Source organism: Phragmites australis, chromosome 13 (genome assembly GCF_958298935.1).
Source record: "Phragmites australis chromosome 13, lpPhrAust1.1, whole genome shotgun sequence".
Taxonomy (NCBI): Eukaryota; Viridiplantae; Streptophyta; class Magnoliopsida; order Poales; family Poaceae; genus Phragmites; species Phragmites australis.
This window is the reverse complement of record NC_084933.1, coordinates 8,257,732-8,329,820: the sequence shown is the minus strand read 5'-3', so window position 1 is coordinate 8,329,820 and position 72,089 is coordinate 8,257,732. Positions and strand designations below refer to the sequence as shown.

At 43.0% G+C, this 72,089-nt stretch overlaps 1 protein-coding gene across 1 annotated transcript; it reads right to left on the bottom strand.

Moving 5' to 3' along the window:
• Nucleotides 1-33,942: 33,942 nt before the first annotated feature.
• Nucleotides 33,943-36,523, bottom strand: LOC133888812 (transcription factor RAX2-like). Its single transcript, XM_062329185.1, has 3 exons — nt 36,197-36,523; nt 35,262-35,391; nt 33,943-34,968 (listed from the first exon to the last, which is right to left on the bottom strand). The coding sequence occupies exons 1-3, from the start codon at nt 36,330-36,332 to the stop codon at nt 34,281-34,283; spliced, it is 954 nt and encodes a 317-aa protein (XP_062185169.1). The 5' UTR covers nt 36,333-36,523; the 3' UTR covers nt 33,943-34,280.
• Between the last annotated feature and the right edge of the window lie 35,566 nt (nt 36,524-72,089).

The window sequence follows — 72,089 nt, the reverse complement described above, 5'->3', positions numbered from 1 at the left end:
CCATACGTGTTTGAGTCACGCGGGTCATACCTTTCCCTGTAGGGAGGGGGATTTTTATACCCCTTTGATATGTTTATTGTGCCTTTTGGAGGCTAGCGGGTTTCATACCCCTTTAGCACGGAGGCATTTTCCTTCAACATGCCAGGGTACTCTTCCCGTCAGGTCCTTTCAAAACCTTTTCGCCCAACGGAGTTTTCGGAAAGCATCCCCATTTGCGGGGGTTTTTGGAAGTCTCTCCGTTTTGGCAGAGGTTTTGTAAACTCTCAGTTGTGCGGAGGTTTGGTAAATCTCTCCATTTTTCTTGGAGGTTTTGTAAAACTCTCCATTATGTGGAGGTTTTTGGAAGTCTCTCCATTTTGGCGGAGGTTTGGTAAAACTCTACAGTTTTGCCAGAGATTTTGTAAGGTTCTCCATTTTTGTCGAAGGTTTTGTAAGGTTCTCTGTTTTTGTTGGAGGTTTTGTAAGGTTCTCTGTTTTTGCCGTAGGTTTTGTAAGACTCTCCGTTTTTGTCGGAGGTTTTGTAAGGTTCTCCGGTTTTGCCGGAGGTTTTGTAAGACTCTCCATTTCTGCCAGAGGTTTTGTAAGGTTCTCCGTTTTTGTCGGAGGTTTTGTAGGGTTCTCCGTTTTTGCTGGAGGTTTTGTAAGACTCTCCATTTTTGTCGGAGGTTTGTTTTTGCCAAAGGTTTTCTAAGACTCTCCATTTTTGCCGAAGGTTTTGTAAGACTCCCCATTTTTGTCAGAGGTTTTGTTAGGTTCTCCATTTTGCTGAAGGTTTTGTAAGACTCCTTGGTTTGTATTAATGCCGAAGGCCCTACACACTATCGGAGCTACGCAATACCTTCCAGGAAATCTAGGTAGTCTTGCCTTCCAGGTTACCTAGGCATGCTATGTCCGCAGTGTGTAGGCTTGTCGTGCTCCCGAGGAAACGCCCAGGGTGCACCGCAACACTGTCTAACAAGGATGTGCCCTGGCGCATGGCATTTATACGACCAAAGCTATGCAATACCTTCCAGGAAACCTAGACTTGATGCCCTAGCGGTGACCTAGTATACTGCGCCCGCGGTATATAAGCATGTCGTGCAACGAGGATTTCTTGCGACAGCATTCATCAGAGCACCGCATCCTCATATCAGGGCCATCGCCTGATATGTGGCGTCCACACACTATCGAGGCTACACAATACCTTCCAGGAAACCTAGGCAGTCTTGCCTTCCAAGTGACCTAGGCATGCTACGCCCACGGTGTGTGGGCTCCACTGCTTACCAGGGCAAAGCCTACCCTCCGGGAAACCTTTTTAGGTGACCTTGGGTTTAGGTGAGCAAGGCTTACTAGTGCATGGCACTGTCACTCCTCCGAAGAAATCCCTCGGGGGCGCCGCAACTAAATTACCAAGGAAGTCCCTTGATTACCGGCATCTACACACTATCAAGGCTACACAACACCTTCTAGGAAACCTAGGCAGTCTTGCCTTCCAGGTGACCTAGGCATGCTACACCCGCGGTGTGTAGGCATGTCGTGCAACGAGAATTCCTTGCGATAGCATTCCTCAGAGCACCGCATCTCCACCACCGAGGACATCCCGCGGGGTGTGGCTTCGACACTACCGAGGCTATGCAATGCCTTCCAGGGCACCCTGGGCGTAATCTGCCTTCTAGGTGACCTAGGCAAAAGCGGCGCACGCGGTGTGTAGGCCTCACTATCTACCGAGACTACGCAATACCTTCTAGGAATTCTAGGCATGCTACGTCCATAGTACGTGGGCTTGTCATGCCACCCGAAGATGTCCCACGGGTGGCACCGCAACACGGTCTATCAAGGAAATCCCTTGATACGTGGCAACTACACATCCGAGGAGGCACAATGCCTTCCAGGAAACCAGGGCAGACTCGCCCCCCAGGCGACCTAGGCACGATGCGTTTGCGGGAGTATAGGGATTTTGCATGGTTATATCAGCTAAGTTTTGCAGTCTACTGTTGGCAATAAGAAGCTGATTGTAGTATAAACATAGCTAGGTTATATAACTATTCATGCTAAATGAGGATGTAACTTAAGTTCTACTGCTTCTACCTAGTGGCTATCTATTGCAAAAGACTTCTAGCAGTAAGGTTGGAGGCCTCCAACATACTCTAACCTTGCTATATGAAAGATGGATCACTAGGTAAACTACTGATAGTTAATAGTGGGAGTACCTTTGTAGAAATAAGGCCTCTATTGTAGGCTTGGAGGCCTCAAAACCTGTGGCTAGGTTAGGAGAGGCGGTCCTCGACGGCCTCGGCCCGTAGTCGTTGCCCAGCTTCAAAGGTAATCCATTCGGAGCCTAGCGACGGCATGTAGGGTTGGTAGTACCATTGGTAGTAGGGTTGGTAGTGATGGTGCAGGGTTGAGGGGCTAGGGATTTGCCCAGGATTTTGCCCCAGGCCTCCAAACCCTGTCCTTCGCCGACTCCCTCTGCAGCCAGGTATCCTGCTTGCCTTCCGAGGTATTCCTCCCGGAAGGTCATGAGGGTGCGGTAGTCGTTGGTGTTGTGGCATGCCCTGGTCCGTGTAGGATGCACCCGTGTGCTTCAAAGGGCACCAGATCTTGGAGTTGTCATTGGGGTCACTGCCGAAGGCGGTGTGCCCCAGTGCTTGTGGTTTCCCCAGGGTCTCCTACCCCTTTGGGAGACCGTCGAGGCTGTCTGGTGAACCGGCTTTTGGAGCCGAAGTGGCTCTGACTATGCCTCCCCGGACGAGGTAGGCTTGCGGTTCCCTACGCGTGATTGGCTTTGCGAGGGCGGCGCTGGCGGGGTCTGCGCAGCCTGGAGCCCTGCGTCTCCTTGGAACCCTCTTTTGCTTGAGGGGCCCAAGGAGGACGCTAGGTGGATAGACTTTCCGAAGTTGTTTGCTCGCCCGGGGTATCCCAGGTGTTGTCGAAGGTGATACTTAAGGACTAAGCCTAGGCGGGAAGACTCCTAGGTTCGACCGCCCAGAACCACTGGAAGGCGGCCTGCTTGGTTGTGGCTTCGGCCGAGTCCTCTCCTGAGGCAGCGAGGTCTTCGTCGTGCAGAGGCTGGAAGGCCTCCGCGCCATCTGGAGTTCCTGTACCGACCCAAGGTTCTGGGTTGGCCAAAGTTGGAGGAAGGCCGTCCCACATAGCAGCGGGGCTGGAGCATGCATACAGTGTGCATGGCTGAGACAGCCATGCATATGGTTGCCTGCTTGCAACGGTGGGTGTGGTGGTTTTGGCTAGCACTTTGGTGGTTTTCCTGGTGGACTCCGACCTCTCTTAGCACTTCTATGTTCGGTCCCCACGGACGGCGCGCTGTTGGAGCAAGAGTTCATCTTGCCCTACCAAGTACAGTGAGAGTTTCTTCTATGGAGGAGACTCAAGCTTAGAGATGAAGTTTAAGAAGAAGGAACACCATGAATGTATTGATGGTAGAAAAAATGGATCGATCTGGGGGGAGTATCACAGCGTGACTTGGTGTTTTTTCACCTATGCGTCTTTCTACTGTCCCTTGCCTAGGTGACCAAGGCTCCTATTTATAAGCCGTGTGTAGCTTGGCGTACAAGTTATCATAATGTACAAATATCTGGGATCTGACCAAATTACTGGTCCTTATCCCGGATAACTACTTTCTACCCTACCTGGGAGATAAATATCTACCATAGTAACTATCGTGGTGCCTGCCCCCTGAAAGGGGTGAGCCGGTCGCTAATTGTGGCTCGGCGCTGTACTGTCCGGGGTGTTAGGGCAGCCTTAAATGCACTGGGGTGTCAGGATAGCACCACTTGCGCTGGCATTGATCGCCCGTCTCTTCGCATCAAGTCGATGGCAGGGGGAGACATTTCCCCCCCCCCCCCTGATATTGTCCATGGAGGCCTGTTGTCACACCCCGAAATCCGTAATTGCCTGTTTAGTATTAAACAAGCATCATTAGCTTCATATTTGAATATGGATTGCTTTCGATCGCCAGATTGAAATTTGCATTGCGAATTTGCGATTACGATCTCCTAAGGATTTAAATCACTACATAAAAATTTCACGAGGTTTTGGAGCTCTACCGCACCTCGATTTGGATTAATGAGGTGGGAGAAAAGAAAATTAGAGAGAGAATTAAATTAGAAGCAAAATCAGACTTTTTCTCTAACTTGTATAGCCCACATGAGGGAAATATCCCTCACTCTCTCTCTCTCAAATGGGCAGCAGCCCACCCTCTCTCTCTCCCCACACGTGCTCTCTCTCCCTCTCACCCCTCTCTCAAGCACTCTCTCCCTTTCTCCCTCAAATCAGTGCTTTAGGAGCCAAATGAAGGTGAGCATGTGGTACCATTGTGATCCTTAGCTCATAAGCTTCCCATCCCTCCAATTTGTCTGCTCTTTCCCGAAGGATTTGGGCCGGATTTGATGTCTTTTGGTGTTTAGGGTCGAAACATGAAGAACACCGGATTTTTTTTGTCTCCCGAGCGATTTCCTCTGTTTCCATCTTCAACCAACAGTCCTTAAGCTCAACAAAACATTTTGGGTGAGTCTCCTAGGCTCCCATGGCATGGATGTGCGAATTGGTTGGTCGAAATCCAAGAATTTGGAGTTAGGGTTGAAGTTCATGAGTTCTTGATGTTTTGCATAGCAATAGTCGAGTTTTGGTCGATTTCGGCGTATGCGTGTGATCCTATGTGGTAGAGGAGGTCAAGGTGATGCTTTAGGTCCAAATCCCCACCCCAAAGATCGCCGAAATCATTGTTGACGAGCTCGCCAAGTTTCCCTGGTTGTATACAGTGGTCTGACCGCCAGCTCAGGCCGGTCAGACCATCAGGGGATAAAACACTCTGTACGTAGACAGTCTGACCGTGTTTCTGGTGGTCTGACCATGACTCTTGGTGGTCTGACCGCCCATATGTCTGCGGTCTGACCGCTGTCAGCTGTTTCAGCACAGTTTTCTGTTGGCTGAAACTTGTAAAATTCATAATAAATTCTCTGTAACTCCAAAAATTATGAAACAAATTTTTTTGGTTTCATAATAACCTACTATATCTACTAAAAATATCTCCAGCCATTAAATGTTGAATTAAATTTCTGAGATTAATTAATTAGGTTAAACCTTCATTAATTCACCGATAATTTTCACGAGTCCAAAGTGGGTGAATCAAATTTTGCTAGTTTTATTATGACTTGTTCTAGGTAGGAAAAATGTTTTCATGCATTATAAAGCATATTTTTATGGCATTTCATCCGGTGCATATTGAGGCATGCATTGTTGCACTTTATTCAAACTCATGGCATTGCACGCGTGTATGTCTTATAGTGACCGCCGATCAGTCGATTCCGGAGGCCGAAGGTGATCCCATCACTCTGTATCTTTCTAATCCAGGGCAGCAAGGCAAGCATCTATCATATTGCACCGTGTTAACTTGAAAGTCTAAAGTGTTATGTATGCATGTGTCGGGTACCTTTGGGTAGAACCTATGCCGTTGCATTCTTCTACCTTGGTCACGAGTTCATGTATGTTCCTTGAAGCCTAGAGGTGATGTTGATGTCTAAAGGTCCAATTACGTGTTGGTGATGATATGGTTGGTGAGTGGTGAGTATGAGACGAGATGTGGGTGATGTTAGGGGTGTTGTCTTCCTCGGTGGAAAGTCCAGGGGGCAGGTCAGGAGAGGAAACCCGAGCACCATAGACCGCTTGCATCGTTTAAGGCCGATCGTCGGGGTAATTGGCTTTAGCACTTACCTTACTCACCACATGCCGATCTAATGGTACGGCGAGCCGAATACCTTCGTAGGTGTGGCTTTGTGGGCGTGAACATCGACGGTGTGAGCGGGCGGGCTTGTAAGCAGTACTAGTTTGCTCCAAGAGTAGTTCTAGTATCACCATGCCGAGCGATGCATGCCACACACAGTTGGGGCTGGTTGGGAAAGGTTGTCACGGGTACCCCCTTGTGTGCACTTTAGCGGGTGGCACAAGCCGTATGGTCCTAGTGTCGTGTGGGTCCAGGAGTATCCCCTGCAAGGTGTATAAACAGTTCGAACTGCCGCGCTCTCGATTATTTGCACCCGGTCGTAGAGTTCTCGTTGTGGTTTGTGGATGATGGCATGAGGTTGATGGTCGGGCATGTGATTATGGTCTGGGTATGGTGATTGATGGTTCGAGTTGGCACTTGTGTATATTGATATACTTGTTGTTACATTTACATATGATCAGTTGTTGGTTATGGCAGGGTAGTTTCATATATGTTGGCTAAGTTAGTTGCTCACACCTATGTCTAGGATGCTTACCGCTTGATTAACTTAACCAAGTTAATTCTTGCTACCAGCTTAACGCATGATCCTTGGAGTCAGGAATATATATACCCATACTATATAAGACATGCGAGTACCTTCGTACTCAGGGTGCTACCCTTAAGTTGTTGTAGGTTCACAGGTCGGTGATGAAGAGGCAATGTTCAGCTACATTGTGACTGCCAATCAGGGTGGCGGGTAGGAATAGCACACTCTACTCCGAACTCAGTACTTTTGGGACGGTGCCTAAAGGCATGTGGCGCCGTCTGCTTTTCTTGTATAGGTTTATCTTCTGCTGCGTAGTTGTTGTTTCCTTTTTGTTGTAAATTGTAGAAACAGCTGCATGTTTAAAGACTTGTAGTATAAATGTTTAATTACCTACTATTTATTAAACTGTGTTGTGATGAATATGTTGGAAGGCATGTGTTCCGATCCTTGGGCACAAAGCACACGCCGGGACTGCCAGAGCGGTATTTTGATTAATTGACGAGGTTTTGATTATGTTAATGATCTGCCTGATGAATAGTTTGAATATTGTTTGGCCGGGTCCTCACACCTGTTGTATCTTAGGTTTCGGAAAGCCGCCCAGGCGCCAGTGGTATCGCCTGAAGGGGTCCACAACCTCCGGGGGTCAGACCTGTTGTTGAGAATTCGGTGGCCAAAGGCTTCGAAGGGGCTTGGCGTGGTTCTAAGTGATGGGAAGGCTTCGCAGGTATGAAGAGGTGGCACGAAGGAGCCCGATGCCTTTGGAGGTTGGGCCTTTAGCTGAGGGTCTGGAAATCAAGGCTCCGGAGGGACCTTGATAGTAATCTTCAACCATTATCCTTAGGATGGTTTATTTCCCCCCAACACTACCACACGCAATGATGTCATCATCACATGGCAATCATGGGACATTATCGAGGAAAATTTCATTTTTAGTTCTTTCACCAAAACAAGCCTTGCGATGTTGGATGAGTAACCAGAGGGAACTTTCACACTGTGTAAGAACTCACAAAATTCTTTTCTCTCCTTGGAGAGAGTGATAGCTACTGGGGGTAGGTGTTTTTCTTTGTCCGTATCATGTGCATGGAGCTTCGGCCTTAAACCCATTTCATCAAGGTCAGCTTGTGCGTTCTCATGATCCTTTACTTTTCCCTTCGTTTGAAGCAATGTACAGATCAGACAGACTCTCGTAGATATTCTTCTTTACATGCATATTGTCGATAGAGTGGTGAACATTTAATTTTTCCCAATACTCTAGCTCCAATAGTATTGATTTCTTGTTCCACATTCCTAACTATGCATCATTCTTGGAGGGTTGTTTTCGCTTTCTAAGGACAAAATTGATATTCTTAACCTGATTGTGGACATCGTCCCCACTGAAATACCTTGGAGGTAATACTTTCTCCCTTATGCCATCGAACTACTTGTCCATGTTTCGGTACGGGTGCTTCCTGGGAAGGAAACATCGATGCCACTTGTACACTATTTTCTTTGAGTTGTTCAACCTCAAACTGCATGTGTCATCTAAGCAATATGGGCAAGCTTCACCTTTTCTTTTGCTCTGACCTGACAAGTTACGTAGTGCTGGCAGATCATTGAAGGTAACGAACAACATGACATGCAAGGTAAAGTACTCTTGTTTGTACTAATCCCAAACCTCGACACCTTCTGACTTGTTACAAGATCATCGACTAAAGGCCTGAGGTACAAATTTGATATCAATGCTAGGTTATTTTGGTCCTGGTATCAAGATTGATAACATAATATACTTCCACTTGTTACAAAGCCAGGCTGGAAGGTTGTAGATAAACAATACAACAGGCTAGGTGCTATGTGGGTTACTCGTGTTACCGAATGGATTCATGCCATCTGTGCTCATAGCAAACCTAATATTTCTCAATTATTCAGTGAACCAACCAAATGTGGAATCAACGATTCACCACTGAGCGGAATCTGTTGGGTACCATATCATTGTGTCAATCTTACGACCCTGCTTATGTCAATGCACCAATTGTGTCTCATTTCTTTTGGCAAACAGACACATCAGACAGGGAATTACAGGAAAATACCACACCACCTTTCTAGGACCACCTTTACTTTTCTTGCCTTCATCCCTGTCACCACCATCATTCTACGCTTATATTGATGGGTTCCACAAACAGGGCATTGATCTAGCTCTGCATACTCTCCATGAAATAAGATACAATCCTGATTACATGCATGTATTTTTTCTATTTCCAGTCCGAAAGGATAAACTATCTTCATCATGTCATAGACGCCCTCGGGCACCAAGTTCCCCTCCTGTAGCATGTCCCTTAGCAAATCCAGCAATGCTTCAAAATTCTTGTCAGCCCGACCATGGGCTGCCTTAAGCTGTAGAAGCTTTATGTTCCCAAATATCTGCATGTAGTTCCCCTTACAGTTGGCATAAAGGGGCATCTTGGAATCCCACACAAAGTCCTGGAATTTAGCAAACTCAACATTGTTATACTCATCGTGCCGCTCGACATCCTGCACCATCTGGTCCACATTCTCCATAAAATCCTTGAGATCATTATCATTGAAACCTAATATGTCCTCATCCTTGAGATCATGATCCATTTCACCGAGTGTATGTTCTTGATCGGCACTGCCAGCATGAAGGGCCCGATCCAACTCTCCCTCGTTAAGGCCTTCCTCGCCATTTTTATTCCAACATGTACAATTCTCTTTAAATCCATGCATGACCAAGGGTGCATGGATATTGTATGGTTTCGGGAACTTCTTATCATTCTTGTAGTCGCGACATGCACAATACATTGCCGTTTTACCACGATCTTTCATATCGTCCAAAGTAGCACTTATGAAATGCTTCACCCTGCTAGAGTACTCTGGATAAGTCCAGGTCTGAAGGTAGATCCAACTTCTGTTCGTCATCTACAATTAATGTAAAAACATTCATTCTTCATTAACAATTACTTTAATTTCATGGTTAAGCATGCGAATAAAACTTCCATACAAATACACTAGATCTGTGGCATCTTACGATAGATCGGGAAAACCTAGTATCAAATCTAACATAAATACAACTCACTTGTACTAAGATTTTGAATAAAGATGCAAAATGGCCGATTACAACTCAAAGTATAATAAAACTACCAAATAGGGATTAGTGGAGGAGGAAAGGGGAGATGCAAACCTTGAAAGACCTAGCACCAATTCAAACTTCAAATCAACAAGATATTAAAAAATCTCTAGCGGAGCCGGTGAAAATCGCTAGTACTGTGCAAGTGGAACTGTTGAGTAATTGTTCACCCTCACAGTGGCTGGCCTGTGTTAAAACAGATCTAAGTAATAAGTGACGGGTGATAATATTACCCGTCACTTATTATTTGTTAAAGTGATGGGTCATATTACGATCTGTCATTTATGAATGACCCAGGGAGACCCGTCACCTTTGCAGAGTCATAAGTGATAGGTCGTAACATTACCCGTCAGTTATGACTGGTGCAGGGAGACCCGTCACTTATATTGAAGTCATAAGTGATAGATTTAGTTATTACCCGTTACTCATGTTATAGGTGACAGATCATAATATTACCAGTCACCTATTATCTTTGACAAGTAAATACAAAACCAAATTAGAATGTACAAGTGCAATGATGACTTACATCTTCGGGGTTTATTTTGTACCTCCCGTTTACCCTAAGAAACTCGCAAACATAATATCCACAAAGAACAGTATCTAAACCTTGCTTATGGCACTTTAAAAAATGCAAAGTATTCGTTAGTTCAATACGACACTTCATCATAAATAGTGATATTAAGCACTAGAGGTGTGTTATTACCGGAAAATGTGTACGGACGGCCATCGCATCCAGCTGGCCCATATTGTGTATCCCACCTTCCGTTACATACCACTTGTAGGCCCTATTCGAATGCCAATAAGTAATTATCAATTCATAAATAATTTTTAAGAATTTTATGTATGGGGATTATCTTTACCTCTATATAATGTTGATAAGATCTTGGTAGAATTTTTGGAGGAGATTGGCTGAGTCAAGAACCACGAGTCTGCTCGACTTCAGCATCAGCATTATACAAATAAAGTGGTCACTACATGAATCTTTATGTTAGGTTCTTGATCGACCAATTAAGTTAAATATTTATGTTAGATTCTTGACGTATCACACTTACTTAAAGTTGTAGGGAGCCATGACGTAGTCCTTGTCTTGCATTTCTAGCATAGCCCTTCCTATGTAGGTTGAAATTTCAAGCTTGCGTGTTTTGGTAAATTCTCTTATGACCCTTACTTTTTCCTTGTTACTCCTCCCCTTAATTTGAGGGTCATCAATCCTAAACTTCATGACAAGTTAGGCTGGAAATTCATTGCAGATTAATGAATCCGACCGGTAACTTCAACTTTTCCGCATCGTTAAATTGCATCCTACAGAAGAAGTCACTAGTCATTAGCTTCTATAGCATATATGAACGTAGGGGTAGATTGTAGGCAGTTACAGGTACCATATGCTTATGAGATTGATGTCGAGTTTGTCGTGACGGAACAAAACGTGCATGTCCTTAAAATCCACCATGAGATAGGAGTCTCCGCTTAGATAAATGTTAGCGAGGACAGAAGCAGTGATTATGGAGAACCCCACGCGACATGCCCTCATGTACCATTTATGGAATCTCCTCATATCCCATGGACCTTCTTGGAGTTGAAAGAATGGCAGAAATGGCTTGCCATTCTCATATTTCTTAGAAACATCCAGTGTAGGCAAGAAATCCAACTAAGGGGTACTTCGTGTTTTGCCGATCTCTTTTGCGAGATCGCCCTTTGCTTGAGGTTCCAGAGTGGATGATGCCTTTGCTTTTGAGGACATAAGCCACATCTTCACCGGTGATGTTAGAGTCTTTTCGTATGGTGTAATCATGATAGGGACTCTCCAATGCTCAGGTGAATGTGCCGGAGGCACAGGCACTAGAGGTAAAGATACCGGAGTCACAAAATGGAGGCGGAGGTGCTGGAGTCATAGACGGTGAAGCATGATGCGAAGATGCTTGAGGTAGAGATACTGGGCGTGGGGGTGAAGGTGCCTGAGGCAGAGGGGCTTGGCTCTAGGTCGGAGGTCCCTGAGGCGAAGAGGGTTAACTCTGGGTGGAGATGCGTGAGGGAGAGATGCTGGGCGCGGGGGTGGCCATGACGCTGGCGATTGTGACTGAAGATGATATCACGTTTGGGCCATAGAATGAAGTTGCCAATAGCCTCCTTGAGAATCTCGATACCCTTAGGTGTGGTGATGTCTAGCTTTTATGTAGATTTTTCTACCACACTTTAGATTCCCTTCATAAAAAGTGGTTGTACCGAGTCCACTAGTAGCTTGGCGTAAGCCTAGAATGGCTTGGCCCATGGTAACCTCGATAGTGAAGTCTCCCTTGCTAACCGAAACATGTAGCATGCAAGGGGTAGCCTCTGTGATATCATCCCCAGGATATCTCTGGTTATCGACCTGCTTGGATCCGACACTGCTCCGAAAGCCTAGGCTGGTTGGTTGATTTGTCAGCATTAATGCCACCATTTCGTTCTCCTTTCCATTCAACATTTTCATAACCTGGACCTTAACCTGTTCCCGTATCTCTTCCACCAGAGTCTTCTTATATCTATTACAGGTCTTGCATTGGCCCGCGACATCTGGGAACCCATGCTTCTAGCCCACATTTGATCTGATGCGTCGAGTGTGACCCGGGTGTTCCTTATTCCCCAGGGCCTTCGTAAGGAGGTCATTCTCCCTATTGGGATCTAGAGACCCTTCATTACCAATCCCTTGAATGGTGTGGGTCACTTCCATGGCCTAGGGGCTTTTGAAGGCTAAGTCCCCTAACTCGGTTCGTTCTGACCGAGCGTAGACCCAGTTCCTGTTTCGCTCATCACAGTTTTCCAAAGGGTTGGGTTTCCCAGTCCGGGCAACCTCTTCTTCTTGCCTCCTCCATTTAGAAATTTTGGGGGCGTACCCCGAGAAGCCCAGGTGATGGTGGTGCTTGTTCTTCTTCATAAGGTTCTTGAATGATTCACCGAGTTTGATGGCCTCGGGTGTGGTCTTCTTTCGGACAATCTCCGTCCATTGGTCTAGCATAATCTTTCCATATTTATTAAAGGGTACCAAGTTCTTCTTCATGAAGTCCATATTCAGCTCACTCTTCCAGCCCCGAAAGCTCTTTCCCATGGTTTTCAATGCATTCTGTTTGGCGGCTTCCTCTGTTACTGAGGGGAATTGAATAGTTCTCTGCGACCACAAGAACTCCTTCGTCTCATCCAGCAGCAACCGCTAATTAGTTATAGTGATTGGGATGTACTCCTTGACTAGAAATCCATAACTGTTGCGGAATTTGGCGCGGGCCTCACGAGGTGCAACAGGCTCCCCTTCAACACCTACTTGAGTTATTGTATAAGTGCCAGACAGCAACTTATTTCTGTTTCGTTCGCCCCATCTTTATTTCACTATACCCCCGGAGGGACCCAAAGTTTTGGACACAGAGGGAGCGAAAGGTTGTGGCGCAGATGATAGACACGAAGATCTTTGCACCCTCACCCTCTAAAGAGAAAAAAAGGAGAGTTGACATAAACCACAGAATTATTCCTCCATTTAAGAAGTACAAAATACATTGACTCAACTAAATACCTCTTCGGTTGGATCATAGTCATTGTCACTTTCCCGACGTCAGCTCTCCCGACTGCAAACAGGGCTCAGGCTGTGATAGGAGCCTGAGCTTTCACTGCTAGCAGAGTAGGACGCCTGGTGTGGGCTTGGGCTCCTATCTAACCTCCTACTTGCATTCGCCCCATCTTGTGCCGGGGCGGTCTCTATTGCGAGCATCCTCTATGCCGGAGATCCCTCTATTGTGAGGATCCTCTATGCTAGGGAGCCCTCTATTGCGAGGATCCTCTATGCCGGGGAGCCCTCTATTGTAAGGATCCTCTATACTTCTGGTTTCTTAGGTGGGCTTAGGCCCCTATCCAACCGCCTGCTTGCTTCTGGTTTTTTAGGGGATATTGTCCTCTTCTGCCCCATGGTACTTAATCGACCACTAGATTATTGTTGCTTACAGGAAAGAAAAGGAATCAAAGTATGTGTTTTAAACTTTTCGTAAGCACTTCTTTAACTTTCGTGCAAGGCGATTGCAATACAGTACAATGAAAGACAACTACAAAAAGTTTAACAGTTACATTGTTTCGGTGAAAACTCAGCTATGTACATTTGGGAAGTACAATATATATATTCTTTAATTATTTCTTCAGAGACATTATCGAATTTTTTGTATACCTTCATAAATGAAATTATGTTATAAATGCATTTTAATCAATATCATTTGTAAACAACGGTATTTTTGTGTGCACTTTGTAAACATATTTCAATATCAAGAATATTGCACAATTCGATCCACTTATTGTATATGCCCTTGCTTACCATGGTTGTACTATCTTTCTCTATACAAAGCCAGGCATAATTTATTACTATGACTAAACGCAATACACTATTGTGCTATAAAAATTCTATATACGAGAGACAAATGGTAAGGAAATTGTAGTGACGAGCAATAATGCCAAATGTTTATGTAGCGGCTATTAGTAGGTAACACGAAAAAATCGATAGGGACACAGTGAACAGCAAGAAAGTATCTTAATCTCATTATCAACAAAGCAGAAAGTGTGATGCACTGGAATAACAAAATAGTACATATGGACATGTTTATCTCTTATAACAAAATTAGGCAATCGGCAAAGTGATAACATAGATGAGTTTTCACTAAAACAACCCAGTAATTAATATCTATTGCCAATTGGCAAAATGAAACCAACATGTGCCCATGGAATAAACCCTCGAGACTATGCTACTGCCAATCACCAGCTCTAAGCCATTACTGATGACAATTCCAAAGAAATAAACTAAAGCTAACACATCAACCACATTCCCATCTCACTGCAGAGGGCAGCAATCAACGGCGTCAATGTAGCATATGTGTATAAAGAAGGATGGCTACTCACCACTCTAGGCGTCGGCGGTGAGGTGGACAAGGTCGGAGGGAGAGGGAGAGGCCGTCGGCGTCAACGGTGGCAGACGGGGTCAGATGGAGAGGCCGTTGGCATAGGTGTCGGCCATGGCAGATGATGTCGGGGGGACAGGCTGTCAGCCTTTGTGGTGGCGGAAGGGGTCAGAGCTGAGGGAGAGGCCGTTGATGTCGGTGTCGGCATCGGTGGTGGTGGCGCTTGGGGACGAGGAAGCCGGGCTCGGTTAGGCACGTGGCAGCGTGGATCCAAGTTGGGAGGAGGCCGAGATCGGGGACGAGGAGGAGGCCGAGCTTGGAGGCGGCGCGGAGAAGAGGCAGCCTGACAGCACAGGGGAGAGTCGGTCAATGGGGTCTAGGGTTCCGGGGGCTCGCGCGTGATATATATATAAACATTCATTTACAGAGGCGGTTGATGTAACAAACCGCATGTGGAAATGTTTTTGACAAATATATTAATCATTGTCAATTTTTTGTCACTTTTGTAAATCAATAATCACATTGGAATATTTGGAGTAAAATAATGCAACACATATATATTTTTTGTCACTTCTGCAAACCAATATTCAATTATGCATGTTTTAAATATGTTATTGACAAGCCTATTACATAACATCAATGTCATATTGGAAAATAAGTTTCATAACATGAAAAACACATTGAAAACTAAGTTACATAACATGACACTATTTGTCCTGAACTGTTTTCCCTACACCATCAAGGCGCATGTAGGGCATCACAAATCTATCGAGGACTGCTTCTACAAGTTTGATCTTTTCTAGAAGTTCGAAAGGCGGCACGTTATCGAACTGATTGTATTCTTCCTCATCCTCCACATTCTCAACTCTGACAATTCTTTGTTTTCCAGCAACAACAATGTGCTTCTTTTAATTCACGGGGTCGTTTATATAGAAAACCTATGTGACATGATTAGCGAGTACCCACGGGTCATCTTTGTGGCCTACAATGCTGAGGTCAACAGTTGTGAACCCCGTAGTTGACCCATTTGCACCAAAAAACAAGGATCTGCAGATTCACTCCATAGTCGAGTTCTCAGATTTCATCTATGAACCCATAGTAGGTGATATTTTCACCTGTTGTGTCATAGGCTTCTATTCGAACATTGCTACTCTGCTTTGTATAAAACGAGTACCAATTAATGTCATACGCTTGCCATGATGTAACTAAACTTGATAGGCCACAAGCCAATATTTTCATATTTTTTTTATCTACGAATTCACCATCTGATAGGTTTTGGTTCTTGAACCATATGGTAGAGCGACGCTTGTGCTCTTTCAAGATCCAATCATATGAGCGGCCTTGATTTTCTGTGTGAAGCTCATTCAGGTGTTGCTCGACGTACGGCGCCACTATCTGGAGCTGCTGCAAGACGGTGAAATGTGCTTCTTCCACTGCTTTATAATCATGATCGATGCAATTATCTCATTTACGATGTAAACTAAGAGGCGTACCATGATATCGAAAAAAGATGGAGGAAAGCACATCTCAAGTTGGTACAAAGTCTCTACCAAGTAACTATGTAGAGCACCTAGTTTTTCAGCATTGATGACCTTCTAAGCAATTGCGTTGAAGAAGTGATACAACTATGTGATGACCATCTTTATATATCCTATCTTGATACTCCTGATTGCAATAGGGAGCATCTACGTCATCATCACATGACAATCGTGAGACTTCATGTGATTAGCTTCAAATCTTTCATCAAGACTAGTTTCTTGATGTTGGATCAGTAACCAGTCGGGACTCTCATCCCATGTAAGCACTTGCATATGCCTTTTTCTCCTCAGGTGTTAGAGAGTAGCTAGCTAGGGAAAGATAATGTTTCCCACTTGGTCTGTCTTTAGGGTGTAGCTCTAGCCTGATTTTAAAATGCATCAAGTCCTTACGTGACTTGATTAAATCCTTTGTCTTGCCCGGTATGTCCAGTAAGAGGCTAAGGATGCTATCACACACATTCTTCTTAATGTGTATGACATCAATCCTATGGCGAACATCCAAGTCCTTCCAGTAGGGCAAATACTTAAAGAAAATCGGCATCTTCTTCCACAACATCCTGGTTGGCGTCTCACTTTTCTTCCTCTTTTTACCCTTCGGTGGCTTCCCGAAAACAACATTGATGCTCTTGACCACTTCAAACACTAGTGCCCCGCTGTGAGCTTTTGGGGCAGTACCTAGCTCAATCGTGTTGTCAAAATATTTCTTCATATTGCGGTATTTGTGAGTTTTGAGTAAGAACCATCGGTGTCACGTGTACACTACCTTTTGTGAGTATGGGAGGTGCACAGACGCAGTTTTCATCCAAGCACACTACACATCCTTGCTTCCCTTTAACCTGTCCCGATAGGGAAAAAAGGGCGGGATAATCACTGACGGTATTGAAAATCATGGCTTTCAGCGTGAAGTACTGCCGTCGGAACTCATCCCACACCCGGACCCCACCATTCCACAGTTTGGCCGTATCTTCCATCAATGGTTCCAGAAACACATCTATATCATTGCCATGATGTTTCGGTCCTCGGATGAGAATGGACATCATAAGATACTTTCACTTCACGCATAGCCATGGAGGAAGGTTGTAGATTGCCAGAACCACTGGCCAAGTGCTATGGCAGGTGCTCATGTCACCGAAAGGATTCATTTTATCGGTACTCAATACGAACCTTACATTCCTTGGTTCTTCAGCGAAATCTGGATACATGGCATCAAACTTTCTCTATTGGCTAGCATCAGCGGGATGTCGAATCCCATCCATCTTGCGCTTATCAAAATGCCAACGCATCAATTAAGAGTCCCTAGGGTTCAAGTACATACGCTACAAGCGGGAGATCACTGGCAGGTACCATATCACCATTACAGGACTTCTTCTCTTCTTCTCTACGTTGGAAGAAGTGTCTTCTTCATCACGACCAGCATTAGTCTTCTTCTTCTTCGCGTTGGCGGATGCATCTTCATCCTCACAATCATCATTCCTCTTATACCGACTAGCATTGCACAGTGGGCATCTCTTCAAGGCTTCGTACTCTTTTACGGTAGATGATATAGTGGTTCGGACACGCATGTATTTTTTGCACTTCTAATGATAACTGGCAGATAAGCTTGTTCGCCTGATAAGTTGTGGTGGGCGAGTTAGGTTTCGGAAGCATGGTTGCTAAGAGACTCAACAGATCTGAGAAATTCTTGTTGGATCATCCATTGCTGGCCTTCAACCTTAGAAGTTCATGCACCAAATGCAACACTGTAAACTCCTTATCACAACCCTTCAATTTCTCATACAAAAGATCCTTCGATGCCTTCTGTAACGTCTCAAAATTATCTAAACCTCTCATGTCCCTTAAAACATGCAGTTATGCATGGCGTAATATTTCCTCTAGATCGAAATCAGTATCATCATCCATCAACATTAGTGTCACCTTCAACTACATCATCACCACCATCCCCTTGATCAGCAGCGATCGTTTGGTTCGCTTGCACGTTGTTCGCCGTGATTGGACCAACATGTGTAATCCTCGATAAAACCTTCTAAAATCAAGTATGATTTGATTATGCTTGATTTGTCCCATAATTTCTAGTTCTTGCAGTCAAAACATGGACAATATTTTTTTTTGTATTCTTAGTTAAAGCGTTCGTCTCGGCAGCTTCAATAAAAACAGTGAGTCATTTGATGTATATTTCTCCATGTCTTAGTGTATCGTACATCCATACTCTGTCCATCTTTAACTTCAATCACAAAATTAGATACATCAATTAATTAATTAATAAGAAAATCATAATTAAAAAAAGTTTTTTAAAAAAATTGGAAAACTTAGGCATGTTATGATTATAATATGTCGATGCAATTGAATCTACATTAGCGTAAATTTATGGCTGAAAACAATGTGGATTCATTACTCTATCCCTCTATATTTAGATCTAGATCTAGATAAAAAAATCCTCATTCATGATAAAACCTCATAGAGGCTAAAAAAACATCAAATTGAAGTTACATTTTTGAAATATAATGCTAGAATCATATGAATCTACCCAATTGAATCAACATTTCCACAAATTTTAAGCTTATTCGAGGATCTAAATGGCTAGAACCATGAACATCTCTACAACCTATTTAATCCCTAAATAAGCCATAAATCTAAATCTAGACTTCAAAAAGATACTAGCTAGGGATGAGATATTCTTACCTTAGATATCTCCTTCAAGGAAATGAAAAACAAAACCTTCTCCCTTTGTTTTTAAATTTCACAGCCGCCTTTTGAGCTCTACTGTTCAAACAACAGTGAGCTCAGTCTGAATAGAGCTCCCCGCAGAAAGAACATATTTCTGGAATCGCCTGTGGAAAATAATTTGGAACCGCCTATGATAATGAAGTTATTTTCACAGGCAGTTCACATAAGGAACCGCCTGTGAAAAGAAACCGCACGGGTCCCCGCCCACTAGTCAGGCGGTTTATCATATGAGCCGCCTGTAGAAATGAACCTTAGGTATATCGAAAAAATAGTTTTTTAGTAGTGAGATAAAGTATTATTATATATTTATAACATGTACTGACTGTGTCTATTATTTTATCAGTTTTAGAACCGACGGTGATATATTGTCCTCAATTATCACCATCGCTTACTCACTATCAGTATATACAGTAATACTAGTTTGAAACTGATAATGATAGAGTTGTTTGTAGTAGTGATATATATTTATAAATATATATATATACATATTATGTTTTTGTTGCAACGTTGTTGCCTACTGCTGTAACAACCAAGCTTCTTATGTTCCTCTTCGAAATGTATGGTTACACATAGTAAGCGATATCGACAACAATAGTACCAAAATAAACATGGTTTCGGATATAATAATAGAAGTGCTTTGTGGACTATGCGCGCATTTTATTATATGACATCAGGTATTAGGTGAACAACTTCCATCAATATGTATATATAAGCCATGTCTTGACTCTTTCACCAAGTCAGCAGATCCAACATTTCGCAAATGATTAGGGGGAGAGAATACAACCCATTAGCCTAAGTTAACTGAGCTATAAACATGTTGTGTAACTAGTCAACAAGTTGGCATGGCGACTGTTCTACGCACGCTGTTTCGAACCTGTACACGCAGTTGTAATTAATCCGTAAAGAAATAAACGAACATGTAAGGAATTAGATTAAGGGTTTAACTAGGAATATCATTTATGAAACCTGTTTGTATTGAATTTTCACCAGATAAATGTTTAACTTAGGGTAAGAATACCCTACAGGTTGTGATACTTATAGGCATATTTGAGCTCTAGAGCAGCTCACAAGTGGTATCAGATGAAACTCTATTGAACATCAATTTTTAGCTCTTCGCTCCTAAAGTGGAATATATGAGAGAGAATCTCTGGAATGAACTAAATGTTAGAAGCTGAAAAAAAGTAGTTTCTCCTAATTCATTTCTTATATAGAATCATTTTTTTTCATAAAATTTACCTTAAAGAATCACTTTCAATCACAAAATCACTTAGCTCAGATAATCACGCCCTCTAGAAAATTTGAATCAGAAAAAACTCTACCAAATAAACCCTTAATTTACACAACTTCTATAATTAATTAACTAATTGACTTTCATCGAGCCTATATACGATTCCCGAGATGTTAAACGTGATGTATAGTAACTCCATGCGCAGTAAATTGGTATAGGTTCTCAACAAACAAGGTTTGTTGAAGTCCTGGTTGTTACATAGAAAACTACTGTCCCGGTAGCATTTCTAAGGGGACGCTATCAGTTTGACTCACGCTACGTTGTTGAAGGTCTTTTGTTGCTTCTGTTGATGTGACTTGATTTCCTCGACGTTCTGGAGCTACTTAATTACGCCTACACAGAAGATATATATTATTTGCTGTTCGTTCTCGTCCTAAATAAGTATATACACATTGTAGCCGTCTCTGTTAGGGAGAGTTATTAATTCGCTTTTGTAATAGAACTTCCATCCCTTAGTTCACATTAAAAAAAAATAGTGATCCATCACACAGTAAACAAGCATTCATTAGCGTGCACAAGTGTCTAGACTAGACGTTTCATTGCCATGTTGACCTGTGCGTCGTACGGACTTCGCAAAACTCAATTTGATGGTTGGAATATGACAGCTACGTCTCACCAAATTGAATTGGGATTAGATGCATCCCATAACAGACTTGTAAGAAATTAAAGCATTAAAAAAATTTGGGCCACTCAGCTCCCGTATAGTAAAATCAATACAAGGAATACATGATAAGAACCACCAACCTCCCAGTGCATAATGTTTATACTTATGTTTAAAAATATTTATATGACCAATAAAAAAATATGATAATACTACTACAAAATTACATATCAGTGCCGGTTGAAAAATGACTTCAGTGCCGATTTTTTAACCGGCACTCTTTACTCGGCACTGATAGTCAGTGACTATCAGTGTCGGATCTCGAACCTGCACTGAAAGTTATTTTCAGTGCTGGTTCATGCCTCCAACTGGCACTGAAAAGGTTCCCGAGCCTAAAAAATAAGCGAGCTGGCTTGAAAGAGCCAGCTCGGCTACCGCTCCTGCCGTCGCCATCGTCGTCGTGCTCATGCCACTGCCACTGTCGCATGCTCAACACACCCGCCCTTCCTGCTTCCCTGCAAGCATTTCAGCTCTTCTTTCTCCCTTTGCTCAACACACCTCTCTTCACATTGCAGCCCATATCGAAGAACAGAGCTCAACACACGTCTCTTCACATTGCATCCCATCACCAAGAACAGAGCAACCATAAATCCATGAACATAATAGAGTCGAAGAACATTCATACACACATACACAGAGTGCACACACCTACAATTCAAGTCTACTACCATCAGTCTGCATAAATCGATCACACACGCATTCACAGATTCAACCAAAACCTGAAGCTTCCATGGAGAACCCTTCCTCAGTAGCTCCTCTGCCCAGCAACCCACCACAACCACAGACCGAGCCCAAACTGCAGGTGTACCTAGCGTTGTCGCCGACCACCACCTCCCTGCTACCCCTTCGGCGTCCCCTCTTATCTGCCGTCGACGCATGCTCAACACACCGCCACCGCCATGGTGGCTGGTTGGGGAGGAGGCCAGAGGGGAGGAGGCTGGAGGGTAGGCCGGTGGAGGCAGGAGGGGAGGAGGCTGGAGGAGAGACTGAGAGGTGAGTGGTGACCGAGAGGATAAGGTGGACGCGTGAGTGATGACCGAGAGGATAAGGTGGACGTGTGAGTGGTGATCAAGCCGAGCGGACGCCAGCGCGAGCCAAAAATGCATTGCATAAAAATTTAGGGTCCGATCATAGTATCAGTGCTGGTTCGTAACACAAACCGGCACTGATACTAGTTATCAGTACTGATTTTTATCTAAATTGACGAGTTGATGCTTGGTATTTCTACTAACCGATACTGATACCCTACCAGTGCCGGTTTCGACTGAACCGGTACTGATGAGACGACACTTATGACTAGTTCGTGTAATATGTACCATGGACACTATCTATCACTTATTTATATTTGTTTGTTTCTTATCTCTTGCAATTTGAACCTAGTTTATTTCTTCTATGGGATACAAGCTATTTCTCTTTCCTTATTTAATTGCCATATCAAATTTGGATTTCGAACCTAGCTTATTTCTTTCATGAGGTACTAGCTATTTCTCTTTCCTTATTTGATTGCCATATCAAATTTGGATTTCAAACCTAGCTTATTTCTTTCATGAGGTACTAGCAATTTCTCTTTCCTTATTTAATTGCCATATCAAATTTTATCCTAAGTGAACTTGTATTTATTGTCTGAGACATAAACTAAGGTGAAATATTAGGAGTGGCCTCAGATCGAGACCATATGCCAAACTAAGAGAAGACAGTCACCTTGTTACATGCTAATGCATGCATGGATGCCACCATTTAAGTCTGTCATACAACATCTTATTATTAAGACGGTTTCTTGCGTGGCATATAGATACTAAGTCAACATAAACTTGACATGATGGAAATATTATTATCGTACTAGCTAGTTATCGGACAATCACGTTGATAAATAAATACATTCATTCGAGAAAGGGTAAAACAGAAGAATATATTTCAACCACACTTCCAAGTACAGTGGGCCCTCATTGTGCAATAAAAGAATGATCAGTCTATGCATGGCCATAGGTAATTTCAACTATATATAGTACTGGAATTTTAAGATTGAAAAGACTTAGGGTACGTTTAGTTGGATGGATGAATCTATTTAGGAGATGGCCATCTAGTTTTTTTATTTGGTCAGAGGAATGAGATGGATGGAGCGGCCAGGATGAGAGCATATTCCCTCAGATGCTGGACGGAGCCATCCGGGTGAAAACATGCGGACGGAGCCATCTAGGTTGTGTTCTTCTCGTGGTTCTGTAAGTGCGTTCATGCTTGTTTTTTTATTTAACTCTTGATTTTATTTGGAGTAGAAGGTTGGTTCAAAAATTTTAAATATTTTTATAAGCAAAGTAGAGCTCACTAACAACCTATTTTAATTAGTTTTCTTCAAAAATCACGAGCTAATATTACTTAAAATTCTAAAAAAATAGTTTTATAAATTCTAGTAATTTTTAATGTCTCAAATAAATTCTCAAAAATCTAGAAAAATTCATTAGTATTCCGCTCATATGATTTAATAATTTATAAAAAAATTCCACCCTAGGTTATTTGGAGAAAAATAAGTTTATTTGTAATGCTCTATTTATATAATTTTTATCCTTTCATGTGATATTCTCTTTTAAATTAAATTTGAATTCAAACAAATTCAAAGATGCACAAATTCACCCAAGTGCTTATGAAATTTATATAATTATGAATTGATCATCCTATCCACTCTAATTTCACCTACCAAACAGAAAACTAGCTTATCCTATCCACTTTAATCTCACTAACCAAATAGAAAATTGACTCATCCTATCCACTCTAATCCCACCAACCACATAGCATACTGACTCATTTCATCCATCCCCATCCAAACAGAAAATTGAATCATCCGATCCAGAAAAATATGGACGATCATATCCGATCCACCTCACCCTTCAATCAAACACACCCTTAATATATCACTTTATTCTTATATTCCAGAGCTGATGCCTTAGTTCCCAAAAGGGAGTTTGCTAAAATTTATCTTTATTTCCACCTTCATCCAGAACTTTTCAATATGGCCATGCAATTTTTAGATAGTGGTGAATTCTGGTATGCGCCTTATATTATATTTCCGTACATCTAACACTCACCTTAATTACTCTTTAACACTATACAAAACACCACATATATGCCAATCTATTAGTGCCAGTTCAACAGTAACCGGTACTGTTGACGTATCAGTGTCAGTTCTTAAACTCTCGCGCGTGAACAGCTATTGAGGAGTTGAGAACCGCCACAACACTAATAGTATCTATCAGTGTCGGTTCTATATAGTAATCGACACTGATGTGGCTCTACAGTATAAAGCCCACCTTCTCCCCCAAGTGCGACCAGAGCCGCCGCAAGCCCACCAGAATAGCGTTGTTCGCCATTTTTGCCATCTCTATTGTTGATCAAGATTTGGACGAGTCAAGTGCTCTAAGGTTAATATGATATTCTATATTTCTTTTTTGATAGATTTACTTGTAGATTGTTTTAAAGTTGATGCTTGGTGCTTGTTCTAAGATTTTGGATTTAGAGATGCAATTGAGATCTAATTTAGGAAAATTTTGCAATTTTGTCATTGTTAGATGTATAGAGATGATCTACATTTAATTCTTAGTTGGATTTAGTTGCTATATTTCTCTAGATTTGAATTTAGATGGTTATTCTTTGGTGTTGAATTTTGGAATTAGTAAGAGCTCCATTATGATATAAATTAGATAAAGATCGATATTTTGTCATTGTAGATGATTTAAGAGGTAGATTAATTATCACATGCAAATATATGTTGTTGCGTACATTAAAATCTATGGACAATTGCAAATTTGTCACTACTAGAACTGTTATTGTCATTAAAAAATTGCAAAAAAAAAACCCCAATAGAACTGTCATTCGAGCGGCATCCTTGCAAAGAATGAAAAATCAGGGAGGTATTTTTAAAATGCCCCTAAAATCTAGCTCCAATTTTTTATATGTGGTTTCCGTATATTTTCAAAGTCTTGAATTTAAATAATAATCCAGTGGATTTTCTCTGTTCATTAATTAACTAGTCAATTTAACACAATTGATAGAATATTATGTTGTAAGGATGGCACGTCCACCCACAGGTCGTAATCGGACGCGGCAGCCTTTGGAAGGCGGGTCCCCTAACTCGGCCCAAGTACCGGAACGAGATGGGCTCTCAAATAGGGACCAATCAAGATGCGAGGTAATTCAATGAATTTGTTCTAGATTTTCAAATGTTTAATGATTATAAGTTGAATGTGTTTAATTATAATAATTTGTAGATGGATCGGTCATAGATATACAAGGATCGAGGGCCAGAGTTCTTTGTTGCTATTGAGGATTTTTTGAGGGTTGCGGCAGTGTACAAGAAGCCAAAAAGGAAGCGTACTAATCACTATATATGTTGCCCATGTGTCGACTGCAAGAACGAGAAGCAGTTTTCAAACATAGAGCAGATGTATCATTGGATTGAATGTCTTAACTTATTCTTTATGTAGAATGGAGGGTACAAAGATGAAGGATGGAGGGCATCGATCATGTGGGATTCATCAATCCACATCAAGTAAACCTCACAATGATGCAATCCGATCCAAAAGGAACCGAGGACTCTGTATTGAAGTGTATTCTGGAGCTACAATTGATAAAATACATACTTTTACCCTACCACTTCGGGTATGTGTTTCCCTCCATGAATATTCTACTCTTTTTGAGCAATACATAGTTATAAATTAGGACCAACTAACCTATGGTGACCTATATGCAGTTATCACTGGATCCTCCTTGTCATCCAGCTAGATATCAGTAAGATCGTTATTTTTGACTCACAGAATAATCCAAAAGAAACCTACCAACCCGTCATTGATTTGCTACAAAGGTAAAACTCGACCATTTCGTTATTGCTCTTGTAATATTTGATTAGATTGAATCTAAATCTACTTATGGTAATAATCATACACTTGCAAAGTGTACTTACGATACATCAAGAAGAGTGTTAGACACCGGCCATTCGTGAAAGAATGGATTATTCGACATGACTTTCCTTGTAGGAAGCAGGACTGAACAATAATTTATGTGGTTTTTATGTAATGGGATTCATAAATAGATTCAACGGAGATACATCGTACCACGTGGTCAATGCTGAGGTATGCGACATACATCTTGATGACTAATTTTCAGGTCCAGCACGTGTCCATAAGGATTGATTCTTCAATTGTTCAAATTGCAGCTCCTCGCGCTGTCCAGAGATCAACTCATGGCCATTGAAATCATCGTACTTCAAGAACAATTTGTCGGGTTCATCAATGACTAAGTCATCAGTCCAACCAGCGAGTTCCATGAATTTGGCTCCTCTCTCTCGTTACCTTCATCCAATAAGAAAAGGCAGAGTTTAGAACATTCGATTAGCAAGAAACCTTAAACTATTTTTCATTTTTTAATGAAAACTCACATGTATGCGGTGTATATACACTGTAATGAGACTAGATGTTTTTGAAATGAAATTTATATGTGCTTTTGTATATATGTTGTGATAAAACTCGACGTCTCGTAAATTAAATTTATATATGTGTGTCCATAAATATACCGTATACTATTGCCGGCAACCGGTTTGTTTTACCAACTGGCACTGATATGTGTACTATCAGTGACGGTTCAATCTACAAACTGGCACTGATATTTATTTTCAGTGCCGGTTACAGACCCGGCACTAATAGTTACGGACAATCAGTACCAAGTAATCAGTGTCGGGTTCAACATCGACACTGATGAGGTTTTGGAACCGACACTGTTCACATATTTTGTAGTAGTGTAAAAAACATTTAGGCATAGGAATTATAAATAAGTGAAGGATATTTGGTTTCATTAACTTCACTTTTGTGCATGTACCATCATCTAGACTCAAAAGATGATCTTGTCAATTCATGCTCTTACGGCACATGTATATAGGCACAGTAGTGAGCAATAACATGAGTTGTACGTGAATCATTACATTTAATATGGTACCTTTCGAACCTTCACCTCAAAACTAATACCGTGGCTACTTATTATCTTCCACGCTATTAGTCCCTGTTAATATGGTACTTTGCCAGATAGGCCTCCATTTTCCTTTGTCATAACGGTGTGATTACTTGGGATTGTTTTGTACCAAAATTTTGTATAAAAGAAATTCAATAATATCCGCAACTAATTTTGATCTTTGTACCTTTTTGTGAGCCATGAACCCTTATTTGCATCTAACAGACTAGCTTAGAAACTCAGAGTATGTGATATACACATGCACGTTAATACTTACAACAAGGGAACATGAGATGATGTACCGATAATAGTATATATTGCAGTTCTTTCTCGCGATGATTTAACATTAATTAGGTCACATATGCCCGTGGTAGATGGTGTGTTGTTGGTTGAAATGATACATACAACGCATTAGAAATTAAATTAGCTAGAATTGCACACGATTATATTGAAAAAAAAATTACACGATCGCATATGTGCATATCTGCAGAATTTGAGGATACCAATCTCGTGGACATCTGTCACTTCTATCAGTAAACACTATTACCATGGGACCATTGGATGAGTCTTTGCCTTATCCTTTGATGGCTATACTTTTCTCCTCAACTTGCACCGTACAGCTTCAGTAGCCACAGTTAATTTGTTCCTCATACACTTCTATTCCCCTTGCTATTTTCTCACATATTTTCTCCCTGTTCTAATTTCCATTTAAGCACTACAACGATGCTGCCTTTGCCTTTGTCTCGCCGGTACCTGTACTTGTCTACTTCAATCCGTTGTCTCTGGTACCACGGCGGCACGGCCTGGTCCATTTGTATCAGAAAGTGCCTCATCAGCCCCTCTTCCAATTAAGCACATAATGTACTACAGATTTCTTTTTTAGTGTTCTCACTAGCATAAAAGGATCATCTACGCCCCTTTTCAATGCCAGTTTAAAATTAAACGACAATGATAACATATTATTACCGGTTCGTAAGCTTCAGTTGCATATAAAAAGTCGAGCCAGCAAAAACTGACATCGATAGTGATTAACTCTGCCGATTAGTAGTATGAACCGTCAATAATATATCACTGTTGGTTCTTATTAATAATCGGTATTGGTATTCAAATTATCACTGTCGGTTGTGTCTAAGAACTTGCAATGATATTAGCTCATCGAAAGACATGCAAACAATAATCGGTAGTGATAATGGCTATCACTCCCGATTGAGTTTACGAACTGGCATTGATACTGAAAAATTGTACGTCTTCACGTGCGCAACTGCTGGGCTTCACTCCTGCAACTATAAATGTGAGCGATCCTCTCACTCGCTCGCTCTCTCCCGCGCGCTCTCGCTCTCGATCTCTCTCTCGCCCACTACCAGCAACCTCCACCTCCCGCACGCGATCTACATGGATTCGCTACCGCCTCCACCGTCGCCTCCACTGCCTTCTCCAAGGATGCCTCTCACACCCGCGTCCTCGTCTAAGGAGGAGAGGCATCACCCACCCCTGATTCTAACATTTCTCCAGGATCCCCCTAATCGGATGACGAGATGTGGAACACATTCATCGATGAGTTGCCGAGGACCAAGAAGTCCCGGACAAGCTCGTCAGAGGTGGACGAGGAAGAAGACGATGACAATGCTGACACCGACGCTGACAACAGCGACAGTGGTGATGATGACAGTGACAACAGTGACAATGACGGTGATGACAATGATGAGGACGCGTCAATACTTACGGCTATTGTCCACCAGCAGTGTTAGTATTTTCAGGAAACAAAAAAATAAATGAGCTACTTACCGCCATCGCGCGCAAGCGTGCTTCGCCACTACTGCCGCGTCGGCCTAGCCTTACTTTGCCCTGCACAAGAAACATGGTGGTACAAGGGTCGCCACCACAAAACATGCCACCGTCACTAGCGTCGTCATGGGAATCGATTCAGCTTCCTCTCAAAATCCATAACTAATTCAACATCAAACTAACTTCAACATTCACTGGAACCAAAATTACAAAAAGAAAGAACATGTAAGACGTCGTTGTCAAGAGGAGGGGCCAGTGCGGAGGAGGGGCCAGCACGGAGGCCACCGTCATGTAATCGCGGAGTGGTGCGGGAGGAGGGGCCGGCCTGGAGGAGGTGTTATGCATCAGTGTGGCACGGTAGGAGGGGCCAGCGCGGAGGAGCCCGCCGTCATGTAGTTACGGAGGGGATTCCACCACTGGGGTGTGAGCTCATTCAAATCGGTGGTGGAGGGGATTCCACTATCGTGACCATGGCATTTGAGAAAGGATTGCTCACTGCTAGAAAAAAATAGAGCCTTTTATTACAGATATTGCAGAAAATATCCTAATCTAAAGAACGAAAGTATGCACCTGGCTAGATTGGCTAGATGCTTTCCTTGCTTCCTCGCAACGACAGCTGCACACATGCACGTAGCAGCTCCTTGCTATCATTCCACTGGAGCTCACTTGGCACCGCGCGTGCACGACCCTACTGTAGATCCGACCGCCCTCACCGTGGATCCGACCCTCACTCACAGGGATCTGGCGTCCAACATGGTGGCTGAGGAGAGAGAGAAGGAGAGTGGTGGGTTGAGGGAGAGAGAGGATAAGCTAAGGATGCAAACTTAGAAAAATCTGGAGGAGGACGAAGAGAGCAGGGGGATTGGAGATAAGCTACGGATCGGACACGTACTCCAGTTCGGCTAGAATGGATGAAAAATTGGGTCTGGGCCTAGCCTTCTCTGCCGGGTGTTTTGTTGAACCGGCACTAAAACATATCACTGCCGCTGTATGATTTAAGCCGACAGTGATACCCCTTATCACTATCAGTTCACAAGTTATGATGGCTTATTTTTTAGCGCGACTTGTGAACCGGCAGTATGCCCTATCACTGCCGGTCTATTAGAAACCGGCAATGATGGGACGGTATATAAGACTGGTTTTGTAGTAGTGACCGTGATGACGAGGGTGGTGATGAGGACAATGATGAAGACAACGATGACGATGACGATGAGGCCACGAACTTCCGTTCGTGGGTCGAGTTTCAACTTGAGCACAACTATCTAGTTAGCTAGGTTAGTCAACGCACACATTTGGGTTTTCACGGGCGTTAGGATTTTTACGCTGTCATCTGCTTGACGGTAGCTTTTGTTGTAATTAGTATAAACTATATTAATATGATTATTAGCAATGTTAATCTCCTTCAAATTAATGCAAGAACGTTTCATTATTTTTTTTTGGATTGAGTATCACTTCTGGTTCGTAGATAGAATCGGTAGTGATAAGTATACAAATCAGCCGAAATGAGATTAAGAACCGGCAGTGATATGTCACTACATGAAAAACAGACAAAGGAGATAGGAAATTAGTGATGAGTCATAACATGACATGTCACTAATGATATTTGTGACGGGTCATAGTTGTGATCATTCAGTAATGACGACTCATCTGTGATAGGTCATTCTAGGCCAGTCATTAGTGATGGGTCAAATTGTGACCCATCATTACTGACAAACTCATCAGTGACGGATCATCCTAGGTAGTCATTAGTGACGGATCAAGTTATTATGGTATTTTAGATTTATTTTTCTCGTGCAACACTAATAACTTCATTGATAACGAGTCACTATTATGATCCATCACCAATGACTTATAAATGAAATAGGAGGAAAGCTTGAAAGCCCAATCTTGATGAGAATACAAATGTGACAAATGAGCATTTAATTGTAACAAAATATGAAGGTATTTGAGCGAATCATAGTCAACAAGATGTTAAATCCAAGTTAGCAAAATGTAAGAATTTATCCACACATAAGTAGAATCAAGAACATAACAAATGAAAAAGGAGAAAAAAATTGTGATGGGAGAGATGCATTATTAAATCATTTAGTGCCTTTAGGTAATTTCTCATGAAAACTGCCTGAGAAAAGGAATACATATTGCAATACAATAGGAGTATTTAACAACTCCAAAGTGGATAGTTTAACTTTAACATAATCACCATAAGACTTTCTACAGGAAATAGCCAGCCAAGTTGTTCTATATTCAGTAATGACAGATTCAAATATTTTTTTTTATTTTTCTTATTTTTCTCTTTCTTTTTCTCACCTCAGCACCAGAATAGGAACCATTTTGATGTAAGTGTGATGGCATGGACACAAACACGCGTTTTGAAAAAGATGCAAAAACTTCAGGGGGCGAGACCTCATTCTTCAAAGCCTAATTTGGCCTAAAATTTTGCCAATCCCGATAAAAGTGGGGGAAATGGATGTAACGTTTTCTGTAGATATCCGTAGAGTAAAAAAATAAAAATTGGAGTCTATATGGAAAAGTTATGCCCGTTTTATCAAAGACACTCCGCGTCACCTATCAAATTGTAATCGTTTGTATGAGATATTCATAAATTCATAGAATATTTGTACAAATTTAGATGAAGAAAAAATTTATATGTAAATTATAACCCTCGATAAAATTTAGCAAATTCAATCATTAGTAATGGATCAAAATTATGACCCATCACTAAAGTTCAGCCATTAGTGATGGGTCATGGTTCTGATCCATTACTAATCAGTCAAAGGTGACGGGTCACGGTTATGACCCGTCACCTATGATGTTCGGCAAAGAAGGTTGAAAGGATAAAATCTATGATATCTATTACAACTACATGATAGGTAAGGTTGTAAGGAAGCTACGCGTCTGAAGGGAGGTCATAGGTTTGAGGCCTATAGAACACAGACTAAAAAACTGTTTGAAAAATGGTGTGGCTTTTAGGGCAAATGCGATGGGTCCATGTGTTGGCATGGCTTAGGTAAAAAAATATTTTTTGACTTTTTTCATGTCCAAAAAATACGAAAACGTTCATCAGTCATAAGTGACGAATCACTATTACGACCTGCTAGTTAGGTTCAATTATTAGTGACATATCATTATTATGACCCATCACCTACGATCTTATAAGTGACTAGTCACAGTTATGACCCATCATCTATGATCTCATAAGTGATTGATCACAATTATTATCCGTCACCTATGACCTCATAAGTGACGGATCGTAACCTGTCACTAATGACAAATTATTAGTGACGCGTTCAAAGTGACGATTGCAGGACCCGTCACTAATACCGGTTATCACCCGTTATTGAAGCTCTCTTTTCACGTAGTGTGTATAATCATTGTTAGTTCTGAAATCGGCAATGATAATACTGGATTATCAGTACCACTTATTCACTGTCAATTTAAAAACCAATAGTGATGTCAATTTTGAACCGGCAGTGATGATTTTTTCTGTAGTAGTGTATGAGATTTGTGTCAAATTTGAATCTTCAATCTTCAAGTTGAAATTTGAAGTTTTCAATTTGAGTACAAATCTTAAGTTAAAATTTGAATTTAGCACCATAGTACTGGAAGTTTCTTAATTTGAGTGGAAGCCTCTAAACCATTTTACCGGGTTTAGTTGGGGGAAATGGGCACGGCTTGGAGTTCCAGGCTGAGTGCGACAAACGATAGGCATATCCTCAAGCACCAGCTACAGATGGTCAACCGCTTAACACAAGTTCTGGTATTCTCGTAGGTAATTTTGAACTTAAAAATGTATTAACTCTAGTTTATATAGCAGATTTTAAAATAAATGCTTAGTTATTAATTTGTACATGCATACCTTTTCACTGCAATACTATTCGTTGTAATTGGTTATGGAAATTTAGCAACTCATGGAACGCGCTTTATTATATCCTAATCAATTTATATCCTACAAAATGAGGTGTACATAAGTACTACAATATGCTTTTGAATTATTGACTCCACCAGGACCTAGAATTGACATTCCGTTTTCCCATCTGTCCTTTGTTTCTTTCTTATCTAATAATGACAACATTTTCTCGGGCTATATGTTAGTACTCTATCCGTTTTAAATTAGATGTTGTTTTAAAATTAGTGTGTAAGGGACAAAAGTATTAAGACAATATCATATAAAGTGACATCAATAGTTTCGTCATGAAAAATAATTCCAATAATTCATTTTTCATTAATAATGTGTACTACTATTTTATAAATAGTAATGAATAATATGTATTCAGGATTACAACAATATTAAAAAAGACGCGAGAAAAAATAATAACAAAATGGGCACAACCATCAATTGCAGAACTTGGTGCTGGATCCGTTCCTCTTTTCATCGCCTGTACACACAATGGACACGAACATCACGTTATCCAGCTAAAAATGGGTAGCTGACCGTGCCCATTAGGCACCAAACGCGTAATCCGTTTTCACCAAACATTTACGACATCACAATGGGAGACCTTTCAGCAGACAGATAAGATGTGCAAGTTGACCAATTTGCGACTGCTAATCCGTAGTATACGATGGTGCACGACAAGACCAGCCATATTAAATCATGATTTGACAGTACCGGCCTAAACAACCATATATGAGTTGTCAGGCCTGTACTACCGAACAATGAGTGATCTCTTCGACTGCAGGAAATTAACTATATGTACTCGGTATCTCACTGCAAGTCTCCAACAATTGTACTGGTACTAGTTTACAGTCAAATTGTCAGATCATATATATGCCCTATATGCCTAGAGGAGCACAAGGCATAGTGCTGTATGACCCAAGAAAATATTAATATTACTCCCTCCCGTAAAACTTGAACTATTGCCTATTAGAATTCATATTTCAAACCAAATGAAGTTACGGTATTATACAATTAAAGTTTCTAAAAGCTAATTTATACATAACACTTCCATATAACAAATCTAAAACATATGGATATATCGTAGTCTGAACTAAAAGTTAATGGGCTACATACTTTCCAAATAATCACTTTCTTGTGACTCGCGCGAGTAAATTGCATCAGATCCGTATTTCTGACATGTTGAATCTTGTGAAAAATAAGATTACGCACTATAGCTGTACGCACCACAATAGAATATATATTCCACTATAACCTTTTACTTGCATCTGCTTGTTGGAGAGAGTAAACATTCGTCAACACATCGGAGCAAGCAGCGACGACAAAGAGACGGATATCCCTCTCACACTGTTCGACAATGTCTGTCCATCGCGCACTAAACTTCTCGCAGCAAACCTGGGAATCTTTCCCTCTCTCCCATCCATCTCTCGTGGCACCTTTGCATTGCGAGTGCTAAACAATGCGGCTGCCTGACAGACAAGACACGTTTCTTGCGGCACGTACAGACAGAAGACTCGCGTCGTACCCTCCATGTGCCGTCCTCGCCCCAATAATGCATGAATGCACGTCTTGCTACAACTCGATATGCTTCACAAGCTGTAAGTCCTCACATGCACTTTTGGCTGTCCTGTGCACCACAGCAACAAGAAATCTAAGTGCCCAGAGTTCAAGGATGATGAGAGACAGACAGAGAGAGAAAGGTAAGGGGTAAGCAAAAGATCAGACACAACGCATCAAGGCTCAGGAAGAAGAAGAAATGGTCACAAGCGGATAACAATCCAGCACAAGGGGTGGTAGGCTGGTAGCACCAACCCGATAGAAGGAACACCGTGGTGCCCTGTCCAAAGACTCCAAACACAGTTTCCACAGTAGCTGATGACACTATACCTCTGGTGAGAAAAAGAAAGAGAAGTACAACAGTAATAGGAGGAGAGAGGGAGGGAATCTCGATCCCATGTCACGGTCACATACACAGGCTGCTGTAACGTGAGCTACGCTGGCACGTGTATGCAGCCATGACACAGGGCGCGCGCGCGCGCGCGCACACGAACACTAGTACACTAGACGGTAAAAAGATTACAGAAGTAAAACACACACTTGATCAATCACCTTTCCATGTTTCTCAAACAATTTACATCATCGTCACCTTCCCTTGCGAACCAAACCCCTCCATGCCGCCGTCCTGGCCGTGGCCGCCAAGCAAATTACCAGCGGCTGAGCTCATGAGCAGCTGCTTGATCTCCTCGTAGTTGTACTCGACTGGTCCCTGAGCCTGGTGATGATCTTGAAGCAGAAGCAACCTGTGGTCTTGCTCGATGCCATTGTTGTAGCCGTAGAAGCCGTCCAAGCTCAGCTCCTTGCCATGGCCAAATTGCTGCTGGCTGTGCGCACCGTCCGACGAGCTGCAGCTCTGCTGGTCGCTGCCGAACACTATCATGCTGACGCTCTCCTCCTTCACCACATGGTGGTGAAGCTGCTGCTGCCTCGCGCCGTGTGCGTGCATCAGTGAAGTGGCGTTTGGAATGGCAATTCCAGCGCTCAGCATGTAGTCTTGGGACGGTGGCAGTGTTAATGCAGGGATGATTGGGTCGTGGAGGGAGCCGGCGCTGGGGAAGAAGCCATTGTAAGTTGGTTGGGCTAAGGAGGGTGATGAGTGAGGGAGCATGAGATTCAGTTGCCGGTGCTGCTGCCGCGGTGCGCGGTGAGGGGGAGCGGCTGTGGTGGAGCTTCCCAGAAGTTTCTTCTTCAGTTTGGTGTTCCAGTAGTTTTTGATGTCGTTGTCGGTCCGGCCGGGGAGCTGCGACGCTATGATCGACCACCTGAAATGTATGCATGAATCATATGCATTCCTTCCTTTGGTCGCCCCTGTTCTTTCTTTCTCATGTTGAAGAGAGGTATTCAACGAGAACTTGATAGATTTTCATGACTACCAGTTTGTTAACACCTCAGTTATACATCTTTAGTTCACATATACACCATCTTTTTTTATGTTCTTGTACCTTGTTAGAGCAAAAATGATCATGCATGTGTGTGGACTATGTGGAGTTATTTTGGGAAAGCACAAAAGAAAAAAGAAATAATGTTATTCCAAATAGGAATCCCATGTTTTTACCTGCTTCCTATACTTGCATACATGCTGCAGATGACCCTGTCTTCATGCTCAGTGAACTCCCCATGCTTGATGTTGGGCCTCAGGTAGTTTAGCCATCGAAGCCTACAGCTCTTGCCACATCTCCTCAACCCTATAGAGATTACAACAAAATGGGCATTAGAATCCTAAACTCCAACACGAAGTTCATCATTTGAACACAAGAAAAGACAATAATAAGTAGCATGCAATTAAGAAAATAATCCACCACATGGCAAGGGTCAAAGACAAGCTTTTGGTGAGAAACCTAGGACTTTGACATGCTACTACAATTAAGAGTCCTACAGTCGCATGATGCCCAACTGCAAACCTAGCTAGAGACATCATTAGTCCTAAAAGTATAAAGAGAGCCACAATCCTTATTAATGCACTACATATGCAAGAAAAGAGAAATGATAAAACAAAAGAATCAAAATCTGAATGAAAAATACAACCAGGAAATAGACTTCGACTCTGTCCAAATCACCAATCCGAGATGATTAGCAGTGTATCCTTAGTAGAGACATTGTTCTTGAACGCATGAAAGAATTTATATATGATTCTAACTAAAACTAATCCAAAAGGAAAATTGTTAAGGCAATGAGTCCAAGATTTGTAGAAGATCTAAGAGCATGAAAGACTTAATTAGACTCATATTTACCAGACCAGCATGCATATATACACATAGAGGGAGGTGGGACAGCAAAGCTGAATTCCAAGTTCCATTCTTTTCTTTTTTATACAAGAGGTCTCAAAACTCTATTAAAGTGATCTCAGAGAGATCAAGAAAAGAACAAAGCAAATAAATATCAAAGGGAAGACAAACATCAGCAACGAAGAACAAAGAGCATTTAGACTCAGCCTCCTGACTACTTAAGTCCCCAAAGAACATATGATACATCTTTGACCTACAGCCATACCTGCTTTCTGTGGAAGGGCAATCCAGTTGCCGCCGGTGCCATGCTTCTCGATGAACTCCTTGAGCTTGGTATCCTCCTCAGGAGACCACGGCCCTTTCTTCACGTTGTTCTTATCGCAACACGGAGCTCTCCCCATGAAATCACAACAAAACGATGTGCCCAAACGAATCTAAAGGCAACACTTAGCTACCAAGTCCCACTGTTCGTCTGCTCCTAACCTTTTGTTAATTTTCTAGCTGCCTGGGGCAGGCTGCTTGCCCTGCGCTTTCTAGCTAGATGGCATAGAAACACTGCCTTTCAGAGGCACAGAAAGCAAGGAGAGAAAGAAAGAAAGCAAGGAGAGAAAGAAAGAAAAGAGAGAGCATGCAAAACGCAACAAGAGCACAGAAAAAATATATAAGACTGACAAGAGAGACGGTCAGTCAGGCCGGAGAGAGAGAGAGAGTTGGTGGTAAGAAGTCAATGTGTAGGCTTGTATTTGTTTGGTTTCAATCACTTCTGCTTGATGGTTGGTCCCTTCAAATCTCAGCACCGGAGAAAAAGGTTCACTAGTTTCATAAGCGAGTCTTACCCCACCATGTACAGCCCTCTCTTTCTGTAAACAAAGTACACTTGCACATGGAATCGCCCAAGGCGCGTGTTTGTTTGCAGGTAGTCTGGCATCCGGCCGTATGGTAAATCAGTATGTACTTCTGATAAATGTAGAGTTTCCCTCGAGAAAATTTCATACGTACGTTTTTGGAGAGATTAGTAAGCGGATACATGTCACATGATGGATTGTCTAGCTGTCAGGGATATAACTATCTTTAACAATACAATATATTTTTCATATGAGTAGTTAGATAGGAAATTAAGTACAACCAGGGTCATATTTTTTTTAATACAGGGAAACTCTCTCTCTATTACTATCGTAATGGAACCACCATTTAAGTATCTTATATCTAGTCAGAAAGGATAGAACTAGAAAGCTAAAAGTTCAACAGAGAAGACCTGATAGAACTAGAAAGCTAAAAGATCAACAGAGAAGACCTGATATACAGGGTCATATTTGGTTTGAGAAAATCAATTAATGTGCGGTCTATATACTGTCTGATTTGATTGTTTAATTTTAGTAATTAACGTTTAAGGAAATGGCTGTAGTATTCACATTCGAGGCCCGCTGGAACAACGGAACTTCACAGGATTCGTTAAGCGTGAATTAATCTTGTTTAGCATCTTGAAATTAAGATCGGTGTAAGAAAACAAGCTACTACACAAAGTATTATCCACCCCGCCTCTTCAATACCGGTTAAAAAATAACTGGCAGTGATAAGGCATCACTATCGATTCATAAGGTCCAATGACCGATCAATCATTGAGCCGTTGAGAATCGACAGTGATACGCACGATCACCGATCATTTTTATTACAACCCAGCAATGATGCAACACTACCAGTTCATGTAATGAATTGGCAGTGATACTTATGTTATCACTACCGGTTGGTTCCAAAAACCGGTAGTAATGAATCACTTTCGGTTGGTATCATGGACCAGCATTAATGAAGAAGTATCATTGTCGTTTGGTTCCTAAAACCATAGTGATGTGTCATAGTATATAGTCATTTCTGGCCCCCAAGCATGAGTAGAACAGAGGAGCTCTGTTCTGCTCGGTGGCTTTGCTCGACGTGTGGTGGCTCTTTGTGGCGAGCTTGTATGATGAGGCTTCAAAATTTGGTGGAATTCATATGACCTCGGTGCTCTAAGGTTAGTAAGTTCATCTACATTTTATTTGGATTTGCTTCCTAGATTGCTCTAAATTTTGAACATTGGCACTTGTTCATGATGATTAATTTTGAAGGAGCTAGAGTTCCAATTGACTTAGTGAATTTAAGATAATTGATTTTAGTTATACATTATCTAGGTTAGTAAGTTGAGCTACATTTTATTTGTATTTAGATTTACTTGCTAGATTGCTCTATATTTTGAAAATAGGTGCTTGTTTCATTCCATGATGATGAATTTTGAAGGAGCTAGAACTCCAATTGACCCGGTAAATTTAAGATAATCAATTTTAGTTTTGCATATTCTATGTATCAATTTATTTATCATTATATTCTATTCTGTTGATAATAATTAATTAAACTAATTGTTGTTTCATAATAATGCAATGGATTTGTAATAATTGATAAAATTGCAGATGGACCGAGTATGGATGTACAATGCTGGCTGTAACGGCCTAGAGTTTTTAACAGTGTGGATGCTTTTTTTTAGCATTGTCGCAGCATACAAGTCAATTAATTGTGATGAATATATATATTGTTCGCACTGATTGCAAGAATAAGAAGCAGTTTTTAAGCATAGAGCAGATCTGTACATACTTTTCTTCAAAGGGGTTTCAAGCCTGGCTATACCCATTGGACCAAACATAGTGAAGATGAGAAGTTTGAACATGAAGGACAACTCAATGTCGATGAAGACAGAGACAACGATACGATGGCTGATGGAGATAATGAAATGCTAGCATTCGAAGATGCTTCGGTCCATGACGATAAACATGACATAGATCATATGTTGTGTGATGGGGAGGGGGACTTCATCAATGAGAGACAACATCAAAAGTTCCAGCATATGATAGAGAACTCTAAAACACCCTTGTTCCCGAACTGTAAGGATGAACACACAAAGCTGCATACGAGGCTGACACTGCTAGAATTGAAGGGTAGTAATGGCTGGTTGGATAAGAGCTTCAACAAGTTGTTATATTTCTTGGGTGACTTGTTACCAGAGGGGAACGTGTTTGCCTGAAACCATGTACTAGGCCAAGAATCTTGGATGCCCATTGGGTTTGGAAGTAGAGAAAATACATGCTTGTCCAAATGACTAATACTGTATCACAAAGATTTTGCAGAATTAGATGCATGACCGGTGTGCGGAGCATCATGGTACAAGCGGCGCAACAATGAAGATGATGTCATGGTGAGCCGTAAGAAGAAAAGACCCTATGCTAGGGTAGTGTAGTATTTCCCTATAATCCCTCATTTGAAGTGATTGTTTGCGAACAAAAGACATGCCCAGTTAATGTGATGGCATGCCAAAGAGCGTAAGAAAGATGAAATGCTCAAACATCTTGATAATGGCATACAATGGAGAAACATTGATAGAAAATACAAGAAAACATTCACACATGATGTGAGGAATATAAGGTTTGGATTGACTACAAATGGATGAATCCTTTGAGCAACATGAGCAGTAGTCATATCACTTAGCCTGTGATTCTATGTATTTACAACCTTCGACCTTATATGTGTATGAAACGGGAGTACCTTATGATGCCATTGTTGATTGAAGGGTTGAGTCAACCTAGAAATGATATCGATGTGTACTTGAAATCATTGGGTGAAGATCTTCTTAATTATAGTGTGGAATGATGGTGTATGGGTATGGGATGAGTGCAAACGTAAGAACTTCACTCTACGTGCAATGTTGTTTGTAACAATCTAAGATTGGTATGCTCTTGGTAACCTATAGGGATAGTCGGTTAAATGATACAATGGATGTGTCTAGTGCTTGGAAGATACAATGTGTTCGTGGTTGAAGGACTCTCAAAAAATGGTTTACATGCGTCACTATAGGTTCCTTCGTCCGGATCACCCATACCACATCAATGCAAGAGCTTTTGACATAACAATGGAGACTGGTCAAGCTTCGAAGATTTACACAGGAAAAAATAGGTGTTGGAGATTGTAAAGAATATTAGAGTTGTCCTTGGAAAGGGGTGAGGCAGTACAAAATTATTGAGTGGAAAAGAAACTCCTATGTGGAAAAAGAGATAAAATTTTAGGACCAAACTTATTGGAAGGACTTGGAGGTCTGACACACACTAAACGTTATGCACATCGAGAAGAACTTGTTTGACAGCTTGATTGATACCTTACTAGATATACCAGGCAAGACAGAAGATACATTCCAAGCATGGATGGACCTGAAAGATATAAAACTCAAGAAGGACCAACATCCTGAAAAACTAGATAACGGGAGAAAGCGGCTTCCTACTGTTTGCTACAATCTGAGCAAGGAAGAGAAACACAACTTGTGTGGTTGCTTGCATGAAGTCGAAGTTCTATCTGGATACTCTACTAATGTAAAGATACTAGCACCGATGAAAGATTTAAAATTAGTTGGCATGAAGTCTCATGATAGTCACATGATGATGATACAGTTGCTTGCATTTGCAATAAGGGGCGTTCTGCTGGCAATGTACGAGACCCGATCACATAGCTGTATTCATTCTTCAACACAATCTTACAGAAGGTCATTGATCCATTAAAACTAAAAATGTTATAGGATGACATGGTCCATACTCCATGCTGGCTTGAGTTGTGTTTCCCTCCATCTTCTTTGATATCATGACCCATCTCGTTGTTCACATCGTAAGAGACCTAAAGATCCTTGGTCCGTGTTTCTACATTGGATGTACCCTTTCGAGAGATTGATGGGGTTTTATATGAAATATGTTCATAACCGAGGTAGGCCTGAAGGTTATATTGCCATAGGACAGGGAACTAAGGAGGTCATTGAGTTCTGTGTTGACTACATGAATCTCAAACTAATTGGTGTGCTTTTATCTCGCCATGAGGGAGGCTACAGGGGATAGGGATGATAGGTGCGAAATCAGTCTGCACAACCGATCGTGTTTCCTTCACTCAAGTACATTTCATAATTCTACAACAATCGGTTGTAGTGGACCCATATGCAATAGACATGTGAACATGCTACGCACCAAAAACCCAATGAAGTTAGAGGATTGGATCGCGAGAGAGCACATATATTATTTTGGTGATTGGTTATATAGACACATGATGGGTAAGAATATAGAGGATGCTCAGTTGAAACTGCTTTCACATAGACCATCAACTGCAATTCTTACATTCCAAGGATACAACATCAATGGATATAAATTTTATACTAGAGCACAAGATGATAAGAGCAACAAACAAAATAGCGGTATATGTATTGATGCCTATGACAAAAATGGCAATAGGGAGACCTACTATGTATTCATATAGGAGATTTGGGAGCTCTAGTATGGACTGTTGAATGTCCTTTTGATGATGAATAATGGATAGTTACCATATCTGGGTACCATAGGCTATCCCGTAATTCTTGGAGCATATTTTTATCTCTAGGAGGGGGATCCCTAGATGAAAGGAAGCTACATGTGGGCATTCTGTAACCAAGAAGATCTATCTCCAAGAATAGGACAGAAGAGTACAGAGGACCTACGACACCTCCCATATATATACGGAACTAAGGGGCCATACTGAAGGGAGGAGAACAAGTTGTCACGAGCGATACGAGTTTCACAAGACAATAGAAGCCAAGGAAGAAGTCACCGACTAGGTGTAGATCCATCTTGATGAGGACATCACTCTTTCGGATACACACACACCGAGTATTCCTCCAACAATAGGTCCATTGACACGAGCTCGTGCACGTCAACTAAATCATGAGGTGAGCTCGTTCCTTAGTGTTCCTTTATATTTTGATAAGGATGGGATGCTACTGAATAATTGTGATGTATTGTTACTTAGGAACACGGGAGAAGAACAGTAAGGGCGCCCAAGCCAAGGTGGAGGTCCAATCAAGTTCGAGTCCGTTTCGGAGTTCAGGATCAGCCTGCACTAAAATCGTCACGCATACGGACTTCGTTTTTGACGTTCTACACATGGTTAGAAAGCTAAGGAGATAATCTTTCTAACGGGACTAGTCTCATGTCCAAATTCTTTCTGAGTCAACAGGAATTATCAAAACAAGTGGACGTCCAGAATCTGTCAGGGTGCTGCGCCACCATCTTTTGGGCCGTTGGGTCGTGTAACGTGTTGGAGTCCATTAGGGATGCGTCCAGGGGTCCTTGGCCGACCCTAGTCTTTTATATACAGTAGTCGTCACCCTAATTAGGGTTGGGTTTTGCTTAGATATTGATCTACACACAGATTGTGAGATTTTCGCTCTTGTTCCGGACCGACTAGGCCGCCGCAAGTGTTTGTGGAACCCCGACTTCGAGTGCTTGAATTCTATTCGCAATATTTCAGATTGCATCTTCTACGTTCTTGCTTGTGTTCTCGGTACTTTTGCAGGGATTGAGCCTTCTTGGCGAGGTCAACCGCGCGACACGGTTGATAACCAACGGAGCTGTGGTGTAGTGATTGCAAGGGAGACGATCTGTTCGGGTCGAAGCCTTTGGATCATCGACGTCGAGTTCTCCACCTACCGACTTATCGCTACCTATCGGAAGATCAGGCCAACATTACTCATCAACTGGTATCAGGTTTTCAGATTGCCCGTTAGGTAATTTCGTTTTTCCCCTTTAGATTAGTCTGTTTTTCATTACCTAGAGTCCAGAAAAAGCCAAAAAAATTCCGTCAATTTCCGCTACCCTAGAACCCTTTGTGCCTTTGCAATTTTTATTTTCAGTTGCGCATTGTTGAGTTTGTGTCTGTGGTCGAGTCTTGTTGCTGGTTTTAGAGTCGTGTTCTTGGTCTTTAGTCAACGCTCCGTGCTGTTTTGATCACGCCGCTATCCCATCGCCACCATCCCCACCAACAAGTCGAGCCACCACATTACTCGATTTGCCACCGCGAGCCGCCTTATGTTACTTTCCGCCACGCCAACCCTAGATAGGTCGCAAGCCGCCTTGTATCAATTGCCCTGCCACCGCTGCCTTCCTTGTTCATCTCACGATCCTATTGCTTGCAATACCTTAAAGAAGTCAATTTCTGCAAGAGGTGCTTTGAAAAAAACCCTAACTCGATAGGGGTTCAGTAAAACGGCCATAACTTTCTCATACGGACTCGGAATCAGGCAAAAAAATTTTTCACGGACATCTACAGAAAAAGTTACATCTGTTGCTCCCCACTTTGTAGGGTTCCGCCGAATTTTTTTTCCCAAATTCAGCTCGGAAGATTGAGTATTCGAGCCGCGAAGTTTCTGCACGCTTTTCAGAGAACGTGCTTGATTTTCTATAGGCCACATCTTGCATCCGTTTGATCTGAAAATTTCTGTGGTTGTTTCTTGTGTGCTCCTAGTTCAGAAAAAAATATCAAAAAAATACGAATTTTTTTTTCCGTGATTCCTACTAGTGCTAAAAGACAAAAAAGATGAGCATATAGAGAACACCCAGATAATTGTGCTGTTTGCTGTGTCTTTCTCTGATCATCCTTTTTAGCTTTGTTTGAGCTGTTGTGCTAGGACTAAGGACACGTGATAGACCAGCAACTGTGATTCATACTTTGGACACTTATTTAGCTTTGCTCATCTGATTACAGTTATTGCTAATCCTTGCTACCATATTGTGCCTTTCCAAGCTCCACCTCCTTTGATCCGAACAGGTTCACTCTTGCAATCATCCCACGCTTCCAGACTTGTCACCGGTTGTTCCTCCTTGCTGCGTTGGTAAGAACATTTGTAAGAGCGTGGTAAGACACTTGAGTGTGTGTGATTCCACCTTCCACCACCTAGTAGTTCATAGGGATAATATTGTGTTGTCCTTTATTTTTCTACTAACCATGTCAGGTGATGGCTCTCCGTCAGATTTTAAGGATTGTGTGTCCAAGGAAGAACTCAACAAAGCCTTGCAGGATCATACTAGACTATTGACAGACATTAGAACAAGCATTGCTAACCTCGTCACGCGAGTCAACGACCTTGAGTTGCGACAGCCACCACAGGATGATGAACATTCACATGATGATGATACTAATAATGGTGACCAAGAAGATGGTGAGGTTTTTGTTGGGCAAGATGCGCGTGCTGAGCAACGTCCTCATGCTGAACAATTATGTCGTGACCAACAACAACGTCGTCAAGATAATGGAGGTAATAATGTTAATCGCAACGGTCGCGATGATCCTTATTCTAAGATTAAGTTTTCAATGCCTCCTTTTGATGGTGAATATGATGATAATGCTTATTTGAATTGGGAAATGACAGTTGATCAAAAGTATAGTTCTCATATGGTTCCTGAAATGCATAGAGTTAGACTAGCCACTTGTGAGTTCACGAATTATGCTATTATTTGGTGGAATGGTTTAGTTTCTAGTGGCTTAGAACCTGAATCATGGCCTAGACTAAAGCGTGCCATGCGTAATAGATTTATTCCTCCTGATTATACACGTAAATTGAAAAAGAAATTACAGCGCTTAAATCAAGGTTCTAAATCTGTGCATGATTACTATCAAGAGCTTCAAATTGCTATGCTTCGTTGTAGTATACAAGAGGATGATGAGGATACCATGATTCGTTTTTACTCCGGGTTGAGACGTGAAATTCAGGACCTTGTTGATTATAAAGATTACAATACTACCAATAGGTTGTTCCATTTTGCTATCTTGGCAGAAAAAGAACTGCAGGGTCAACAACAGGTGCAGAGATTGCGGAACAATTTTGGGAGTACATCTACTTCATGAGTACCACCGGGACAAGCAACACCATTCCCTTCTACATCTACACGATCTTTTGCCCCCTCCTCCAACACTCGGGCGCGTACAGCAGGAGCACCACAACCATCACGTGAGGTGAGCAAATCTACTGTTTCACAGGGTCCAATGCTAAGCTCTTCTTCAAGTGCAGCTACCACGGGTCGTACAACGGGCATTGTGTGCCGTCGCTGCCAAGGTATTGGCCACGTCATGAAAGATTGCCCAATCCAGCGAGCATATTCCGCAACAGCAGATGGTGGATATGTTAGTCATAGTGATGTCGAGGAAGAATATGCATTTGAAGCTAATCTTGCAGCCGATCATGACATGGATAGTGAGGGGGAGGAGATTAGTGGTACCGCTGCCACGGAGAGTTATGCAGCACACACCTTCATTGTGAAGCGAGTTTTGAGTTCTCAAATGGGGCAAGCAAAGCAGCTACAACGCCATAATCTATTCCAGACATTCCTCATTGTCAAAGATGCACGTGTTCGTACCATAATTGATGGCGGGAGTTGCAACAACCTCTTGAGCTCCGATCTTGTGAAGAATCTTTCCTTACCAACACGTGCACATCCTCATCCATACTACATTCAGTGGTTCAATAACAGCGGTAAGGTTAAGGTAACACAATCTGCGAGAGTACATTTTTCTATTTGTTCCTACCATGACTATGCTGATTTTGATGTAGTGCCTATGCAAGCATGTTCATTTTTGTTAGGCCGTCCTTGGGAATTTGATACCGATGCTACACACCATGGTAGAAGTAATAAATACTCTCTCATGCACAAGGGAAAGAAAATCTCTTTGCTTCCTTTGACACCTGCTGAAATTGTGCAATGTGATAAAGCGCTAGCTGAAAAAGAAAAGAAAGAACGTGTTTTGGAATCTGAAAATCAGCAAGTAGCTCAATCTGTTTTCCCACCTAAGAAAGAGAAGAACACACCTAGGTCCGAAGGCATTAAGTTAAAGGGTGGTGTTATGCTTGCTACTAAATCTGACCTTGCTGAAATTCAAGATAATGATACTTTGTGCTATGCTTTGGTATGCAAAGAGGTTTTATTTTCAATTGATGACATACCTAGCTCTTTGCCTGCTGCTGTCACTAACCTTTTGCAGGAGTATAAGGATGTCTTTCCAGCTGAGATAACCCCGGGGCTGCCACCATTGAGAGGGATAGAGCACCAAATAGATTTGATCCCGGGAGCAACTTTGCCAAACAGCGCTGCATATAGGACCAATCCAGAGGAGACTAAGGAAATTCAGCGACAAGTCCAAGACCTTTTGGACCGTGGGTACGTACGAGAGAGCCTTAGTCCTTGTGCTGTTCCTGTTTTTTTGTTCCTAAGAAAGATGGTACATGGCGCATGTGTGTTGATTGTAGAGCCATTAATAATATCACAATAAGGTATCGTCACCCTATTCCTAGGCTAGACGACATGCTTGATGAGTTGAGTGGTTCTATTATTTTCACGAAGATTGACTTGCATAGTGGTTACCACCAAATAAGAATGAAGTTGGGAGATGAATGGAAAATTGCTTTCAAAACTAAGTTCGGTCTATATGAGTTGTTAGTGATGCCTTTTGGTTTAACTAATGCACCTAGCACTTTCATGAGATTGATGAATGAGGTTTTACGTACTTTCATAGGAAGATTTTTGGTGGTGTACTTTGATGATATTTTGATCTATAGCAAGTCACATGAAGAACACATTGATCATCTACGTGCTGTTTTTACTGCTTTGAGAGAGGCACGTTTGTTTGCTAACCTTGACAAGTGCACCTTTTGCACGAATAGAGTTGCTTTTCTTGGCTATGTTGTTACTCCACAGGGAATTGAAGTGGATGAAGCTAAAATTGAAGCCATCAAGAGCTGGCCGACCCCTGGGACTATCACACAGGTGATAAGCTTTCATGGCCTTGCAGGGTTCTATCGGTGTTTTATGAGAGATTGCAGCACCATTGCTGCCCCACTCAATGAGTTGACAAAGAAGGGTGTTCCGTTCCAATGGGGGCCAGCACAAGAACAAGCTTTTAATACGCTAAAAGAGAAGCTTACGCATGCACCTCTACTCCAACTTTCGGACTTTGGTAAGACTTTTGAGTTAGAATGTGATGCTAGCGGCATTGGAATTGGAGGAGTGCTACTACAAGGAGGTAAACCCGTTGCTTATTTTAGTGAGAAATTGAATGGGCCATCTCTGAATTATTCGACTTATGATAAGGAGTTGTATGCTTTAGTGCGAGTTTTAGAAACATGGCAATATTATCTTTGGCCCAAGGAGTTTATTATTCATTCTGATCATGAAGCTTTGAAACATATTAGAAGACAAGCCAAACTGAACAAACGTCATGCTAAATGGGTTGAATTTATAGAGTTATTTCCTTATATCATTAAACATAAGAAAGGTAAAGACAATGTCATTGCAGATGCGTTATCTAGACGTTATACCATGCTGTTCCAACTCGATCATAAGATTTTTGGTTTAGAAACAATTAAAGGATTATATGCTACTGATTTGGACTTTAAAGATGCTTTTGAACATTGTAAAGAAGGAAGAACTTGGAATAAATATGTGCTGAATGATGGATTGCTATACCGTGCTAACAGGCTATGCATCCCAGCTAGCTCTATTCGCCTATTATTCTTGCAGGAAGCGCATGGAGGTGGTTTGATGGGACATTTTGGAGTGAAGAAGACCGAGGATGTACTGGCTGCTCTTTTGGCCTAAGATGAGGCGCGACGTCGAGCGCTACGTGGCACGCTGCACTACTTGCAATAAAGCTAAGTCTCGCTTGAACCCACATGGACTTTATATGCCTCTTCCTGTTCCTAGTGTGCCTTGGGAGGATATTTCTATGGATTTTGTTTTAGGATTGCCTAGGACCAAGAGGGGGAGGGATAGTATATTTGTCGTTATGGATCGTTTTTCAAAAATGGCACATTTTATACCTTGTCACAAGAGCGATGATGCTACAAACATAGCTGATTTGTTTTTCAGGGAAATCATTCGTTTGCATGGAGTGCCTAACACCATTGTTTCGGATCGTGATGCAAAATTTTTGAGCCACTTTTATAGGACACTTTGGAATAAACTTGGGACAAAGCTGTTGTTTTCGACGACATGTGATCCTCAAACCGACGGACAAACGGAGGTTGTGAACCGCACATTATCCACCATGTTGCGGGCTGTTTTGAAGAAAAATTTGAGGATGTGGGAAGAGTGTCTACCCCATATTGAGTTCGCTTACAACAGATCAGTTCACTCTACCACCAAGGTAAGTCCGTTTCAGGTAGTGTATGGTTTTAACCCCCGTGTCCCTATTGATTTACTTCCTTTACCAACATCCGAGAAATTGAATTTTGATGCTAAGACACGTGCTGATTTGATTCTGAAAATGCATGAGTTGACTAAGGAAAATATTGAAAAGATGAATGAGAAGTATAGAACTTATGGTAGCCAAGGTTGGAAACATATTACTTTTGAAATTGGTGATCTTGTGTGGTTACATTTGCGCAAAGATAGGTTTCCTGATTTGAGAAAGTCTAAATTGCTGCCTCGAGCTGATGGTTCTTTTAAAATTGTGGCAAAGATCAATGATAATGCATATAAGCTTGAGTTGCCTGCAGATTATGGGGTTAGTCCCACATTTAACATTTCAGATTTAAAGTCTTACTTGGGAGAAGAAGATGACATTGCGTCGAGGATGACTCCAATTCAAGAGGGGGAGGATGATGAGGACATCACTCTTTCAGATACACACACACCGAGTATTCCTCCAACAATAGGTCCATTGACACGAGCTCGTGCACGTCAACTAAATCATGAGGTGAGCTCGTTCCTTAGTGTTCCTTTATATTTTGATAAGGATGGGATGCTACTGAATAATTGTGATGTATTGTTACTTAGGAACACGGGAGAAGAACAGCAAGGGCGCCCAAGACAAGGTGGAGGTCCAATCAAGTTCGAGTCCGTTTCGGAGTTCAGGACCAGCCTGCACTAAAATCGTCGCCCAGGACGCATACGGACTCTGTTTTTGACGTTCTACACATGGTTAGAAAGCTAAGGAGATAAGCTTTCCAACGGGACTAGTCCCATGTCCAAATTCTTTCTGAGTCAACAGGAATATTTGAAATAAGTGGATGTCCAGAATCTATCAGGGTGCTGCGTCACCATCTTTTGGGCCGTTGGGCCGTGTAACGTGTTGGAGTCCATTAGGGACGCATCCAGGGGTCCTTGGCCGACCTTAGTGTTTTATATACAGTAGCCTCCGCCCTAATTAGGGTTGGGTTTTGCTTAGATATTGATCTACACATAGATTGTGAGATTTTCGCTCTTGTTCCGGATCGACTAGGCCGCCGCAACTGTTTGTGGAACCCCGACTTCGAGTGCTTGAATTCTATTCGCAATATTTCAGATTGCATCTTCTACGTTCTTGCTTGTGTTCTCGGTACTTTTGCAGGGATTGAGCCTTCTTGGCGAGGTCAACCGCGCGACACGGTTGATAACCAACGGAGTTGTGGTGTAGTGATTGCAAGGGAGACAATCTGTTCAGGTCGAAGCCTTTGGATCATCGACGTCGAGTTCTCCACCTACCGACTTATCGCTACCTATCGGAAGATCAGGCCAACATTACTCATCACATCTAGGCAAGCCACACCCCCTTATAACATGATCAGATCAATCAAGAAAAACATGAGGTAGGGTTATTATCCTCAGGGAGGCCCGAACCTATCTGAAAACCCCTGTGCGTTTACCTTGTAATTCTTCTACTCAATGCATCTCCCTATTCTTCAACAAGTTTTTAGATCGGCAATTTACCAATCATCAACAGCAAGTGCCATTCGTGGGGATCATGACAAAAGGTGTTGAAGAGTCTACACACGACATACCATCAACATCGCTTATAGCTTCACTGAAAATTGGTTTTTCAGATTAGGGGTTATAAGACAACTTTTCCTCTCTTCCCTACAAACTTGTGATCGATCAGGTAGATTTTGGCGATGAACTTTCGAGCGATGATTCAAGTGATGAGGTAAGTCGATTTATGGATCAATGCACGAAAGATTATGGTATGGAGTTTGAACCAATCAGTTGCCAAGATAACTGGGGATGCCTGATTCAAAACAAGTCGAGATCAATCCCCACATGTTATGATAACATGGATTGTCAAGATTCCAATCCGGATCAATTCGATGAAGCATTCATGATGGATCAAGGCACCTCCTCTAGCGGAGGTTACCCCCAAAAAGTTTTCACCATCAGAAATGGGGTGGTGATCTTGCTCATCATGATGAGAACCCTGCAAATGCTCGGGGTCCTCCGACCCTGGTGGTAGGCAATGTTCAGCCTCACACGGACACAACACCTCTGGCCCTTATCGGGGCCCCACAGTCTGTTGATCATCAACAGGGGGCTGACCATTTTAAGTTCGTAATTGCAAAGAGGATCCTCCTTCTAGAAGAGGCCCTTATTGTCACATGAGGTTTTAATGGCCAAAACTAGATGCGGTTTATATGTTCCCAAGATGTTCAACACACATAAGGATGTCACAGGTGAAGTAACAGAAGCAATACTTTTATAGAATAAATGCTAAACTCTTACAGCAATTGACATATATTATCTTCTATGAAGATATCAACAGCGGAACAGAAGCACTGGTTCCGAACAACACCGCAGGCAACCGACCGGAAGACACGCGCCTAGAACGTAACAACCTCGTCTTAATATTCTTCAACATCTTCACTTACCAAGCAGCACCACACATGTCGCATGGCATAGGAAAAATAGCAAGTGTGAGCACATGATGCACTCAACAAGTGTGGGAAATATATGACATGCAAGCTTGATTAAAGGAATAGGCTATAATAGGTAAATTTGCATAAATACTAACTATGCTATTGTAAAAAGAGTTATAAAAGCAACCTATTTATCTATGTGAACCATCACTAAACTCCTAACTCCTAGAAATATCTCCACCTATTTCCCAACGACCTGAATTCCACATCAGGTTCCCAAACCAACCAACTTGATAACCATCACAGGTAAGCAAGAACCATCCACTGACATTTACCCTTCATAGGTAACCAACCAAAACAACTAAACCAAACCAACTAATCATGTGAGGATCCAACTCTATCATGATCGTGAGCACGGCTGATATATCAGATTTTAACCTCTACAGAGGTTGTCCAGCTTTCCCTACGAGTCATGATTTCTTTGTTGCCATGTTGCGTAAACATTTAACACACGCCAGTGGTGTGTCGCCCAAAAAGTCACTACAAGACTATTACAAAGCATCCTCTCAACAAGAATAAGCCTGCTAAGGTTTCACCATCATCAAAGTGGAGTCACACCACCAATTGCCCCCTCATGCGCCTTGTAGGTTTGGAAAGAATCACTCTTCCCTTCCACTACACCACCAGTGGCTCATTCTATGCTAAGGATCCGCTAATTACTAAGGAAGTCGTACCCATATAAGCCTCGTGGATGGACGATAGTTCTTGGGTTATCACTCCATGAATTGATCCTTAGAACACCACGCAAACACTACCACCCACCAAAATGTTTCACACAGTTGTGCCTCACGCACTATCATCAACCAACCTTCTGCTCGACATCCCTAAGTTCCATGTTGCCACACAAGTTATCATAATTCCCAACTCATAGTTGCATAGGTTCATTAATCACGTATATGACACTTCCCAATATCCCAAAAGCACAGCTAAGCAATTGTACCCAAGAGACTCGTATCAACTACTACTTACGTTTCAAGCAATGTAAAGGAAGAACTAGGTAAACCCTAACATAGGTGACTACCCATCAAATTGATAGACATTGCATGCAATTTTATAAAATAATACATTTAAAACATAGGTTCAACATGATCAAGGACACTTTTCTTTTACCCAATGCTGCTTAGTGTTGTCGAAATCTCGGTCTTGAAGTCCCTTGAACTATTCTGGAATGCTATCAACTAATCGTGAGAACTACCGACAAACAACACAAAGGAAAACACTAACAACGACATACAAAACATCATCAAAACACTTCAAAAACACTATGGTTGGATAGGTATGATTTTAGAAACATTTAGATGGAAGAATCGTCTAAATTGGAGTTAAGATGAAAAGAGAACAGCTTTCGGGAGATGGATTAGACTGAAACGGAAATGCTAATTTACCAGAACTATCTTGCTATGGAAAAAGACTTTTATTGCACAATCACTACTCAGGCTTAACAACATCATTGCGCAAGATTCAAGAAGTGTAGGGCAGACCAGACTTTGTTGACTAGGCTAAGGAGAATGATATGGTGCTGATTTGGCATGCTATGAAAGTACCGTCTTTGATTAAAGAAGGGATACGCTGAGATCTAGTGTCGACCACCCATGATGGATCAAATGGCCAAAGGTTTCACTTCTAGGTTAAGGATACTACAGGTGACTCTGTGTAGTTGCTGTGGTTCGGGTTTCATCGGAGATGACGATCGGGCGCGTAACCATTGACATCGATGTTGGGCTTTGATGGCGTTTTAGTGAAACGAGGGAATCATGGCGTAGAACGTGGAAAGACTAACTCAGTGGTATGGTTGGTTTTAGAGGGTGTCATCCGAGGTAGTGGCAAAACAGCGATGACTGCTGCTAGGTTTGGTGGTGACCGCGAATAGATGCAGCAATGAAGATGCTCGCGTTCCGCGAGATTGGCTATGAAATTTAAGAAACTGTCTGAATAGAGACATTCATATTTCCTAGGAACACAATGCTACGGCATGGGTTTTGGTAGATAATCCCCTGAGAGGAAGAATAATCAGCGGAGATGAGATAGGTGGCGGTTGCAACATGCTATGGATGGCAATCGCGTTCCAGTTGTGTCGCTGCACAAACGGGGATGGTCTCCTATGGTCACGTAGAAGACTCGATGGGACACACTATGACGTGGTTGGTGCATCAATACGGCTTTTGGATTGACAAGGAAAGCGAATGCAAATCTGGCGCGCGCGCAGAACCCGTCCAGAAATCGGACAGCGGGCATGTTGACCTTTATTTTGGTGGTTTGGCTACTCTATTGGCTGACCTGGTTGGTGAGGACATGGGGAACATTATGGGTCATACACTGGTGAAAGGGAATGGTAATTTGACCTTTGGTCAGCTGGAAATGTCGATGCCAATCGGTGACGGTGCTGTTGTCCGTGACAGCGATGAGCATGACTACGTAGATCAGGTTTTGGCTATGGCTAGGGCTTAGCTAGGAACTTAGTATGATGATAAAACAGTACTAAGGGAGGAGAATAAGGGGTCCTCACCTTGCTTCAATGCTCGAGGAAGGGGGGTTCACGGAGAATACGACGAGGTAGCGCATCACGGGCGGCAGCGGCGGCTCCGACAAACAGTGGCGCACGGACAGGGAAGCATTGGCTTCTAGAGTTTGGGGCATGGAATAGGGATAGGAGAGGGAGTGCAACTCCTATTTATAGGGCTAGGGGCAGCTGGTTCAGGTGGAGTCTGAGCTGGACACGGATCGGATTCGAGTACGAGTCGGTTAGGATTTTCTTTTCCGTAGCTCTCTATTTTGAGGATGATATCTCCACCTTCCAGACTCCAAATTAGATGTATCAAGACTCTAAATTGTATTACTCGAAATGATCTATAACTTTGGTATTCATTGGAACTTCTGAAAACACTATCTTGATTTTCAAAAATGCACCACAAGATAAACTATTTGATCTCAGACTTATCTACGCAGCACTGATTTCGGGGGCCATAACTCATAGTTCCATTATCCAAAAGGGGACTTCCATAGGTTCAAATCAAAGCTCTCGACGATACTTACAACCTTTGTATTGTCAATATTTTTATTTGAGGCCGTTTTAAACTCCAAAACTTCATGGGAAGATGAGGCTGTCCAGGACTTTGTGAAAATTTGCAGATTTCATGGGTTTGGGTAGGATTGAGTCTAATGGAACCTTAGGCATATCTAGGGTTTGAGAAACTTTTGCAGAGAAATTTGAATAGGGTCTGAATTTGAATTGAGCTTGGAGTGAATTTAAGAGAAACAAAAAAATAAGGTTAAACAAGAATAGGAGTACATAAGGAATTTGAATCTGAATTTGGGTAGAATTTGAGAAAGAGGAGATATTCGCTTTAAACAAGGATTTGGATAAGATTTGAATTGAACTAGAGAATGATCAAGTGTGATCAAGGATTGAATAGATGATGAATTCAAAGATTTTCAATTCCAACCATTAAGATCCTTAACTAGCTTACTACGGAGTTTTGTAAAAACCTTTTCAAAATCTTTTTCACTCAAAACACCAAAGAGAAATAAAAAGAAAAGGAACTCTAATGCATTTACGTGGCTCTTAACAAAACTCAGCATGCAATGCACACAAAATTATAACCTATTTTGATTGGTTGTTTATGGAAATAGGTTTTAAACCTATTCTATTGGTGGAGCTATTCAATAGTCTTGGAATAATTTAGAAATTTGAGAAATCTGAAAATTAGGGTGTGACACTTATGCGCCCTCCGACCATAGATACGGCTACCCCAACCGGTAAGGATTGGATGGATTCGTCGTTCGACTTACAAAGGAGATCATGCTCCTAGCTAAGAACTCTCATCTCGCCCTAGCCAAAAATAGTGCCAACCGGGGCAGACCCGTCGGTCCTCTGTCACGAGATGTATCTGACCCAGAGTGGCATAACCCTTGGAATAGGGCTCCCAAGATGACATTAGGCAAACAATCACCATTATACCTCACCAGTCAAAGTTCATCCAATCAATGACTTGCCTCAGTTCTTCGACAACCGGCAAAGACGCTCGGGGGCTTCTGAAGAAGTATCTTCTAACCCCCATAGATCTAATCGGGAAACCGCCCAACATCGATCAAATTGAGACCAATCTCCAATTGCTGTGGAAAAGATTCCTAGGGGCTTCAGAACCAAGCAAGATGCCATCAATGGATGCCTAGCCTTCTCTCTAGATCTACGGAAAGTAAGGTGGCCAGTAAGGTTCCTCTCTGGGACAATCGAGAAATACAATGAGATAAATCACATTGAGTTCCTCCAGATTTATACCACGAAAATCCAAGCAGCTAGTGGGAATGAGAAGGTAATGGCAAATTAGTTCCCCAGGGCCCTTGAAGGGGCAGCTAGGACTTAGTTGACCAATCTATCATCGGGAACAATTTGCTCATGGGAACAGCTCTGCGAGGTGTTCCTAGCTAACTTCTAGGGTACGTATGTTCAGCCTAGTACAAAAAATGATCTCTACCACTGTGAGCAAATGACAAACGAGACCTTGCGTGAGTTCGTCCGATGCTTCAGCAACACCCAGAATACTATCCCCAAGATTAGTGACCACGACGTTATCGAGGCATTCACTCAAGGTGTTAAGAGCTGGTGTTGCATCAAAGATATTGATCCAAAAGAGCTCGAGATGGTTAAGGACCTCATGCAAATCTTCGATAAGTCTACCAAGGCCGAGGATGCATTCATTTATGTCGAGAAAAAACTCAGGGCATCAAGCGTCTTCAACCTAGGCTCGATAGTGACAAGGTCTAGAATATGTGCAAGAAGAACACCAAGGGAGGTAATGGTAAGAAAGGTAAATCTGATTGATGAAGTTTTTACAAATCTAACTCGATGTTTGTCCCGACCAACGTTTTCATCCTTCTCGGAGCAGAAACTTTACACCAGGCTCTGGTGAACATAACGGGAAGACTTGATGCGGTTTCCATCATACCGACAACCACAACATCTACAAATGTCACCTATAGAAAAAAATGGTCAATGTGGAAGTAAAAAAAAAAACAGCCAAGGGAAAGAAGGTCTCGATCGTAACCCAAAGCATGGACTCTAACTTAGATGATAACGGGGATGATCGACCACATGTTTGGTGGTTCCGCATCCTACGAGTCCAAGCGGCAGTACAAGACAGTGGCTCGAGAAGTCCTAGCTGCTATTCCTAACGGTTAACAAGTTATGAAGTGGCCGGACATAGGAATCTCGTTTGGCCAAGAAGACTACCCAGATAACTTTGTACGGCCGAGCCACTTTCCGATAGTGGTCGAGCCTACAATAAACAATTGCAGGGTTACCTGAGTTCTTATCGATGGAGGGAGTTCCCTGAACATTAGGAATGCAGGTCTCTCAATCTACAATCAAACTAGTTACTCAAGCCTTACACGGTATAGTACATGGTTCTTCAGCTACTCCCATTGGTCAGATATCGCAACTGTCACCTTCGGGAAGAAAGACAATTTCTGAACAAAAAAATCATGTTTGATGCAATCAATTTCAAGATGACATACAATGACATCATAGGAAGACCTACTCTTGCTAAATTCATGGCAGCCATGCACTACACCTATCAGTGCGTTAAGATCCCTGAACTGGAAGGAGTCATCACCGTCTGGGGTTGTCCTAAGGTAGGTCTCCGTTGCGACAAGCAAAGCCTTGACTTGGCAGTTCAACAGCAACCCAACGAGGAACCCAAAAGCTCGAGGATCATGGTGGATAATCGCAATCATAGTGCCTCAAGATGCACACACAAAAGACTGGGGAGCTCGGCTTCATGATTCATCCGAAGCTCATGAATTAGCGTTTACGCTACCAGTGAAATAATAAGGGTCACTACTTATTGGATTAATTTAACCTTGGTTGTTTGGATTTAAGATAATGGATCTACATAACTCGACGATCATCAGGAGTTTCTATAAGCTAAGAGAAAGATCATTACAAGTCCTAAAAAAGTTTTACTCGATAAACAGATAGGAGAGTCTTTGACCAACAAATCTTCACCAACTTAGCAAAAGGAAAGAGATACTGTCACATACCAAGATTCGTAATTGCGTGTTTAATATTAAACATGTGTCATTTGAGTCATATTCGAATTTGATCGCTCTCGATCGCCTGATTGGAATTCCAGCTGCAGCTATGTGATCAGATGCCCCTAAGGAATTAAATCGCGACATAAAATTTTTTGGGATTTTTGGAGCACAATAGCACCTCAATTTGGATTAATGAAGTGAGCTGAAAGAAAATTGAAGAGAGAATTGAATTAGAAATATACCTCTCTCTCACTCAAAAGGGGGCAGCCCATCCTCTCTCTCTCGTCCCTCACTCCCCACGTGCTCCTCTCTCTCCCATCTCTCTCTCTAGCTCTACATTTTTCCCTTGGTTCCTGCCACTACAAGTAAAGCCGAGGTGCGTGTGTCGTACCCACGCGACCACACCAAGAGCTACTCATCCATCCATTTTGTTTTCGCTGTTTCGAAAGATTCGAGCCGGTATTCACAGTTTTCTTCCCCCTAGGCACGCCCACCTACCGGAAGCTGGAATCCAGAGTTTGGGGCTTTCCAGTGGAGAAGTGATCCACTAGAAAGTTCTCCAACGACAAGGTGAACATCCTGATATGCTCTTTCTATATTTTCATCGGTCGAATTGGTCGGCATCTAGTTTTTTCGCCACGGAACCCCACTTTTCCTATTATAAATCTACTTTATGGGTTCTACATGTTTGGGCCATGGATGTCATCCAAACGTCCGCGTGAAACCTTCACATACGTCCTAGAGTTATTTTAGTCCAAACCATTTTTGAAGTTTTCACTAAAATCTCCGTCGGCGGCCCCTCAAAAGTCTAGAGTTTTAAAAAGGGGTTCTATGGCCGTGCTAGAGGTCTGATCACCACCAGGATGGTCTGACCGCCAGGGTCATTTTGCCACTGAGTAGTGGCGGTCCAACTGCCCATTAGGCCGGTCTGACCGGCATGGGGCGGTCTGATCACCAGATGGCTGCCGGTCTAACCGCCGAGGTCCAGAACCTTCTGAGTGGGGGCGGTCTGACTGCCACAAGGGGCCAGTCTGACTGCCAGTACACAGAAGATAGGGTGAGTTAAGGTTGCCTATTTGGGGTTTCAAACTTCAGAACCCTAACATTTTAGCGATATTTTACCTATGTAATTGAGCCTTGGCGCTCTACCACTCCTAGAACTCGCATATTTTCATGCATTTACATTTGTTCATATATTTATGCATTGCACGCTTGTATGTCTTATAGTGACCGCCAATCCGTCGATTCCGAAGGTCGAAGGCGATCTCGTCGCGCTGTATCTTTCTGATCCAGGGCAGCAAGGCAAGCATCTATCATATTGCACTGTGTTAACTTGAAAGTCTAAAGTGTTATCTATGCTTATGTATGTATGCATGTGTCAGGTACCCTTGGGTAGAACCTATGCCATTGCATTCTTCTACCTTGATCACGAGTTCATGTGTGTTCCTTGAAGCCTAGAGGTGATGTCGATGTCTAAAGGTCTTCGTTATGGTTAGCAATACTTAGGTATTTCGGTAGAAGTCGAACGGCAGTGTTCTCTGTTGTTCGCGAGAATAGGATCTACTACTGTTCACAATTACATGTTGTTGGTGATGGTATGGTTGGTGAGTGGTGAGTATGAGACGAGATGTGGGCAGTATTAGGGGTGTTGTCTGCCTCGGTGGAAAGTCCAGGGAGCAGGTCGGGAGAGGAAACCCGAGCACCATAGACCGCTTGCATCGTTTAAGGACGATCATCAGGGTTATTGGCTTTAGCACTTACCTTACTCACCACATGCCGATATAATGGTAAGGCAAGCCGAATACCTTTGCAGCTGTGGCTTTGTGGGCGTGAACATTGACGTTGTGAACAGGTGGGCTTGTATGCGGTACTAGTTTGCGTCGGGAGTAGTTCTAGTGTCGCCGCACTGAGAGATGCATGCCCCACACGGTTGGGGCTGGTTGGGAAAGGTTGTCATGAGTACCCCCTTGTGTGCGCTTTCGCCGATGGCACAAGTCGAATGATCCTCATGTCGTGTGGGTCCAGAAGTTTCCCCCTGCAGGGTGTATAAACAGTTTGAACTGCTGCGCTCTCGGTCATGAGCATACTATTGTTTCATCTACACCCAGTCATAGAGTTCTCGTTGTGGTTTGTGGATGTTGGCATGAGGTTGATAGTTGGGCATGTGATTATGGTCTGGGTATGCTGGTTGGTGGTTGGTGGTTCGAGTTGGCACTTGTTCACATTGGTATACTTGTTATTACATTTACATATGCTGAGTTGTTGGTTATGGTAGGGTAGTTTCATATAAGTTGGTTAAGTTAGTTGCTCACACCTATGTCTACGATGCTTACCGCTTAATTAACTTAACAATGTTTAAGTCTTGTTACTAGCTTAAATAAATGATCCTTGGAGTCGAGAATATATATACCCATATTGTGTAAGACTTTCGAGTAGCTTCGTACTCAGGGTGCTGCCCATAAGTTGATGCAGGTTCGCAGGTCGGTGAGGAAGAGGCGGTGTTTGGCTACTTTGTGCCTGTCGATCAGGGTAGCAGGCAGGAGTAGCACACTCTACTCTGAACTCAGTGTTTTGGTATGGAGCCTAAGGGCATGTGGCTCCATATCCTTTTGTTGCATAGTTTTGTTCCGCTGCGTAGTGGTTGTTTCCTTTTTGTTGTAAATTGCGGAAACAGCTGCATGTTTAAAGACTTGTAATATAATGTTAATTACTCGCTATTTCTTAAGCTTTGTTGTGATGTATATGTTGGAAAGTCATGTGTTCTGATCTTGGGCACAAAACACGTACCGGGATTACCGGGACGGCATTTTGATTAATCGTCGAGGTTGTGATTATGAAAAATGATCCACCTTAAGATTAATTTGAATATCGTTTGGACGGTTCTTCACAGCGTGGCATCAGAGCTTGGTTTAATTAAGTAGCCTAAACATAATTAGTGCATTGTTTAGTAAGCAGTCAACTTCACCTAAACAACTCACTAAGATTTGTTTATGCCTCATCATGATTAATATGTATGAAAATGCAATATTATGCCCCTAAGTATAACTGATTGTGAGTTTCGATGTTTGTTGCGGAGAGAAGTGCCACAAGAAAGAAACGGTAGCTAGGATTGAGCATACCTTTATTCTCATATTGTATTCATGCATGCATGATCTATATACATGTATTAAGGGATTCTAACAATATATCCGGCGAACGGGTTGTGCTAAGTCTGAATTTGACGTTTCCCCTTTGTTTTATTGTTATAGAATGGTTAGGACTCGTCGTGATGCGAATGACCCGGAGGGGTCGAATGAGAACAACCCTCCTCCACCACTGACTATGGCGGAAGTGCTCATGTTGATTGAGCAGAACCGCTAGATGAATTAGACGCTTCTTGAGGCTCTCATGCGCAACACGGCTCCTCATGGAGGAGGTGGAGCTGGGCACCGAGATGACTTCTCAGATTTTCTGTGGACTCAGCTGCCGGTTTTCTCATGGGCTGAGGATCCTCTGGATGCCGATCACTGGCTTCAGACAATTGAGCAGAAGCTTGCTCTCCTCAGATGCGAGGATCATGAAAAGGGGCTCTTTGCCGCACATCAGCTTTAGGGCCCGGCGGGCATGTGGTGGTCCAACTTCTTGTCCATGCACCCTGCCAACCAACGAGTGTACTGGGTGGAGTTCCGCGAGGCCTTCCGTTCTTTCCATATCCCGAGCAGCCTCATGGAGATCAAAAGGTGGGAGTTCGAGGACCTCAAGCAAGGAGGTCGAAATGTGATGGAGTACGTGCAGGTGTTCAATCACCTTGCACAGTACGCTCCCGAGGAGGTCAGCGTTGATGAGCGGAAGCAAAGTCGCTTCGTCAATGGCCTCAACTCGAAGATGCAGGACCGGTTGTCTGCACACGAGTTCACCGACCTCAACAAGTTAGTGAGCATGTCCCTTATGGTGGAGTCCAAGATTAAGATCCACCAGGAGGAGAAGAAGCACAAGTGGGGTTCCTCACCTTCTGTGTGCGGGAGCTCGCATCGTGCCTGAACGGAGAGTCTACCTCCACCATCTCGTGTGCTGGCATCGGGTGCTCCACATCCGATGTGGCTCGTGCAATGGCTAGCTTTCTCCGCTCCACAGGGACAGCCTCCACGATTGGCCGGTTCGCAGAGAAGTGTGATCGGTGGCCCCGGCGGCCCTTGTTACAATTGCGGCCGTGTCGGCCACTACACGTGGGATTGCCTGTATCCAAGGCTGGGAGATGCGGTGACTGCTCCACGGCCACTACCAGCTCAGTCGGCGCCTCAGTCTTCTCAGGCGATCCATGTCCCCAAGCATGGTCGAGCACGCCACACCACCACTCAGGACATTCAGGAGGGTGACACCGTTCTGATGGGTACGTTGCATATGCGTTCTAACTCTATCGTTGCACCTGCAGTTGTCCTTTTCGATTCTGGAGCTTCTCATTGCTTCATAGCGGCAAGTTATATTTGGCATCATGGGTTGACAGTTAGCACCACCCCCATGCCTTACCTCATAGATGCACCCTGAACCAAGGTCCTTGTTAAGCAATGCGTGTCCAACGCCTCAGTGATCAACAACGAGATGTCTTCTGGGGCAAATCTGCTAGTGATGAACTCGAAGGGAATTGATATCATATTGGGGATGAACTGGCTCTCTAAGAACAAGGCCGTGTTAGATTGTGCCCAGCGGACAGTTACTCTAAATGGTCCGTCCGGCACCCGGATTCAATTGAAGCTGGAGGGCGTCAAATCTTGTCTCTTGGCCTTGAAGGCTGTCCCCACCATAGACATGATGAGTATTCTTGTTGTGTGGGAATTCCCGGATGTCTTTCCAGATAAGTTGCCCGGAATGCCACCTGATAGAGCAGTGGATTTCTCCATTGATCTCATGCCTGGTGCAGCCCCAATTTCAAAGAAGGCTATAAGATGTCGCCAATTGAGCTAATTGAACTAAAGAAGCAGATTCAGGAATTGCTATCAAACGGGTTCATTCGTCTGGTATCCTCACCCTGGGGATGCTCGGCTCTCTTTGTGAAGAAGAAGGATGACACTCTCCGGATGTGTGTGGACTACCGTCCGTTGAATGAGATCACTGTCAAGAATAGGTATCCGCTCCCTAGGATTGATATCTTGTTTGATCAGCTGACCAGAGCCCGAGTCTTCTCAAAGATTGATTTGAGATTGGGCTATCATCAGATCAAAGTCCAGCCAGAGGATATTCCAAAGACACCTTTCTCGACCCGCTACAGGCTATATGAATTCACTGTCATGTCCTTTGGATTGATGAATGAGCTGGCATTCTTCATGTATTTGATGAACACAATGTTTATAGAGAAATTGGATAAGTTTGTCATGGTTTTCATCAAAGATATTCTTATATAGTCTAAGACAAATGAAGAGCATGTCGAGCACCTCCGTGTTGTTCTTGGCAGACTCAGAGATCATCAGCTATACGCCAAGTTCACCAAGTGTGAGTTTTGTCTCAGGGAGGTGGCTTGTCTGGGTCATGTTCTGTTAGAGTACGGGGTTGCAGTTGACCCAAGCAAGGTGCAGGATGTGCTCAATTGGGTTCAGCCCCAGAGTGTCACTGATATACAGAGTTTTCTCGGACCCACAGGTTATTACCGCCGATGCATCGAGAATTTCTCCAAGGTTGCCAGCCAATGACTGAGTTGTTGAAGCAAGGCAGCGTATTCGAGTGGTCAGGAGCATGTGAGTCCACTTTTTAGACTTTGAAGAGGTGGCTCACGACTGCTCCAGTACTCGCCCAACCAGATGTGAACATGGGTTTTGATGTGTATTGCGATGCATCCGGCATAGGCCTCGGGTGTGTTCTAATGCAAGAGGTCCAGGTCGTTGCCTATGCATCCCGTCAGTTGAAGCACCATGAGGAGAATTATCCAACTCATGACCTGGAGCTTGCCACTGTCATGCACGCTCTAAAGATCTGGCGCCACTACTTGATGGGTAATTTGTGTCAGATTTACATGGATCACAAAAGCCTCAAGTACATCTTCACGCAGGCATACTTGGATATGAGGCAGCGACGGTGGCTCAAGCTCATCAAAGATTATGACCTTGAGGTGTACTAACACCCTGGCAAAGCAAATGTGGTCGCCGATGCTTTGAGTCGGAGAGCTCATTGGCATTGTCTTACAGTCTTCCTGGGGACTCCACACTGTGTGATGAGTTTTGCTGGCTTGGCCTTGAGACGGGCACGGATGGATTCATTGCCAACCTGAGGTCAAATCCACTCTTCTGGATGAGATCAAGGTAGCTCAGAAGGATGACAAAGGCATGGCCCAAATCCGAGAGAAGATGAAGATCGGTCAGGCCTTATGCTTTTCTAAAGATGAGCAGGGCATTCTGTGGTTTGGGAACCGTCTCATGGTTCTGAAGGTTGAGGCTTTGAGAAAGAAGATTCTTGATGAGGCTCATGACTCATTGTTGTCTATTCATCCTGGGAGCACGAATATGTATCAAGACTTAAAGCCCCGCTTCTAGTGGACACGCATGAAGCGAGAAATTTCTCGGTATGTGTCTGAGTGTGATGTCTGCTGGTGGGTGAAGGTCGAGCATCTCAGGCCCGCTGGTACACTCCAGCCTTTGGCCATTCCTTCCGGGAAGTGGGAGGAGATTGGCATGGATTTTTTTACTGGCTTGCTGAAGACCTCAAATGGTTATGACTCCATATGGGTGATTGTGGACCGGCTCACTAAGTCCGCCCATTTCTTGCCCATCAAGACCCAGTACAATGCGAAGCAATATGCAGAGTTGTATCTCTCCCGAATTGTGTGCCTTCACAGAGTTCCGGAGAAAATCATTTCTAATCGAGGCACGCAGTTCACCTCTCATTTCTGGAGAAGCTTCCAAGAAGCTATGGACACCGAGCTCTTCCATAGTACAGTGTATCACCCTCAGACGGATAGTCAGACAGAGAGAGTGAACTAGATTCTGGAAGATATGCTCCGAGCTTATGTTCTCACTTATGGGAAGAAGTGGGACATATGCCTACCATTCGCAGAATTCTCTTACAATAATAGCTTCCAGGCTAGTATTGAGATGGCGCCGTTTGAAGCTCTTTATTGCCAGAGATGCCGAACGCCGCTAAATTGGTCTGAATCCGGCGAACGGGCTTTCCTAGGTCCAGATTTGGTCAAGGAGGCAGAGGACCATGTTCTGAATATCCGCAAGAGTCTCTTCATCACTTATTCACGGCAGAAAAGCTATGCAGATCGCCATGGTCAAGACCTTGATTTTTCTATTGGAGATCATGTGTATCTCAAGGTTTCGCCTCTCAAAGGCGTTCGCCGATTCCATGTCCGAGGCAAGCTAGTGCCTCGATATGTAGGGCCATTCCAGATTTTTGCTCGGCGTGGAGAGGTGTCCTATCAGTTGGAGTTGCCGCCATCCCTCTTTGCGGTACATAATGCCTTTCACGTCTCACAACTCAAGAAATGTCTCCGAGTCCCGATGGAAGTCGTTGATGTGGCACTCCAAGAGTTGCACCCGGACTTGAGATATTGTGAGCGACCAATCCAAATCTTATATGAAGCCGAGCGCAAGACACGACGAAGTTCCATCAAATTCCTTAAGGTCCAATGGAGCAACCATACGGAAGCCGAATCTACGTGGGAGCGAGAGGATAAGCTCCGATCCGAGTATCCGGAGTTCCTTGAGAACATGTAAATGTTAATGTATTATAGCATATTTGGAATCTCTCACGTGTCTAAGTTATCACCATGTGAATGAAAATGTGCATTAGATTCTATCTCTCACAGCGTGGTTCCTAGACTCATCGTGCTCTCCCCCGACTCGTACTGAATCTCGGGGTGAGATTCTTTTTAATGGGGGGAGGTTTGTCACGTCCCGAAATCCGTAATTGCGTGTTTATTATTAAACATGTGTCATTTGAGTCATATTCGAATTTGGATCGATTTCAATCGCCTGATTGGAATTTGAGTTGCAGTTATGTGATCACATGCCCCTAAGGAATTAAATCGCGACATAAAATTTTTTGGGATTTTTGGAGCACAATAGCACCTCAATTTGGATTAATGAAGTGAGCAGAAAGAAAATTGGAGAGAGATTTGAATTAGAAGTAAAATTGGACTTTTCTCTAACTTGTGGGGCCCACATGAGGGAAATATCTCTCTCACTCAAAAGGGGGCAGCCCACCCTCTCTCTCCTCCCTCACTCCCCACGTGCTCCTCTCTCTCCCCCATCTCTATCTCTCTCTAGCTCTCCCTTTTTCCCTTGGTTCCCGCCACTACAAGCGAAGCCGAGGTGCGTGTGTGGTACCCACGCGACCACACGCTCGAGAGCTACTCATTCATCCATTTGGTTTTCGTTGTTTCAAAAGATTCAAGCCAGAATTCACCGTTTTCTTCCCCCTAGGCACGCCCACCTTCCGGAAGCCGGAATCCAGAGTTTGGAGCTTTCTGGCGAAGAAGTGATCCGCTAGAATGTTCACCAACGACAAGGTGAACATCCCGATAGCCTCTTTTCGTATTTTCATCAGTCGAATTGGTCAGCATCTAGTTTTTCGCCGCGGAACCCCACTTTTCCTTTTATAGATCTACTTTATGGGTTCTACACATTTGGGCCACGGATCTCGTCCAAACTTCCGCGTGAAACCTTCACATACGTCTTAGAGTTATTTTAGTCCAAACCGTTTTTGAAGTTTTCACCGAAATCTCCGTCGGCGACCCCTCAAAAGTCTAGAGTTTTAAAAAGGGGTTCTGTCGCTGTGCTAGCGATCTGTCTGCCACCAGGCCGGTCTGAGTGCCAGGTTCATTTTGCCACTGAGTTGTGGCGGTCCAACCGCCAATTGGGCCGGTCTGACCATCATGGGGCGGTCTGACCACCAGATGGCTGGCTATCTGACCGCCGAGGACCAGACCTACTGAGTGGAGGCGGTCTGACCGCCACAAGGGGCCGGTTTTACCGCCAGTACACAGAATCTAGGGTGAGTTAGGGTTGCTTGTTTGGGGTTCCGAACTTCAGAACCTTAACACTTTAGCGATCTTTTACATATGTAATTGAGCCTTGGAGCTCTACCACTGCTAGAACTTGCATATTTTCATGCATTTACATTTGTTCGTATATTTATGCATTGCACGCGTGTATGTGTTATAGTGACCGCCAATCTGTCGATTCTGGAGGCCGAAGGCGATCCCGTCACGCTGTATCTTTCTGATCCAGGGCAGCAAGGAAAGCATCTATCATATTGCACCGTGTTAACTTGAAAGTCTAAAGTGTTATCTATGCTTATGTATGTATGCATGTGTCAGGTACCCTTGTGTAGAACCAATGCTGTTGCATTCTTCTACCTTGGTCACGAGTTCATGTGTATTCCTTGAAGCCTGGAGGTGATGTCGATGTCTAAAGGTCTTCGCTAGGTTAGCAATGCTTAGGTATTTCGGTAGAAGTCAAACGACGACGTTCTTCGTTGTTCGCGTGAGTAGGATCTACTAATGTTTACAATTACATGTTGTTGGTGATGGTATGGTTGGTGAGTGGTGAGTATGAGACGAGATGTGGGCGGTGTTAGGGGTGTCGTCCTTCTCGGTGGAATGTTCAGGGGCAGGTCAGGAGAGAAAACCCGAGCACCATAGACCGCTTGCATCGTTTAAGGCTGATCGTCAGGATTGTTGGCTTTAGCACTTACCTTACTCACCACATGCGAATCTAATGGTAAGGTGAGCCGAATACCTTCGCAGCTGTGGCTTTGTGGGTGTAAACATCGACGGTGTGAGAGGGTGGGCTTGTAAGCAGTACTAGTTTGCTCTGGGAGTAGTTCTAGTATTGCCGCGCCGAGCGATGCATGCCCCACACGGTTGTGGCTGGTTGGGAAAGGTTGTCACGAGTACACCCTTGTGTGCACTTTGGCTGATGGCACAAGCCGAATGGTCCTCGTGTCGTTTGGGTCCAAGAGTATCCCCTTGCAGGGTATATAAACAGTTCGAACTACCACGCTCTCAATCATTAGCATGCTATTGTTTCATCTGCACCCGGTCGTAGAGTTCTCGTTGTGGTTTGTGTTGATGGCATGAGGTTGATGGTTGGGCATGTGATTATGGTCTGGGTATGCTGGTTGGTGGTTCGATTTGGCACTTGTTCACATTGATATACTTGTTGTTACATTTACATATGTTGAGTTGTTGGTTATGGCAGGGTAGTTTCATATAAGTTGGCTAAGTTAGTTGCTCACACCTATGTCTAGGATGCTTAACGCTTAATTAACTTAACCATGTTTAAGTCTTGTTACCAGCTTAAATGCATTATCCTTGGAGTCGGGAATATGTATACCCATATTGTGTAAGACTTGCGACTACCTTCGTACTCAGGGTGCTGCCCTTAAGTTGATGCAGGTTCGCAGGTCGGTGAGGAAGAGGCGGTGTTCAGCTACTTTATGCTTGCCGATCAGGGTGGCGGGCAGGAGTAGCACACTCTACTCCAAACTCAGTGTTTTGGTATGGAGCCTAAGGGCATGTGGCTCCATATCCTTTTGTTACATAGTTTTCTTCCGCTGCGTAGTTGTTGTTTCCTTTTTGTTGTAAATTGTGGAAATAGCTGCATGTTTATAGACTTATAATATAATGTTAATTACTCGCTCTTTCTTAAGCTTTGTTGTGATGTATATGTTGGAAAGGCATGTGTTCCAATCTTGGGCACAAAACACGTGCCCGGACTACCGGGACGGCATTCTGATTAATCGTCAAGGTCGTGATTATGAAAAATGATCCACCTGATGATTAATTTGAATACCATTTGGACGGTTCCTCATAGATACTCCCTTGTCTCTCTCCAACCACTAGTGGCAACAAAGGAAACCAGGACATCAACGTTCTTGTCCCATGCCAAACTCACCGATGTCATCGCACGGTTATCGACATCTCCGATGACATACGGTTAGGTAGAGGCATCGGCTCCCCACCCTCATTATCGGTGTCGCTGCTCTGACTACTCCCTCAGGCCATCCTCACTGAATTCGAGGATGAAGAGGATGAAGTAGTAGGTGTTTTGCTATCTTTGATGGAGACGCTGCCAAATGCCTTCTTCTTCTCCGCCTTTGTTGCTTCTTCGTCATCTCTATCTGCACCACTAAACCAGACTATGCGGGAGACGATGGAGGAGTGAGAGTGTGTGCTCGGGGGAGGAAGGTGAGTAGTCAAGAGTAGAGGGCATGTACTTAGGAGAAAGATGAGAATCCATAATCAAACTCAAGTGTGGTGCAGGTGAGATTCGGCGCTTGAAGGTTTATATAGACCAATGGGTCAAAAGGTGAAACGCCTCACCTACCAAGCTTTAACTCCGGGTGTGTTATGAGTCACGAGTGCAACTCTGGGTGTGTTCTGAGTCACGAGCACCCGAGTGACGCTTGGTCATCAAAGCTACATATTTTTAGCTGACCAACACATACAAACAGGTGGACTTCGGTGCAATCATTTACCCGTTGAGTTTTTAGGGCATGGGAGTAGTTGAAAGGATGGATTGACGATCCCTTCATATTCATGACGGAGAATTTTTTTCACGACCACACAAACTTTGCACTGCCATGGTTTAACTTCCGAGCCTAGCCAGCGACGAGCCTTATTTCCTTTGTACTTGGCAAGGACGGGATAGTTTTTCTAGCCAACTAGAAAAATCTACCCTGATGGAATACCTTCTCGAGAACTCTCTTGAGAACTCAGAGGCATTCGAAATCCCGAGTGGGTGATCTTAAAGACATAGGAAACCCTATTAGATGTTCTACCCTAATTGGAAGACTGAGTTTACTTGATAATATGTCGGACAAAAAGCTCATCTTTGTTGGCTATATACTTAAATTGTCTAAGCCTCATTTCACGTACTAATGGGGGGCTTGACGATGAATAATGGATAGTTACCAAATTCGAGAACCTGACGGTGTCCCATAATCCTCGGAGAAAATCTTTATCTCTGGGAGGGGGATCCCTAGATGAAAGAAAACTACTCATAGGTATTCCATAACCGAGAAGATCTATCTCCAAGAATAGGAAGGAAGAATCTAGTGTACGTCCAACACCCCCCATATATACATAACCAAGGGGCCCTGTGGATGGGAGGAGAACAAGTCATCATGAGTGATATGTGTTCCACAAGCCTATACAAGCAAACAAAAGCCAAGGAAGAAGTCACCGACTAGGTTTAGATCCATCTAGGCTAGCCACACCCCCTTGTAACAGGCTGAGATCAATACAAGACAAAAGATGTAGTTTTTTTCTTGAACACGCAAGAGAGCTACATATCATATTATACTAAGAAAGAGGGAGAAAGTACAACGATGCCATGCCTAGTGAAACATCTTTATGAACACAAAACCTACGCTACAACTGGGCCTAATCACCAGCACGTGTCTATGACCAAATATACTCTGCCGACTTGTCCTATTCTAGACTAAATAGCCAACAATTTACCAAGCTCCTTTACACCCTTAGAACACAAAATGGATGTTTCCTCCTGCGCCGCCCAAAACCTATCTACAAACCTTAGGGAGGCTTGAACCTATCTACAAACCTCTGTGTGTTTCCCTTGTGATTCGTCTGCTCAAAGCATCCCCTATTCTTCAACAAGTTCGTTAGATCAGCACCCTCTTTTTTGGTGCCAATGGGTCAAACTCCCAGGAGGAATGATCATCGACAAGTACAGTATGACCACCATAGACCTCAAACTCGTCGGTTACAGAGAAGAACCATTCATACTTGCTAATGATGTTACACAAGTCTTCTATATAAAGGACCCGGCTAACAAGCAGCGCCACATGGTTCTTCAAGCAAAAAGAAGGATTGTCGGAGTTGAAAATATCATCGACGAGGAAGACTACAATAAAATCAATGACCTCCCTCCTTTTGGAAATAATGTCGACCTAAGTCAAATAGAAGGTACTAAGGAAGCTACTTACATATGCCATAATCATAACAAAAGTCTAATCATTAACTGACAAATGCTTTGATATATTCATTAAGGATTTGCTTAAATTGGCATTAATTAATGATATGTTGTTTCATTTTAATTAATAATTAAGGATATATATATGCTCTAATATAAATACTATTTTAATAAAGTATAAGAATACTGTAAAAAATACTATACAAAATATTAAGAACATGCTTTAATGTAAATACTATGATTTAATAAACTACATGAATAAACTTAAAAAAATGCCTCTACATATCATTGCTGGTTGTAGTCTAGAACTGGTATCACTACAGGTTGTAATACACAACCAGCAATGATAAGTCTCACTGACGGGTATAGCATACAACATGCAGTGATATTAGTATATCACTATCAAGTACTCCCTCCGTCCAATTCTCTAAGGAGTATTCCCCTTCGTCGCCTGTACCAAGACACCGCGCACGAATATGCGCGAGAACAATTCTGCCCTCATTAAATATGCGTAGTTCCCTTGCTAGCACGCGCTCGCTGAGCCAGGACCACTCGCTCGCCGAGCCATGACGCCTCGCTCCCTGCATGCGTATAGCTCGCTCCCTTGCTCGCACATATAGCTCGCTCCCTGCGCGCGCGTTTACTTGCATGCTCGCTCAAATTTAGCCCGCGTCCCATTTTGCATGCGTCACGCGTCCGCATGTTTACCTCGCTCCCTGCGCGCGAGTCCCGTTTTGCATGCATCGAGCGTTTGCAAATATAGCTAGCTCCCTGCACGCGCGTCCCATTTTGCATGTGTCGCGCATTTGCAAATATAGCTAGCTCCTTGCGCACATTCCCATTTTGCATGCATCGAGCGTTTGCAAATATAGCTAGCTCCCTGCGCGCGCGTCCCATTTTGCATGCGTCGCCCATTTGCAAATTTCGCCTGCTCAAATTTCGCTCGAAGTCTGGCGCGAGGAGAGTCCGAAGTGCTGGTAATCTTGAGATATAAATGACCATTGCCCATATAAGAGGTAGCCAGAGCCCATGGACATGCCAGTATACATATGAGCGAGAAAATTAGCCACCATATACGAGTAGATATGCAAGCAGGAAGTATTGACCTGAACGAGCCATGAGATAGCGAGGGGGTGGAGCATGACAGAGATCTTCAATTTGATTTGAATGAAGGTGACGATTGGGAGGAGCTGCTAGCTCGTGCTATCGATTTGAATGAGTTGCCGAGTGTAGAAGGTGAGTTTGTTTTGGAAATTTTCAGGAGGTTCAATTATCGTTTTGCCGTAACAGTACGTACTGTATAGCGCAAACAAACGGAGAAGAAACCATTACAGTGATGACACTAAAAGAGCCATATACACGATGCTTTTAGAGAGAACATCTCCTGGCATATTGCATCATGGAGTAATGACTTCAATAGCTGCGGATACAGGCATTCCCAGGAGAGTCGTGCAGCGTATATGGGAGAAAGGGAAGCTAGGAGGGGGAGTTCATGGTGTTGTTCGTACAAGGACAGAAGTTGGCGGACGTAAGCGAGTAGAAATTTCCCCCGATGCCATTCGTGAGATCCCTCTTCAATCTCGCACAACTATATGAGATCTAGCAGGTGCATTGAACATGCCCAAGAGCACAGTATTCAAGCATTTGAAGGAAGGTAAAGGCGTCATACTAATGACATAAAACCTTCATTGACAGACGAAAACAAGAGAGCTCACGTGCTGTTTTCCATTTCACTGCTTGAAAGCCGTAGCATACCCCACGAACCAACATTTAAAGAAAACTTTAACATTGTGCATATAGATGAGAAATGGTTCTACAGAACGAAGAAAACTATGAAATATTACTTGGCGCTAGATGAAGGTAGACCACAGTGTAGCATCAGAAACAAGAACTTCATTGAAAAGGTCATGTTTCTAGGTGCAGTAAGTCGACCTAGGTACGATGAATATGGTAACGTCACATTCTTAGGGAAGATAGGTATTTTCCCTTTCATCCAAAAAGAGCCAACAAAGAGGTCGAGTGCTAACAAGCCTGTAGGGACCATGATTATGAAAGCGATGACATCGGTAATGAAGGTCATTAGTAGAGAGTTTCTTGTTAACAAGGTCTTGCCGGCCATCAAAGAGAAATGGCCAGCTGAGGAAAGAGGCAGCCCAATCTTTATCCAACAAGACAACGCCAAAACACACATTGCCATCAACGATGAAGAGTTTTGTAGAGTTGCACAAGAAGATGGTTTCAACATCCGTTTGATGTGTCAACCGTCTAATTCTCCCTGCACAAATGTCTTAGACCTTGGCTTTTTTTCAGCTATTCAAGCATTGTTTCATAAGGGCTCTCCTAGCAATATTGAAGACATTGTGACCAAGGTTGTGAATGCATACAATGATTACCCGATTGATAAGTCTAACCGAGTATTTCTCACTCAACAAGGCTACTTGATAGAAATCAGGAAAGATAAAGGGGGCAATCAGTATGGTATTCCTCATATGAAAAAGCAAACATTGGAGAGACTTGGGGAGCTTCCAAAGACATTGCGTTGTGAGACGAAGATCGTGCAAGAAGCCCTAGATTTCCTAAATTAGTTCATTCTGTATGCAATGATCATTTTGTAATTAGCTCTCTTTTTATCTAAAAAAATGCATATCTTCATCGATCATATTTCAAAGGAGTACTGAACCAAAACATCCAAACCA

Excerpts from the sequence above, each read along its gene's own strand:
- LOC133888812 (XM_062329185.1), bottom strand. The coding sequence starts at position 36,332 with ATGGGGAGAGCTCCGTGTTGCGATAAGAACAACGTGAAGAAAGGGCCG. Across the intron at positions 35,392-36,196 it reads TGCCCTTCCACAGAAAGCAG|GGTTGAGGAGATGTGGCAAG; the intron begins GTATGGCTGTAG and ends TAATCTCTATAG. Across the intron at positions 34,969-35,261 it reads TATGCAAGTATAGGAAGCAG|GTGGTCGATCATAGCGTCGC; the intron begins GTAAAAACATGG and ends CATACATTTCAG.